Genomic DNA, 72,089 nt, shown 5'->3' on the forward strand with positions numbered 1-72,089 from the left:
CCACACACTAAACCTGACAAGCTCTGGGGAGGCCTGAATAGCAGCCTCACAAACTCAGAGACCGAAAGTAACCACATAGGATGGTCTAAGATGAAAACTTTCTAACTAAAAGCAGTTCATGGCGGGCAGTCAGGTTCTAGGTAGTATTGTGTCTAACAAAGGTCAGTCTTCACCTTAGCTGAGACTATCTGTTGTCTTCCTGCATCTACGATAACATATCTGATAACATACCTTTGGAATATCAGAGTAATTTCCTTTTTTCTGGACTTCTTCAAGCACAACCACCACCAGAGCAGAGACCCATTAAAGTTGGAGAAACTGGGGCCCAGCAATGGCAAATGAGTTACTCAAGGCGACCCAGCTGTGGGGGCCAGGGAACCAGGACTTCAGGTGCCGAACCTCTTATCTGTTCTGCTTCCTCTATGAGTAGAATGATTCAACACTGTAATGTAATTGACTTTTATTCACTATATACAGTGTGCCCGTAAAGTCATGGTGCACTTTTGACCAGTCACAGAAAAGCAACAAAAGATGATAGAAATGTGAAATCTGCACCAAATTAAAGGAAAACCCTCCCAGTCTCATACCTATTCAGTGCAGTTTGATTTGGGCTCATGCACAGATTTTTAGGGCTCCTTAGGTAGCTATCCTGTATAGCCTCTACAGACTCCTCACTGACTGATGGCCTACCAGAACGGGATTTCTCCACCAAACTGCCGGTTTCCTTCAACTGCTTATCCAACCGAGTATAACGTTATTCCTATGGGTGGCGCTTCGTTATAAACACGCCAATATTCATGTTGTACTTTGGTCATGGATTCGAATTTAGCGAGCCATAGAACACACTGAACTTTCCTCTGTACCATCCACATCTCAACTGGCATGGCCATGGGCTGCTCTGCTGCATACACAGTGTTATGTCATCATCTGTGCATCGCACATGCTGCCACATCATCCTACAGAAACTGGGAGGGTTTTCCTTTTATTTGGTGCAGATTTCACATTTCTATCATCTTTTGTTGCTTTCCTGTGACCGGTCAAAAGTGCACCATGACTTTATGGAACACTGTACACACATATATGTATGTGTGTGTGTGTGTATAGACACACACATACACATATGTATATACATATATATTACAACGAATCATTCAAATCATTCAGGAGCCTGGTAAATAAAAAAAGGTTCTGAATTCAGTCATTATTTGGAGCATTCATAAAAAAACAAAAACCTCAAAAAAATGATATACTGAATATAAGGATTCATATTTATGTGTGACATAATAATAGACATAACACCAATGTTTATCAACCTTTTCTGGAAGATTTATGTATGAATAATGCTTTATGCTTTACAAAGTGCTTTCAAACACACCATATTTTTTTCCTCCCCCATCATGTGTGGGGAAGCCACTGCTGCCCATTGTACACATTAGGAAATTGCAAGTCAGAGTTTGTGACCTAATGCCGCACAGGTAATAAGTGACAAAACTGGGTCCAAATCCACGCATTTCCATGACACTTGTGGGATTCTTGCTCTTACTCTGCCATTGCCTTTCTAACACATGGAATATGCAGGAAGTGCCCTGCACCTTCCTAGGTCAGTCGGGTATTTAATCAATAGTTGCTGTGACCTCACACTTTTCTGGAAGATTTCATGGACACAGAACAGTGCAGGATGTGGTCTGACCTTCAGTGTATAATCCAGCTGAGGGAGACAAGACTGAAATATATGAAGAATGGCATAATGCAAGATAGGTTTGAATAATAACCAAAATTTGTACTGGCTTTCAGTGCAGTAAGTGTTCTCCAGATGCCAAATTTCATCAAGGAAATGCAAGCCCGCCAATGACTTATGTTGGAAACTGAAATTCACCATCAACTTAACTCTACATTATTTAATGCATTTAGTGCAATTCATACACATTAGTAACCTGAAGAGGAATGTAATTATAGCATATCAAGAATAATAGTACAGTACTCTAATGATAAATGCCAGATTGTGCAAAAAATTCATGTCCATCTTAAATTCCAACAATACAACGCTATTATTTGGTCTTGTTAATGGACGTGAAACTTAAACTCGTCACAGATCTTGTTTTTAAGACCCTTTAACTGTAGGAGCATCAACTCTTTGGTGTTGCATTACTAGACCAAGTAAACTGTTACAAACCTCCAGTTATTAAGGGGAGGATCTAATGCTTCAATAAATGTGCCAAAATTCCAATCCAGATAACTGGAACCTGAAATTTTGCAATCCATTGTGGATCCCCCTCTTTTTAAAAAATGTGGGAAGTGCTATTTCAAAAATGAGTCCAACACTGCATTTTAAAAGTAATTTGACCTTATTTTCTAAATTCTACTGAAGGATGATTTATATTTTTCAAAGGTTTAACATTATTTTATAGTTTTGCTTCCCCCTTGTTGATTCAATTTTGCTATTTTTAAATCTTCATTTTTCCATATGTCATGGATAATGGCTAATTGGGTTGCCTCCCATGGAAATGACAAAGATAAGAGGTAAACTCTAGCTTCCCTAAACAAAGGACTTGATTATATCTGGGTTGACTTTATGATAGTATTTTCACCGCCTCCCATTACTTGGTGTCTTGCTGGGGACATTTGGTACTCCTGACTTTGATGACTTGTCTCTCCGTGTTAACTGATAGCGACATGATAATAGCCTACCTTACATTTCAAACTTTGGAAGATGTGGCACAGTGGTTCTCAAACTGGCCATACATTTGAATCACCTTGGGTGTTTTAGGAAATACATCAATGCCTGGGTCTCACCCATCTGCAGTAGATAATGACTAAATGGGCCTGTGGTACAATCTTGGTTTTAGGATGTTTGAGAACTTCCAGATGATTCTAGTCTGCAGCCATACTTAAGAGAGTTGCTACCTGGTTTAGGAGAAATAATCTTAGAACCTAAACAGGAATGACTTTTTAAGAAGTCACAAAGTAAATCTTTAGTCACAAATTAGAAATATGCAATCAATATGAAACTAAGACTGTCCTTAATAAAATCCAAGTGCCATGCTTCTTCTAGTGAGTAGTGTGCTAATAAGTTTTAAAAATCATCTCCTCAAGAAACGAAGCCCTAACCAGTTGTATTTTGTCTACTTCCTTGGTGTAAATTCTCCCATTGTGGCTGAGTTCAGGCTACCCATGGTGTAACAATGAGTATGACAAATTCCTGAACATCACACAATCAGCTCTTATGGGACAATTTAAGCCAGTTCAGCACACCACTGCCTTTTAGGAGAACAATATAGTGGCTATGCCAACCACTATCTGATTGACATCAGATAAGTGACTTATCCTTCAGGGATTAAATGTACTCATTTAGGTTGCAGTAGATGCTCATCAATGTCATTTTTTAAAGCTGCTTAGATTAGCAGAGTTATACATCAATGTTTGTTAGCATTCTGTAGATCCATCTTAATAGGTTTCTTGATTGTTTTTACTTTGTGTAAATAATATTCTTAATAAATGTGGTCACTTGTGGTACAAATCCCTATCAACAGCTCTGAGATCTTGTGCAGTTCTTTTCATATTGAGGTAGACTAAAGTGATCTGTTTGAACATCACACATATTACTAGATAAATAATAATGATACAAGACACAATGTTGTACTTCTCTTGTGCCAAGCATTGTTCTAAGCACTTTATATATATATAAACTTGTTTATTACTCAGAGCTCTGAGGTATGTTCTATTATTATCCCCACCTTTACAGATGAAGAAACTCAAGGGCAGAGAGTGTGAGTAACTTGCCTGATAGCACACAGCTAGTAAGTAGCTCACTGGACTTCGAACTAGGCAGTCTGACTGCTCTTAACTGCAATGTTATATCAAAAAGAGCTAAAGAATCAAAATTATTTTCTAGGATTACTTTTGAATACTATAGAACTCTAGTCACCCCCCACCCTTGCCTTTCTAGTTATTTAAAAATCTTCTTTAAAAGCTAGCAATATGTGTCACCTGCTGAAATCATTTTTTATCTTTCTCATTATCAGGGTAGTACCATGCTTCCTGTTATGAAAGCAAAAAGTGCCTACGATTTTTGTATAAAAGTGCAATTATGTTTATTGAGGAGTACATTTCATACCACGTTCTATTACCACACACTAGTTTGGAAACTCTCCTTTCTATGGGTTTAGCTGGCAGGAGACAAACTAAATAAACCACACCTCAGTTGTGACGCCCCCAGACGTGTTGACCACATGCCCAGAGGCAGAGAAAGCTTTTGGCCAAGTGTAGTTTTTATTTTTTTAAAACATTTTGTTTGGAAAATAATTCCAAACTTGCAGAATAGTTTCAAGAATCAGACTAACTTAAAAAAAACATGGCTTTTACTTAGAGATCTAGCTATTGTTAGAGTTTACCTCCTTTGCTTTATCAAGTGCTCTCATGCTGTGTGTGTGTATGTAATGTGTACTACACACACACACACACACACACAGTGCTTTTTTCTGAGACTTTGTGGGAGTAAATGGCATACATTATAAACTATTACCCCCAAATACTCTCGTGTATATCTCCCAAGCATAGGGATATTCTCTTATGTAACCAAAGCAAACTTCTAATCTCATTTGCCATCTTTGTTCTAATTTTCCAGTTAATCTAACAGTGTCCTTTGCCGCATTTATTTTCTCTCCAGTACAGAGTCCAGTCTGGACCACGTACTGCATTTGGTTGTGGTATATTTTTAGTATACTTTAATGTGGAACATTTCCCCAGAGCCTTTCTTTGTCTTCTGTGACATTGGCATTTTTGAAGAATTCAATCAACACTCTCCTTTTTTAATAGGACATTCCTCATTTGGAATTTGTCTGCTGTTTCCTTACGATTAGACCCAGATGTGGATTCTGGGCCAGAATACTACACAAGTGATGTCACTTCTCTCTCGGTGCTACCGCATTGGAAGCCATGTGTTTTTCATCCGCCCTTCATTGGTAAGCTTAATTTCAATGACCTAGTCAAGAGGTCGTCCAATTTCCCCACTGCATTGCTACCTTTTTTCTCCCTTGTAATTAATATGAAATCTGTGTGGAGATACTTTAAAATAAAATTATTATCTTGATACTAGCCAAAATTCCCCTCTACCTTTAACATCCATTGATAAATTTGTATGTGAGTCCGTATTTACTGGGATGGTTGAAAAATGACGCGTTTCCAATTCCAGCATGTCTTCACATTTACCAGCAAGCTCCTGGCATTCTACAATAAGGAAGATAATTTCTTCTCTCTCTCTCTTTTTCTATTCCTCTCTCTAGTATGTACTCATGGATTCTTATTTTTCCTCCAATGATTTATAATTTATGACTTTTTTCTAGTATTTTGCTTCTCAAATTATCCTAGTTTGAGCCAATGGGAGTACCTTCAAGCTCACTTCCACATTTGGGCGGCATACCTCAGTTATTTATTTGAATACCTTCTTACCTTCTGGAATAACGAGATGTTCTAGGCTCAGGTTGTTCCTACTCTGCCCTCACAATGGAATCGGCCATTTCTCCAAGGAGCCCTCCTTCATTTGGGAGGCATGATATTAGACACCAAGACCTTGGCGCTAGGTACACTCATTCCCACAGAGGGAGGCGTCCTTGCTTCTGAGCTCTTTGGGCAGGTAGGGCTGTCTGTACACACATATTGGGTTCCCTCCTTATCTGCAGCTTTGCCTCCTGTGGTTTTAGTCAGTTACCTGCAGTCAACAAAGGTCCACAAATATTAAATGAAAAATTTCGAAGACAATTCATAAATTTTAAATTCTGTGCAGTTCTGAGTCGTGAGATGAAAGCTCATTCTTCCCCATCCAACTTGGGGTGCGACTGTCCCCTTTGCCCAGCTTCTCCATCCTATAGATCCCCCCCCAACCCCGTTCATCACTGAGTAGCCATCTGGGTTAACATATTGCAGGACTTGTATTCAAATAACCTTTATTTTACTTAAGAACAGCCCCAAAATGCAACGGAGGGCAATTTGGATATGCCAAAGAGAATCCGTAAAGTGCTTCCTTTCAGTAGAAAGGTCAGTACAGTGCAGTAAGATATTTGAGAGAGAGACAGACCACAGTCACATAACTTTTATATGCTGTTATAATTGTTCTATTTAATTATTAGTTATTGTTGTTAATACCCTACTCTCCCTAATTTATAAATTAACTTTATCATAGACATGTATGTATAGGGAAAAAAGCAGGGTATATATAGGGTTTGGGAGTAGCTGTGATTTCAGGCATCCATTGCGTGTTTTGGAATGTATACCTGAAGGATAAAGGGGACTACTGTATCCAGGCACATAAGCACATATATACAGACACACTTAAATGCATGCATACATGCATGTCCAATTACACACACACACACACGCCTCAGAAACCATGAATTTATTACTATTCCAGCCCATTGCCTAATATTGTTCTTAATTCCCTTATTACATATTTAAATCTTCCTTCTTCCGGAGGAAAAATTCTGGTCTTAACATCACTACATCTTCACATTTGATCAATTATGTAATACATGTGAAAATAGTTTCATTATTATCTTAGCTCAGTGGTTCCCAATTCCTGCCTGTCAAGACCAATTGGATCCAGTAATTACATTTCTAGTAATGTATCCAAAAGGAAGGACCTCATGTGTCTACAAACAGCCTCGTATAAGAATGTTTATAAGAGCTTTATTCATCATAGCCTCAAAATAAAAACAGCCCAAATGCCTTGAGAGAATAATGGATAAACAGTATAATCTGTGATACATTCCTGCAATGAAATACTACTCAGGAATAAAAATAAAAACATTACTGCTGCATGCAACAATATGGATGAATTAAAAAAAAATGCTGAGTTTTAAAAGGCAAACAGAGTAGAAGACATTATGTATAAATCTATTTATATGAAGAATGAGAACAGAGAAAACTAACCTGTGATGCTAAAAAGTAAATCAGAACTTGCTAATGTTGGAAATGGGACAGGGTGGGGCAGTACCTGGGAAGGAACACAGGAACACATTGTGAGGTTAAGGAAATGTACCATGTCTTGATCAGGATGTGAGTTACATGGGTTCTAAAATGGGTCACAGGATTGATTTCTGGATTCATAAATGGCAGGGGAATTGGAGAAAAGATGATGACACTAATGAGAGACCTTTGTCCCAGTAGCCACGATGGCAAACACGCGTAGCATGTATGCCTGCTATCTTCTTGAAGACATGCTTGCCTACAACTAGGTAGGCAAGATCCAGTCATGTGCTCTTCATGAGAGCATCACCCCTGAGGACACTTCCAACTGTGGAGGCACTTACCTCGAGCCCGGTGTCAGGTTTCTGAAACTGACTCTTGGGTCCTGGCTTCCTGTTTTATTCTCCAGATACTTTAATAACTATAGCACCTAGAAAAATATTGCATTATAAATTTCCTCTTTATATATTTATATCAGTAGAAATTCTTTAGCTGACTGAAGTTATAAATATTGTGGTGCCAAAACATCAACTTATTTTTAATTTTTTTCCCACAAAGAGATGGTTTGAATAAATATCTCCTTACATTGAAGGAATGTTTAACACAGGCAGATAATAGCATGAATATACTTCTAACTTCCCAGCCTTCTTCAAAACTACTGGAGCTCAGAATTGTGACATAAATCCACAGCCTCTGAATCTATTCCTTTTTTCCTACTGTGTTAGGAAACACAGTACCTGTGACATTTGTTTCCATTATCTGGGTGGCAGAAGATGATTTCAGACCTAATTGCACCAAGATTTAAATTACCTTCTCCATTGTCTTTAGAATGCATACATCAAAATACTGTATTTCTCCTGAAAATTTCCCCTCACAATTTCAAGTGGTATCTTTTAATATTGAGCTTACTTTGTAAACTTAAAAGATAAAATTTCCAAGCCTTAGTCCTACTTCCCTTTTGATCATATATCATAAAGCACTAATCAATGATAATCATTACTTTTCTTTCCAGTTCACAACCATTCTGAATGAAGAAAAATGATGATATTAATTACAGCCCACACCTCACTTCAAACAAGGGTAGACATTTCAGTTACATTAACTGATAATCAGTTTATCAAATCTGCAAGGAAGGGAGGAGAAGATACTATTGTAATACAGAGAGTTCTCTGGCAATGTGATTTGTGCAAATAACTGAAGGTGGCCAAGCAAGGATGTTTTCTATCAGGTGACAAAATACCTCTGTCATGTATTCCTTAGATGTGGGAAAGGCAATTCCTTCAGAGTTGACTAGGCATTCATTCTAAAGGCTGATTCCTTTTGAAATGAGTTTTTATTTCACAAGTTACAGTATATTTATTAGGTGATCCTGAGGCATAAATCTCTGCTAGGAGTGCTATAATTGTTGACCTATATTTAACTTCACATGGACTCCTTGGTCTTACTGCTGCCCATTGGCCATTTCAGGAGACTCACGTGATGAGTATTCCTTTAAATGAAGGTGCTGGGAGCCATGGAAACCTACTCCCTTTGGCATTTGGTTGTGAACGCCTCCTCCCAGCAAGCTTTCCACCATGGTGGAGACTTTCCTGGGAACTTGGGAACTAGAACTGGAACATAGTGAAAAATTTGAGGAGTACTTGGGACAACTGGGTGAGAAGACCACTGCAAGGTTTGAGAACTGGACACGCATTTTGTGATGGGACTGGGTTTGTTCCTAGAGTTCTCTTTCTTTTGTGAGCCTGGGGCACATGTACATGAAATTAACAAAGTTTATGTAACTACATTTGCTTTTTTTTGTTATGGACAGTAATTGTCTCTTTTGGGAATACAATACTAGGCTTAGATATACCTCCTTCTAGTCACCATCCATATATTTAAGGCTATTTACCTTTTATGGAACTATTTGCAAAAATATTTTGAAAAATGATCCCTTGATAGAGTTTCTCTTTAGCTTGATCATTTCATCAATAGCTTTTCCCAGCTTTAAATTTACAGAAACTAATAACTATCGATAGATAAATCTATCAACTAAATTTGTTTCAAGGCTGGCTTTAAGTTATAACTTCAAAAGAGCAATAAAAAATAATAACCAAGTTTCTAGTTGGTTAATTTTTGGAGTTCTGATACCTGTGGAAGCTATTTTTATAACATTATTTTGAAGAATTTCAAAGTTTTTATTGGAGAAGTGGAATGATTTTCTCCGGATTCAAGTGTCTCACCATTGGCTATTATGCATAAGTATAGACCCTATTCACTCTTGAATTCTAATCCAAGTTGCATAAACATCAATTATAGTGGCTCAGGGTCCATAGCAACTAAACTTTCTTTACTAATCATAGAACAGTAATTATTCACTACCTAATTAAGTAATGTTTAATACTTAATTAAGAGAAATCTCCCTTGCAATAATAAACTGTGTATAAAGTCAAGAATTTTTTTAACCTTACTTTTTTCTTAAACATGGCTGAAATGATCAATGCATCATAAGAAGTCAATGTGCTCATAATAGAATACTTGTTTCTTTTTTATAATCAGTATTAACTTCTCAGGGAATAATAAGAAACATGTTTGCCCTGGCTGGTTGGCTCAGTGGTAGAGCGTCAGCCTGGCATGCGGGAGTCCCGGGTTCGATTCCTGGCCAGGGCACACAGGAGAAGCGTCCATCTGCTTCTCCACCCCTCCCCCTCTCCTTCCTCTCTGTCTCTCTCTTCCCCTCCCACAGCCAAGGCTCCATTGGAGCAATGTTTGCCCGGGCGCTGAGGATGGCTCCATGGCCTCTGCCTCAGGCACTAGAATGGCTCTGATTGCGGCAGAGCGATGCCCCAAGATGGGCAGAGCATCGCCCCCTGGTGGGCATGCCGAGTGGATCCCAGTCGGGCGCATGCGGGAGTCCGTCTGGATGCCTCCCGTTTCCAACTTCGAAAAAATACAAAAAAAAAAAAAAAAAAAAGAAACATGTTCCCTATTGCTTCATGGAGTCAGAGACTCACCTGTTGGAGTTTCAATTTTGTGACACTTAAGAAACTTGGGGCTTCTGGCAAGAGAAGCATTTGTGTTGAGTGGGAACTGGGCTTAGGCAGAGGCAAGAGGGCATAAGAGCTGAGCACTTACTATGTGCCACTTATCTTTGAAGGCCCACCATTCATCTCTCACACAGCTGTGAGATAAGGCCTATCACTGTACACATTTGACTATTGAGATAACATGCCCAAGCTGGCAAAGCTGGAGCCTGGGCTTTAACCACACCACCCTTCCCTCTTCTGGGGCTGATGTCTAACACTGCCTCGCTGCAGTCAGACCGGTCCTACCATTCCATAATCTGAATGTGAAATGAGTTTGTTATCAATACTGAGAGAGGTGTCATTTCTACCGCCACCTCCTCCTGAGGTCAGGTGGTTTGAGGATGGACAGTCCCAACCTGAACCACAGGGCCAGGCTCTCAGCCAAATAGTTCAGTGTGCCACCTCCTCTCTCCTCGGCCAGAAGGGATTGAACCGGCAAATGAGACAGGAGCTTGGACTTTATAAGTCATGTTCTTTTAAAGCAGTTAAGGCACTTTAAAAATTGTATTTTATGATTTTTAAGAAACAAAAAAAATGTGCTAAAATCTTTGGTCAAATAGAAAACCTGTGTGTTGGGAAAACAGCTGTTTTAGGCTTGGTCACTTGAACTTTGCCTGATTACAGTATGTGAGCACATGGCAGCACCACGTGAGTATGGTCTATGTAAGACTATGGGTGCTTGCCCCTAGGGTGGATGGCGGATTGCGGATTGCCTGCCCACCACTGTGAGGGGCCATTTTTGCTGTTTGTTTGCCTGAGAAGTGGTTTCCCCTTCCTGTTTGCTTGTCTGCCATTACGAGATTCTATTAAACAGGAATGGCCCAATGCTTTCTGGCTCCACAGTTCCTCTATTGTCTTCCTGAATCCAATGTGGACCTGTTGGCCTTGGCCACTGGAATTACATTTGGTGTTGTGGGCAGAGTTCATATCGGGTTGGTATGGAGCTGCCAACATTCTTGAAGGGTGAGATAGAGCAGTGGTCGCTGATCTTTAGTATATGCTTTCCCATGGCTGTCCTTTTGGGGGCTGTGGGCTGTGTGTTATTTATAGCCCTGTGAGAAGAAACTGAGATCTCTGTGCAAAAGGCTGCCCAACATCAAAAGCTACAGTATGAGCTGCAGACTGAGTGCCAACAATGACACGAGCTGGAAAGGTCACTGGAGAAAGAGTTGCAGATTTTCAAGTTAGGTTACAGGCTAAGAACCAGTAACAGTATAAACTAGAATGAGCACTGGAGAATGAGTGCAACCGCTCTTAAGAGCTGCCATGTGAGATGCCGGCTGAGCACCAGAGGCTCCTGGAACTGGAACAATCTCTGGAGAAGGTATTATAGGCTTGCAGGTTGGAATTTGTCCTGGAAGCTGAACATTGGCAATGAAAGTTGTTAGAAAAACAACTGCAGGTTCAAGAGCTCAAGCTTCAGCTCCAGGCTGAGAGCCAGCAGCTTCAGGAGCTCAAGCAGGCACTGAAGACAGAGCTGCATCCATGCCAGCAGAGTGGCTCTGAGTCAGCAGCTGTAGTCGTTTCTGACTCTTCTGAGGTGGAGGTTTGGGCTGAAACTGCCATCTTCAGACTCAGAACCCAGCCAGTGGTCACCCAGAAGGTAAAAACCCAGCAGACACAAGTGCCTCAGGGGCAGGCACAAGCCCTTCTGCAGCTAGTGGAGCACTCTGTGGTCAAGCCTTACACCCAGGCAGAGTTGGTGGAGTTGTGGCACAATTCAAGTAAAAACCCACTGAGCTCCAGGCAGCTTGGTTGCTGTGGTTGTGAGACATGGGGTGTGTGTGTGTGTGTGTGTGTGTGTGTGTGTGGATGGCATCATGCTCTCTAGAACAGGAATGGAAATATTGGCTGCCATTACCGTGCACTCCTCCTTGAGGCAGTGTCTTCAGAACTGCTATGACAACCCAGGAAATCATACCCTATTAGAGTGAGTGATGGCTGCCATTTGTCTGGCAGAATGCTGGAGACTTGCCAGGGGCAGTGAGTTGGTGGCAGACATATACAGAGCTGCCCCAGGTCCTTTGGGAATGAGGTATGAAGAATGCTGCTTTCAATTTGAGGTCCCATGGGCCAGATGAGGAAGTATTTATGACAGGGATGAGGGACCTTATTCTCTGTAGTACCCCATCAGCCCTTTTTGGGTCACTAGTGGCTATCCTGGGCCCCTATGTGGGACAGCCCATCAGTGCAGTTACACAGAAGGTGGCAGATTTTGAGGAGCTGGACAACACGGGATCATAAAGCTGTGCAGGCTGCTGCCCACATTGCCCCCTCGCCTAATTATCAAGAGAAATAGGCTTGTAAAGGTCACCCAAACACAGGTGTGGGTAGATTTCATTGTGACCAGGGCAGATAGGGAGAAATTGGATGGCAGGTCTAATAAAATCCTGTTAGAGCTTTGATGGCAGCTTGAACTGGAAAAGAGGTTCCAGCTGCTGAAAAAGGGGGAAGCAGGTAGCCCAAGTAGTTGTGAAGAAAATGGCTGGTGTTCAGGTTGCATGGCTGCAGGATTACTTGTTGGTGACAGCTGAGAGACAGAAGGATCCCCAAGATTCGTTGTCCCAGTTTGAAGAGGGAGAAGGCCAAGGAACTCATCTAACAGAGATGGGCAGGGGCCAGTGGCTCCATGTGGAATTGGCAATCCATTAGTCCCCTTCAATGTGCAGCAGGTATTGGCATTAGAAGGTAATGGGTGCTTTTCTTTTTATTTTATTTATTTATTTTTATTTTATTTTATTTTTTTAAATAATTTTATTCTGAAGCTGGAAACAGGGAGAGACAGTCAGACAGACTCCCGCATGTACCCGACCGGGATCCACCCGGCACGCCCACCAGGGGCGACGCTTTGCCCACCAGGGGGCAATGCTTTGCCCCTCCAGGGCGTCGCTCCACCACGACCAGAGCCACTCTAGCGCCTGGGGCAGAGGCCAAGGAGCCATCCCCAGCGCCCGGGCCATCCTTGCTCCAATGGAGCCTCGGCTGTGGGAGGGGAAGAGAGAGACAGAGAGGAAGGAGGGGGGAGGTGGAGAAGCAAATGGGTGCCTCTCCCATGTGCCCTGGCCAGGAATCGAACCTGGGTCCCCCACATGCCAGGCCGACGCTCCACCGCTGAGCCAACCAGCCAGGGCCTATTTATTGCAGCTAAGAGAACTGTCAAGGCAGCACAGGCCTTGAATGTGTTTGACCCTGCCAGGTCCTGTGAGCTTGGACCTCTGAGGGGTTTGGATGGGGCTTGTGGCAACAGACAGAGCACTTATGGAAAGGTGTTGGGATCTGTTAATAGTGAGCTGTATGGCTAGTTGCCTGTAATGGACTTCCACCCTGGGTAATTTGCACAGACAGCTGGGCTGTCTATCGTGGACTGATCATTGAGCAATATAATGGACTCTTGGACTGCGACCAGAGAAGGGCACTGGCTCCCTTGCTGGGTGGACATGCAGCTTGGGGACAGTACTATGAGAGACCCTGATGGGTGGGGCTTGGAAGCTGTTCCTATCCAGTTGCAGAGACACACCAAGACACTTTCTTCAATGGACATAGCCCTGGACTATACAGGCGCTCACACCTACTGTGTGGTAGGGGGCTAGAGGTGGGATTCCAGTTAACTTCCTAGGCAGAGTGCTCAGGGACTCATTGTGAAGGGCACCTTTGTAACTAATGTAATTGTATAACTTGTGCTGTTGCTGTAGTCTGTTTATGTAATGTACTTCATTCCTCACACAGGGATGAATGCAGAAGATACCTGCTGTGTAGATTGTGAAGTGAGCCACCCTAAAGGGGTGGAATGTTGGGGCAAACAGTGTGTTAGGCTTGCTCATTTGCACTTTGCTTGATTAGTGCATGAGCACATGGCAGCACCATGTGTGTATTGTCTATGTAAGGCTATGGGTGCTTGCCCTCAGGGAGGATTGTGGATTGCCTGCCCACCATTGTGAGGCGCCAGTTTGCTGTTTGCCTGAGAAGTGGTTTCCCCTGCCTGTTTGCTCATTGCTGTTGTAAGACTCTATTAAATGGGAATGGCCCAAGGCTTTCTGGTTCCTCATTTTCTCTACCATCTACCTGGCCTTGATCACCGGCATTACTCTGTTTTTCAGTCTCAGCTCTGACATTTACCAGACACATCACCCAGAATGCGCCTCCCTGCCTCTGTGGGACAGCATGCTCTCATCTCTAAAATGAATGTCTCAGTGCCCCTCCACCAAGATCTGATCACCTGAAAGGCACCACACCTGAAAGGCTCATTTTAGATGAATAGAGGCTCAAAAAAGTGAAGCTAGCTTTGCAAATTGACAAGTATAATTACTGGACATGCTTTCTGATTGGGAGGGTCTGGTTCAATTTAGCTGTCACAGAGAGGTTAAAGAAAGTACCACACTTCATCCAAAACTTCAATGGGGGAAGCACACCTTCTTTTTAAGTTAGAGGGCTTCCAAAATGATTGTTGGCACTTCTTCCTAAATGACCTAAAAAGAGCTGCTCCTTTCTCTGTCTTATAAAAGTGGACCATGCAGTCTGGCCCCTAGCTATATTGGCAAAGCCAATTATCTAGATTAGTACCCATGAGGGTACAGTGAACATCAAAACAGAGAGCTCCTTCAAGAACTTTGAGATCTCCTTCAAGCTGGGGAAGAGTTTGATGAAACTACCATGGACAACCGGAAAGTGAAGGTAGGCACCAAACCGTCCTGGTGTTTCCCAGTCAAGGAAAGAACTAACAGGTGGTTGGGCAAGGTGTATTCATAGCTGCTTTGATTAATTACCAAGTCAGCTGGGGCAGCTCATTTTGTTCATTAGTGTTGCACATCTCCTGTTGCAGTGACAATGAACTTGGAGACCAGATGAAATGCTCCAAGGGGCCGAGGAAGGCAATAGCCCCGGTCAGCACACCAGAGGACTGAAGCCTCGTCAGATATTTATTAGCCTTACTCAGATATTTATTAGCCAGTACAAATAACTGAAGGAAGCAGACAGCAGAAGTTCTCAGGGTGGTGAAGTAAAGGACAAGGAACATGCTGAGTCCTAATTTCTGTTCTCAGAGCCTAAACATTTCTTGTTGCTGAATCTTATCCTGCTTTTTGCTGTTTCCAGCCTGCACTGTATCCAGCACAGGATCAGAGGGGCCCTGGGACTCTCGGCCACTCAGGGCTTTCACCCTCAGGTGCCTCACTGTCTCTGATTGTTTACCCCAACTCTGAAAGTCTTCACACAGCATATTCCTACAACCTCCAAAGACGATCTTCTTTGCAAAGTACTCTAGCGCTGGACAGGGCCAAAAAATTTAACACTTTCACATTTTTTCTGATCTCTCTTTGCTGCTGTATAAAAAAGCATATTGAGGAAAACAGTTACCCACAATTGCTGGGGACCATTTGTCTGGTACAGGAAGGCATTAGGTGAGACTTCTCTAGTTGGATGGTATTAAATTATAACATGAACTCAGCTGAAGATTTTGGAGGAAAAATTTCAAAATAGAAATTAAAAAGTAGTCATGCGTAGGTTAGAGCAGGGGTTGGGAACCTTTTTGGCTGAAAGAGCCATGAACACCACATATTTTAAAATGTAATTCCATGAGAGCCATACAACAACCCATGTACATTACACATTATCCAATAAAAATTTGGTGTTGTCCCGGAGGACAGCTGTGATTGGCTCTAGCCACCCGCAACCATGAACATGAGCGGTAGGAAATGAATGGATTATAACAGATCAGAATGTTTTATGTTTTTAACATTACTATTTTTTTTATTAAAGATTTGTCTGCTAGCCAGATGCAGCCATCAACAGAGCCACATCTGGCTCGTGAGCCAAAGGTTCCTGACCCCTGGGTTAGAGTGTAGTGAGTGACTATTTCTAATTGATTCTTCTATGCATTTGTAGACCATCATAACATTAGATGATGACTCCCTGGTCCATGTCCAAAAATGGCTGGGCGAAGAGACAACGATCAAAAGACAAATTGTGAATGGAAAAATGGTGGTGGTGAGTTTTCTCTAAATGGAGAGTTTTGGTGCTCATAATTTGAAACAGGCCTCTCAAGTTACTTATTTGCTCCATCTCCATCCTGATTCAAGGGTCTGGGGATGAGGGGCACAGCAGCTTCACCTGTCTGCTCTCAACTCTAACACACTCCTCTTTGCTTTCAGAAACATACCAGGAATAATACTGTCAGCACGTGAGTCTACAAAGACGTCCAGAGAAAGTACCTGCGTCAGTGAAAACGAGATCACCAAGAAAGAAAATGGGGGCTAGCAGCATATTTTAAAATTATTAAAATAAATTGGCTGAACTCACCAAATTAAGTGCACTTTGGGAGCTGTGTGATATTGAGAATTAGGGACAATCTGGTAACTTGGTGGGGTGAGGAGCTGCCTGTGGTGTGATTGTAGGAGCAACAACGTCCTCCTTACCCTCTGCCCACTGACTTCCGCGGGCCTTGAGTTCTCTCCAGGGGACCCGTCCCACTTAGGCTAAGGCACCTGTCAAACGGTGCTTGGTGGAACTTTATGTGACCTCAAAGAGGAAAACATTACAATCATTGGAACCTGCTTTGGATAGCAGAGATGCTGAAAACTAACATTGTCAGTTTTTCGTTTTGCAGAAAGCTGGCCCTGGTAGTTAGGATGGAAGGATGGGTAGATGGGTAGGTGGATGGGTGGGTGGATGGATAGATAGGTAGGTAGATAGATAGATAGATAAGACAGACATATAGAAAGACAAATAGGTAGATAACAAAATAGAGCCTGGATATTATACACTGTGGTTGAATTATTGTAGAACAGTGATTTACAACCTTTTTTTTTTTTTTATCTCACAGCACACATACTAATTATTAAAATTTCATGGCACACTAAAAAAGATATTTTTGCCTATTTAATGAAAAAAAAAATTGGTATAATTTTGACTGATTCACACTGGACAGCTATTGTTGTATTGGCTGTTGTCATTTTTTTATTTGACAATCTAAGGGAAAAGAGGTCAGTGCCCCTGACCAAATAGTCAGGTATTGCATGTTTTAAATTTTTTTGCACCTGACCTGTGATGGCACAGTGAATAAAATGTCAACCCAGAACACTTGAGATCTCTGGTTCGAAACCCTGGGCTTACCTGGTCAAGGCACATATGGGAGTTGATACTTCCTGCACCACCCCCTTTACTCTCTCCTCTCTAAAATGAATAAATAAAATCTTTAAAAAATAAAATAAGCCTGACCAGATGGCAGCGCAGTGGATAAAGCTTCGGACTGGGATGCTGAGAACCCAGGTTCGAGACCCCGAAGTTGCCAGCTTGAGCGCAGGCTCATCTGGTTTGAGCAAAAGCTCACCAGCTTGAGCCCAAGGTCACTGGCTCAAGCAAGGGGTTACTCGGTCTGCTGAAGGCCCGCGTTCAAGGCACATATGAGAAAGCAATCAATGAACAACTAAGGTATCGCAATGCACAATGAAAAACTAATGATTGATGCTTCTCATCTCTCCGTTCCTGTTTGTCTGTCCCTGTCTATCCCTCTCTCTGACTCTCCCTCTGTCTCTGTAAAAATAATAATAAATAAATAAAAAATAAAAAAAAATAAAATTCTTGCAGCACACCAGTTGAAAATCACTGCTATAGAAAAACAATTTAAAACAGTCTTTGTTCTACTCATCATAAACCTGCTTAAAATAACGAGGCTAGTAAAGCTGCCACGCCTGTTTACAATGTCATCTTTGCAGAATGACATGGCATTAAATGCCAGACTTGAATTTCTAAATGCTCAGTAAGAATGTGATTGTTGGAACTACATAAATTCCCTTCACAGCTGTCGTTAGGAAGTACTTTCAGGGCGTAGAGCAAAACCCAGTACTATAGAAAACTGAGGATACTTGTTGCAGTGAGAGGAAGAAAAGGAGAAAGAATTATGGAAAGATTGTGTTGCACCTAAAATTTTAAAATAGATAATAGTTTATCAAAAATAAGTCTTGATCAGCATGTGAGTTATACGGGTGCATGTGTTTGTCACAACGAATTAAACTCTACCTTTAACATCCATGCATTTTACTGTCTATAAATTAACCTTCTATTTTAAAACATTGACTGGAGTAGAGCCCAGGTTGCCCATTTTAGCTGAAATTAGAATCCTTACATTGAAACAGCTCCTTCTAGATTGCCTCACTTCCAATCCTTCTTCCTCACCACCCTGGAGGCCTTTGTGTTTGCTACCCTTCGTCAATGTATTTACTTCCTCTAGTTAGCATTTCAAGTATATTTTTTGCAAATAATTAAATGAAATTTTCAACTATTTAGGTCAGGCCAATATACATACTTTAATATAGTAAAGGTGTGCATGCAAATTGGAAATATTTAAATAAGGCTGAATTGTAAATTAATCCTCTCTGACCTATTAAGACAAAAGCAGAAACAAGCAAACTTCAGTATATAGTCAGATTTTGCCCATGAAAGCAGCTGATTTACAACATTAACTGCTCAAATCAGTTCAATGAGGCATCGATTTTCTCAGACCTTCTCATAAATTCTGGTGCAGATCACGCCTTTCATCTTACATTCCTTAATAAAAAGAGAGAGAGAGCACAATTGAATAGCTAAAACTCAAACTAGAGGACAACAAATTTGTAGTAATAACAGAAAATACTTATGGCTCTTCCTCCTCCAGGAGGTTTGATCTGTGTTGGGGCCCCTATACTGGTATTAACTTCCCATGTAAATCTATTGTGCAGCCAGGGGTAAGAACCTCTGCACTAAAGGAGGAGACGTTCAGAACACTAGCTCAGGGGTCGGGAACCTTTTTGGCTGAGAGAGCCATGAACGCCACATATTTTAAAATGTAATTCCGTGAGAGCCATACAACAACCCATGTACATTACGCATTATCCAATAAAATTTTGGTGTTGTCCCGGAGGACAGCTGTGATTGGCTCCAGCCACCCGCAACCATGAACATGAGCGGTAAGAAATGAATGGATTGTAATACATGAGAGTGTTTTATATTTTTAATGTTATTATTATTATTATTATTATTTTCTTTTTTCATTTTTCTGAAGCTGGAAACAGGGAGAGACAGCCAGACAGACTCCCGCATGCGCCCGACCGGGATCCACCCAGCACGCCCACCAGGGGCGACGCTCTGCCCACCAGGGGGCGATGTTCTGCCCATCCTGGGCATCGCCATGTTGCGACCAGAGCCTCTCTAGCGCCTGAGGCAGAGGCCACAGAGCCATGCCCAGCGCCCGGGCCATCTTTGCCCCAATGGAGCCTTGGCTGCGGGAGGGGAAGAGAGAGACAGAGAGGAAAGCGCGGCGGAGGGGTGGAGAAGCAAATGGGCGCTTCTCCTGTGTGCCCTGGCCGGAAATCAAACCCGGGTCCTCCGCACGCTAGGCCGACGCTCTACCGCTGAGCCAACAGGCCAGGGCATTATTATTTTTTTATTAAAGATTTGTCTGTGAGCCAGATGCAGCCATCAAAAGAGCCACATCTGGCTCACGAGCCGTAGGTTCCCGACCCCTGCACTATGTGAATCTATTTATAGTCAACATATGTATAAATTAGTAAGCACAGAGCCTAAAACTTTAAAAAAAATTTTAGAGGTCATCTCATGTAACCTCTGTCATCCTTCTTATCTAGGGATAAAACAGGTCTCCAATAAGCTCAGCTTCCACAATTGACATGGTTTAGTCCAAGTTAATACAGATTTTTGAAAACTAAGTGCTTAAATATCTACAAATATTCTGTAATTGAGCCTTTTGGATTTGTTTTGCTTTTAGAACTTAGAACTACTTTTCTCTTTGTGAGTCCCAGCTAGTGAAATTTATCCATATACTCTTTAACTTTACTACCATTTTTACATGTTTTTCTTTCTAAAATAACAAGTAGGCTTTGTTGTTTCTAAATTCTGAAACCTGAACTTGAACTCTTGATAGTTTACATATCACCCAAACATTAACTTTGACTTCACTCTCCATCTTTCTCCTTATCCATTTGGATTCCAAAGAAAAAAGAATATTTTGAAAATAATATAACCAATTTCTTTATTCAAGTAATATTATTTCTGCATTGAGAAGTAAAAATCCTCTTACCACCAGCATTTTCCCGTCCACCAGCTTTCTCTGTATTGTGGTCTCTTTGCCATCCCATTTCTGTACTTGGTTCAGTGAGCCTCTCCCCAAGGTGACGACACTCTGCAAGGACAAGTTCACGGAATTGGTGTGCTTGGCCGTTGGTTGATCAAAGGAGTAGTTTATCCAGTATTGAACTATTTTTATGAGAGGTCCCTTACCACACAGAAAAAAGCAGTCCACCCCGTTAACACTAGCAAGAGTAATTCATTCTCTCTCTTTCTCTCTCTCTCTCTCTCTCTCTTTCTCTCCCTCTCTCTTTCTCAGACTGCAGATTCGAAGAGAAACATTAAAGGTTACCTTTGTTTTCCGGTTGTCAGCTGTGGTTTCTTCAAATTCCTGGCCTAGCCTGAAGGATATCTCTGTATTTTTAAAGGTGCTTTCAGTCCTTATGGTTATAAAATCCCCTTTCTTACTGATGATCACTCTGGGTTTTGCCAAATTTCCCAATTTTCTGGTGGCTAACCCCACACCTGAAAATCAAGGTAGTATTAGAATTGTGTTGACCCAGAGAGAGCCCCTAGGGAGACTGTAGGGGCCCAGATTTGCCTCAAGTGTGTAGATGGCAGGTAATGTCATACCTACTAAGGACCTCCTCCCGTGTGTCATCACCTAATGGAAACACGTGTTATGGACTCGAATATTTCAGGTTTTGTTATTATGAAGCTAATGTCTACAGATTTAAAAGATAAAATTATTCAGTCTGAATAGGGCTAGTCATCTACCTGAGCACATCCAACATTATGCTCCACCAAGTATCACTGATTATATACTTTATATGGGCCAGTATAGACATCTCAGTCTGTACATATATCATGGGTATATTTTTGAATGATACAATGAAATATGCATACTATTCTATAACTTTTCTCCCTCAGTAACCTATTATGGATATAGGAAAGAACTCCCCCCCACACACACACATATCCTTGATAGAATCTCACTTTTGAAAGTTTGTTGTGACCCATAAATCTAGTCTGTAGGAAATCCATCTCCCTTCAAGACCTGTATCACTACAAATTACACACACACACACACACACACACACACACTAAATATAAGTGAAAAGTTAGGCCTAATAAAGAATTGCAAACTGTACTCTTTTTTTTTCTAGTTCTGACTAATCTTATATGATTTAAGGCAATGTTTTCCAAACTAAATTTCTACAGTAGAGGCTGAGAATTTACATTTACCAACCCCCAGGTGTTTCTATGCATCCTAAAATTTAAAAATGACAGAATTAGGGAGTCTTTCATTGAAACTGTCTCGTATGTTGCTTCTTTCTCAGCTGTAAAGTGAAGACCATACATCTAACCAATCTGATCGAATGGATAGATTCCCCATAAGGTCTCGAAGTTTTCCAGGCAATGTGACATGATTTTGCTCATTTTATCTATAAATAGAACCTTTCTCACAAAATTTCTGAACAGTCCAGTGAAGCTCAGGCATTTGACATGGCAACCTGGGGTCATTGTCATCACTGCTATTAGATTTATACAGCTCTGGAAGTATGAGAAGACTCTTCCCATCAGTTGGGCTCATATCTATGGAACACTGTCTAGATAGTGTCAAATACAGTTGACATAACTAATGATGGGATTTTTCCATCTGCATCTGCTGCTCCAGCTCCAGGAAAGCCTGATGTTGGTGTCACTGAGTGTGACTTCACTGTCATGGCCCAATTCTTTTTATCTCAGTAACTTCCCAAGGCTACAAACATCCTACTTGAATGCATTTCTTCATTACAAACTCTCTGTCTACATGATTATGTAATAATAGACAACCTAGAGAGTAAACTCACAGTATGGCTGAGCACCAAAATGTTAACTTCAATATCTTCAACTGCTTATATTATGAGCATTTCAGTTTTTATGAATCTAGCTTTCAGGAAAGCCAGGGGATCGGTTGACGGAACTTCCAAGACTTCTTTTCTGCATGTGTGAACCCAAAGCACTAGGGATATGAAACCACCTGTGGAATTAGTGGGAGTTCCATGCATTTAAGCAACTCTCTCGTAGGTTAAAAATCTATTAAAATTGCCACCAACAAAATGCAACAAAATCATCTGACACAAGAGAAGATCGATCCTGGAGGAGGACAGAAGGCGGCCTGTGCAACTTCCCCCGACTCCTGGAGAAGGAACTAGAAGGGAAGAGTCATAAAGCTTGCTCCAAAGGAGTCTTCCCTAGCAGAGGAAGAAAAAAACCCTTCTTACCCAGAGCCTTCATGTAGTCATCGAAGTGTTCACTGGAGACCAGCTTCCAGGTGCCCACAAACCTGTTGCTCATTGTGCTGGATGACAATTCAACTCAGTTCTTGATGAGATTCAGGAGACTCCAGTGAGGCGCTGAAGCTTCTGAAAATGCTTTTCAAAGATGCCCACAGCATGTGACCCACACAGAGACCCACGGGGAAAACGCAGAGTCAGACCCAGGCGATGAATGCCTCATCAATCATCCACTAGGACAAAAGAAACTCCACATAATAGTCCCTTTAGTCTCCAAAGACTTTTTATGAAAATCAATGAGAGTACTATTTGAACTTTCAAAAAAATTTTCTGGTCGACCTTGCAGTTTTAAGAAACACTTTAGGTCCTTGATGCTTTGGGAAAGACGCCATGAATTGAGTCCCATACTGAACTAAATGATCTGAGCATGGATGAATGGTGGCATGTGTGCGTGCACTCACTCTCAATCCTGAGTCTGAACAATTAAGAATTCTTGTTGAGGGAGAAGAAAGAAGGGGAAATGTCCCCGAGTATGTGATAACTGCCCCCACGGTGCTGTGGGAGAGAACAGCCGGAAACAGTGTGAAGACACCTCCTGAGGCGGAGGCTCAACATAGCTCGCATATTCAGGCGGGCAGAGTAGGTGGCGGACTCAGCCAGTGTGTTAGCGTGGGGACAGAGGTTGGATTCATGGAGACACAAGAACAGACCTACAAAATGCTCCTTGACTGCAGCGATCATCATGTAAAAAAAAAAAAATTGAGTCTGAATTAAGCAGACTCTTTGCTAATACAGAAACTTTGAGTTTAAGTCCTTTAAAATAAATCTACAATTTATTAGAAAGAGAAAGGGTTTTCTGCAAGAATAATACAAATGTACACAGACAACTCACTATGGATAGGTCACTATGCTAAGTGCTTACTATGCATTATTGTAATCTTCAACAATTCCAGCAGCAATGTACCATAGTTATATCCTTTTTACCAAAGAGAAAAGTGGAGTACATGGCGGTTAGGTAACCTGTCCCCAAAACTTGAATAAGGAGAGGCAGGATTTTAACCTGGTGCTGTTCCTCAGTGTCCAGACTCTGGACTACTATTTTGCACTGCTCCCCCTATGCCATCTGTGACCAGAGGCCCTGGCCCAAGGTCGGGCGGCCCTGACATCACCAGTTCTGGGTAGAGACACTCATTCTCTGCTCTCAAAAATCAACGGAGGTGAAAGTCAGAAGAGGAGGCATCCAGGCAACCACAGTCATCGCGGCCCCAGGCTCTGACCAGGGAGACCAAAGGGAAAACCACTTCAAATAGAGGCATTGCTCTGGGGGATGCCTCATTGCTGCTACATCTTTTCCTAGCATCTTTTCCACATTGGCATTCATCCTAGCCATGAGATTTTACCACACCAGGTTGGGTACTAACCATAAAAACATGCCCTGGTCAGTTGCTCACAGCAGGTAGAGTTGCTGGCCTGCAGGTCTCAGGTCACTGCGGTACTGCCATGACACAACCATTGCAATTATGTGAATAGGATCCAGTCAGGTCAAAAAGGTGGAATCGTGCAATGGGCCTGAGTGTCATCTCACAGGATTTGTACATGGATAATTCAACATGGGGATGACACAGTGACTCAATACATTCCTCAAGGGACCAGCTAACCCAATCCTAGGCCCAACAGAATGCAACTGGATGTAGTCCATTGTACTGGGATGGAAGAAACAGCTATGAAAGCAAGGGCTTTGGATTAGTGAGTGTGCTATTTTCTTAGGAAGAACACATAATAAAAACGAACAAGGGTATCACTGTGCCTTCAAAACTTTGGTGTTCTACTTAAATCTATGCAGGATTCTCAAGTCCCCCTACTCGGGCGAATGGTGAATTTGGACGGATGGGAGCAGGAGAGTTGCAGGCATTGTCAGCAGTCCTGGATGGCACATAGGAGGGGCTGTGGACTTTAAAATGCAAACACAGGTAGATATATCGGCAGGGCTTATAACTTTGAAGCAACTTTAGACCAAGAGAAAAAAAAAGAATTTTCAATTTTGTGCTTATTGGTAATGTTCCTGACTGCTGAAATTGACCAGATGAATTTGGACCAAGAAGAAGGTCTGAGGCCCAGATGTGAGATCAAAGCAATGAGAGAAGGTACAGATGGAACCAGGCTGGAGACATTGTCACCTTTGGCTATGAAAGTCACCAATATCCTAGTGAGAAGGGACAGGTGAAAAACACCAGCCACACATTATAACTAGACATACATGTTTAGACCCAAACTAAGTGTTTGCAAAACAGATATAGTCTCTTCTTAGAGTGGGTTCACTTTTTACTGACTTATGTAAATTCTCGAGATAAAGGAGCTACTTGACTAGCACACTGAGAAGAACATCCAGAGGTCCAAACCACATGGATGAGGAAAGCTTGCTCTATACAGCATGTCATGTAAGTAGTCTGTACATATGGTCTTCTAGCTACATCAATTGGATATTTGGAAAAGCAATAACCCTGTAGCGAATGGACACAGAAGTCCCCATCCTCCACTTGAATGCCAAAGATCTGACTTCATTTCTTTCATTCACTTGATTGAGGGCCTAGTAAGTGTTGGCACTGTCCAAAGTTCTGGTTAAACATCACTGGACAAAATTCCATGCCCTTGTGAAACTTAGTCATAGTTTGATAAATTCTTGGAGCAAGAAATTTGAATTCTAGTAAGTATGAAATTATTTGTAAAATAGAAATACTATGAGAATGATTGGTAGCAGGAAAAGCACACCACATAATCCTAGGATAATAACCAATAAAAACGGTCATTTAAAAAATTGAGAAAATATGCTGTGGGTGGATAGCTCGGTTGGTTAGAGCATCATCCGGAAGCACAGAGGTTACTGGTTCAATCTCCGATCAGGGCACGTACAGGAACAGCTTGATGTTCCTGTCTCTCTCTCTCTTTATTCCTTTCTCACTAAAATCAATTTTTTTGGCCCTGGCCGGTTGGCTCAGCGGTAGAGCGTCGGCCTGGCATGCAGGGGACCCAGTTCGATTCCTGGCCAGGGCACACAGGAGAAGCACCCATTTGCTTCTCCACCCTCACCCCCTCCTTCCTCTCTGAAAAGAAAAGAAAAAAATTTTTTTTTTAAATTGAGAAAATAAAAATGGTCCTTAAAGTTTTCATTTCCTCATGAGAAATGGAGAAATTAAGTTAACTTTCCATTGTGACATTTAGAAGAGGTGGACAAAACTTAAAAAAAAATTCCTTAAGGTTAAGGCATTAAGGAGTTTAAAAGACACAGGGAAAAAATTAAAAATCTAAGATTTGGGGAAAAGAGAAAAGTCCAAAGAGACAGGCCTAATATTGGAGCTGCTGCCCCACGAAGGAGCTATGAATTCCACAAGGGGCAGGTGAGAGAGGCTAACGTCTGAGAACCCAATGACAGTGTCACAGGGTTAGGAACCAAGAGGCCTGTTAATCATCACACTGTGGTTTGGGACTTTGAAAGGCTGCAGCAGAGGAGTGAGAGGAGCTGGATGCGGACCTGTGCTCAGATCCGTCCGACTCTGCGATCCGGGACAGCTAGTGACCAGCCACCAGTGAGAACAACACCATCCTCCTCCAGGGAAGGCCATGTCAGCCTAGGTCCAAACTTATCTCTACAGTCTTCATACATATTGCTAATAAAGAAAACAAATAAATAGAACAGAGTAGACAAAAATTCTCAAAAATAAAAATATATATATAAATATATAGACAACAAAAAATATATATATATAGAAATAGATAATTGACAGCAGATACTAATAAAAACAGACATATTATAGAATATATCATCAAACTCAAAAGTTTTTATAAAGATTAATAAAGTTGGCAAACTCTTAGCAAGATGGATTTAAACATAGAGAAGGCAAAAGTTACTGATGGCAGGAATAAAAAGAGTATAATGATATATCCTAAAGTTATTAAAAAGATCACAAGGAAATGTTATAAACTACTTCATACTTCACGCCAATAAATTTAAAAATTTTAAAGAAATTTATAAGTTCCTTAGAAAACACAGGCCTATAGGAGTTTAGTTACTCTAAACATCAAATATAAAATTGTATGCCTGGCACCCCAAACTTTATGTCATTATTTTTAGGTTCATGATATGAACAGCTAAGTGATAAACCTTTCAATATTGTGCTCAGAAAATAGCTTTTCTTCTCCAGACTTCTAATAAAACATCCCTTACATGTTCGACCTAAAGGGAGAGCATGGTTTGTTAGTGTTCAGCCCTAAACAGAAGCAGGTCAACATAAATGTTTTATCCAAAATATTGACTTCAACAAAATACAAAGCACTTCCTTTATCTTTCAGAAACTGAGTATACAAAGCAAGATTTTTTTCCCTCAAAATATTTTCATAGGCAAAGGATTAAAGACAAATTTAATCATATACATATGGTCACAATTTTGCCTTAAAAAGATCATTGGGAAAGGTACCTAGGCCACTTGTAAACATATCATGTTACTGTTATGTCTTATGCCCGAAGAAAAAATGTTATCCATAGATTTGCTCTCACTGCTGTGAAGGCTATCCAAAAATACAGTGCTCTTCTGTACAAAAAAAAAAAAAAAAGACACAGCATATTTAATAAGATAAAAAAAACATTGACTTTCATGGTAATCAAGGTGATGCAAATCCCAGCATATCCATATATAACAAAGTGAACTATGTTATAAAACATAATCTTTCTCACAGTAAGAAAAAGAAAGCTGGTTCATACTTCTGAAACCAAATAAAGATTTTAAAAGTTTTTTTTAAAAGTCATTCTTGGTTTGGATAAATAAATTTATGTTATATACAACTATATGCTAGGTCCCAAAGGGCAGGGACATAAATGTACACTAAACTGCCAAATGTTTCCCAAAGAGATCAAATTCCATTATACCAGGACGGTTTACAGATATACACCTGTACAAGCAGGGGAAGCAGCACTGCCAAGCTAGCAAGGCTTTTAGAATGAACGTTGAAACAAAATTTGCTCTCAAAGTATACTGACCATCTATTACTACATACACACATTTATAAGAAGCAAAAAGCTATCTGGCTATGTAATCATGCTTAAATGTTGGGCTACCAAATTCACTTTTCAGGGACCCCCTTTTTACCTCTCTCTGGTTCCTACTTTCGGAATCTACTATGAAAAAGCAAAATAAAACTCAACGCTTCCTCAACACATTCTTGTAATTCTATCAGCAAAACAATACTCAAATATTTATTCTTTCTCATTGCAAACCAAACCGAAAAGTTAAAATGGGACTTAACTTTGTTTAGTGCACTTAACCAGATGGAAGTGTCACCACGATTTTGTTTTTAGTCTACCTCTTACAACAATTTACATATGTAAGTATACACAATACTCTGTACACTGCCAGAGATGTTTTAGGAGAGGAGTTTTATTAAAACCAAACCCACTGTTAAGTTCATTTTATCTCAAATCATTTAACTCTCGTCTTACTTGCCGAGTTTTATTTGCATGATAGTTTGTGAATTACCAAAACACAACTCAGCTTTCTTTTTAAAATGTTAATATTAACACGACTCTAAGTCATGTAAGGTAACTCTAAGGTTCATGGGACACAGTCGCCCTTGCACACAATTACTGACTGAATGCAAACTGATTGAACCGAGGTAGCACTGGGGACAACATGGTGAGAGACACCATGACAGTCCCTGCTGTCATGGGCCTTACACTTCAGTTAGGAAGGCAGACTTGCAACATCACCTGGAGATGTGTTAGATGTCCAATTATGATGTTTTGCCACATGTAGATGGAGGTGGTGAGAATGCCACGGAAGGGCCCGTTCATCATTACTGCATGGGAGGACACCTTGTGGAATTTTCAGACACCAGATGCCAGGAGGCTGATGATCTGATTGACCGTCACAACTCAGCCACCAGGGCACCTCCTGTCCCTCCCAGACAGCTCTTTGACAGAAGGTGACTTCAGCTTGACAACCTCTCCTTTTATGTTTCAAATAAGTGGTTTTTCTCTACATCTGACGATGCTGAGATTAAAGCTGCTTTCTTATAATACAAATGATTTCTTGGAACTTTGTTAGCCACCGTGGCTAGCTGGTCTTTTCTGGACTGTGGGGACAGATGCATTTGTCCTGCTCAAAGGGACTGAATGGCTTTTCTTCTGTTGAATGACAAGAAGAGAGGAAAGAAGTGGTTTGTGATGCCTCCAAAAGATGTAACTGGCTTTTTTTGTGTGTGTGTGACAGAGACAGAGAGGGACAGATAAGGACAGACAGACTGGAAGGGAGAGAGATGAGAAGTATCAATCTTTGCTACAGTACCTTCGTTTCTCATTGATGGCTTTCTCATATGTGCCTTGTTCGAGGGGCTACAACAGACCAAGTGACCCCTTGCTCAAGCCAGCAATCTCGGGCTCAAGCTGGTGAGCCTTGCTCAAACCAGATGAGCTTGTACTCAAGCTGGTGACCTCAGAGTTTCGAACCTGGGTCCTCCTCATCCCAGTCCGATGCTCTTTCCACTGCACCACTACCTGGTCAGGCTACATTGGCTTCCTTTTTAATGGACTCTGACATGTACAGCCTCTTTCCCAAAGTCTAGTCCAAGATTTCAAAGCATTGTTCCTAATAGAACACCTGAGAATTGGAGTTACTCATTCACTGGGGAGGAGACAGAAGGTGGAATTTCTGAATTTCAGTTTCTTTCTCTGATCATTATAACACATACCGGGTTGCCTATTGGTTTTATTTTTGTTTTTTTAAGTTTCATTCACATGTCCTCTTAGAGAGAAAGTGATATTAAGGGCATGAGAGTAGGCTGTACTTCTCAGGCAAAGAGCTGAAGGAAATATTTTCAGGACTCAGCCATCTGCTCCCTTACAGCTGATGGGAGAAAAAAAATATTTTAAAAAATTCACTTGTAAAGCATAGTGAAAAGTGTGTGTGTGTGTGTGTGTGTGTGTGTGTAGTTTTATTTCATCAGGAACAGATATAAGGTGGGGGAAAGTAAGCTTAAAGTTATGAGTACGTGAAGCACAGTTTATTCTTGTATTATTATTTATTGAATTGTTTTTCATATGAATAACAGTAAACCTACTATTGCCCCACCCTGTAAAAACAAACAAACAGACATTTGGTGATTTTCTAGTCACGTGTCATCCCAGTAGCTTTGTTTTCTACTTTTCCCCCCCTTATTGTCTTGCGAAATTCTTCAATAACTGAGATGGTGTGAAGACTTTGAGAGAAAGTGTAATTTACACATCGCTCTCTGTGAAACTGCTTAGTAATCTATGCACTGAAAAGTATTCCTTTAATCAGCCTCTATGGCAATCCGAACTCTGTTTTACAAAGCAAACCAGAATCCACTTCCTTGCTTGTGTTCCCCAAAGCTCAGTCCTAAGTGATAAGTCACTTCCAGACCCTGTTCAACGATCACCCCAGCTGAGACACCTGCCCACGGCTCAGGGACATGCTCTCTGGTACATGGTTCCCATTCTGTGCAGTGCAATCCCCTTATAATGTGGCAGGGCTGTGGGAGAGATGAGAAGAGGAGGGGTTTCCTGGACTGGCCCAGGTTTTCCACCACAGCCCTGTGGAGCAGACTTCTCCACTTTGCCAAGGAGAAAAGTTCAGTGGTTGGGCAGCTCATTTCAGGCTCACACCACTGTCAGTGCAGAGGACTCAAGTTCATTCATCCCACTTCACTGCAGGTGACCACAAGTCAACTCTGCTCTGCTGGCCCCATCCCACCTTGTTTCTCTCCAAAAACTACATGGGACCTTGATACCAAATTTAAAAATGAACGAACTACATTTCCCCCTAAATGCTCAAAAAGGAACCTTTAGAACCTACAAATTGGGGACTAGGTTATGCCTGACACTTAATCTTAATTTCCCATCTACTGTAGAGGTGGTAACCTTTGGAATATTCAATCCATTCTCTTTTTAAGGACAACAAGGAAAAGTACGTCCATTTGTGCTTATCGCATTTCTGTGCAAAACGTATGGAAATTAAACACACCAAGAATGTTCAAAAATTATTTTTGTCAGTGATTTACTAAATTTATTAGGTAGCAAAAAATATGGTAAATTATTTTTTTTATTAATTTTAATGGGGTGACATTGATAAATCAGGGTACATATGTTCAGAGAAAACAGCTCTAGGTTATTTTGACATTTGCTTATGCTACATTCCCATCACCCAAAGTCCAATTGTCTTTTGTCACCTTCTAACTGGTTTTTTCTTTGTGCCCCTCACCTCCCCCAACCCCTTCCCTCTCCTCCCCCCCACTCCATAACCTCAACACTCTTGTCCATGTCTCTGAGTCTCACTTTTATGTCCCACCTATGTATGGAATCATATAGTTCTTAGTTTTTTTTGATTTACATATTTCGCTCAGTATACTGTTATCAAGGTTCATCCATGTTGTTGTAAATGATCCAATGTCATCATTTCTTATGGCTGAGTAGTATTCCATAATATATATGTACCAAAACTTTTTAATCCACTCATCCGCTGATGGACACTTGGGCTGTTTCCAGATCTTCGCTATTGTGAACAATGCTGCCATAAACATGGGGGTGCATTTCTTCTTTTCATACAGTGCTATGGTGTTCTTGGGGTATATTCCTAACAGTGGTATAGCTGGGTCAAAAGGCAGTTTGATTTTTAATTTTTTGAGGAATCTCCATACTGTTTTTCACAGTGGCTGCACCAGTCTGCATTCCCACCAGCAGTGCAGGAGGATTCCCTTTTCTCCACATCCTCACCAGCACTTATTCTGTGTTGTTTTGTTGATGAGCGCCATTCTGACTGGTGTGAGGTGATATCTCATTGTGGTTTTAATTTGCATTTTTCTAATGATTAGTGATGTTGAGCATTTTTTCATATGCCTATTGGCCATCTGTATGTCCTCTTTGGAGAAGTGTCTATTCATTTCTTTTGCCCATTTTTGGATTGGATTGTTTGTCTTCCTGGTATTAAGTTTTACAAGTTCTTTATAAATTTTGGTTATTAACCCCTTATCAGACGCATTGTCAAATATATTCTCCCATTGTGTAGTTTGTCTTTTTATTCTGTTCTTATTGTCTTTAGCTGTGCAGAAGCTTTTTAGTTTGATATAGTCTCATTTGTTTATCCTGTCTTTTATTTCACTTGCCTGTGAAGACAAATCGGCAAATATATTGCTGCGAGAAATGTCAGAGAGCTTACTGCCTATGTTTTCTTCTAAGATGCTTATGGTTTTATGGCTTACATTTAAGTCTTTTATCCATTTTGAGTTGATTTTTGTGAATGGTGTATGTTGGTGGTCTAGTTTCATTTTTTTGCAAGTAGCTGTTCAATTTTGCCAACACTATTTGTTGAAGAGGCTGTCTTTATTCCAATGTATGCTCTTACCTCCTTTGTCAAATATCAGTTGTCCATAAAGGTATGGGTTTATTTCTGGGTTATCAGTTCTGTTCCATTGATCTATATGCCTGTTCTTATGCCAGTACCAGGCTGTTTTGAGTACAATGGCCTTATAGTATAACTTGATATTCGGAAGAGTGATACCTCGCACTTTATTCTTCCTTTTCAAGATTGCTGAGGCTATTCATGTTCTCTTTTGGTTCCATATAAATTTTTGGAATATGTGTTCTATATCTTTGAAGTAAGTCATTGGTATTTTAATCAGTATTGCATTGAATTTATAAATTGCTTTGGGTAATATAGACATTTTAATAATGTTTATTCTTCCTAACCATGAGTATAGTATATGTTTCCACTTGTTTGTATCTTCTGTAATTTCTTTTATCAATGTTTTATAATTTTCCAAGTACAAGTCTTTAATCTCCTTGGTTAAATTTATTCCTAGGTACTTTATTTTTTTAGTTGCAATGGTAAAGGGGATTGATTCCTTAATTTCTCTTTCTGACAGTTCATTGTTAGTGTATAAAAATGCCTCTGATTTCTTAGTATTAATTTTATATCCTGCCACCTTGCTGAATTCATTTATCAGGTCTAGTAGTTTTTTTACTGCGACTTTAGGGTTTTCTATATACAATATCATATCATCTGCAAATGATGATAGTTTTTACTTCTTCTTTTCCAATTTGGATGCCTTTTATTTCTTCTTCTTGTCTGATTGCTGTGGCTAGGACTTCCAGGACTATGTTGAATAAGAGTGGTGAAAGGGGGCACCCCTGCCTTCTTCCTAATCTTAAGGGGATTGCTTTTAATTTTTGCCCATTGAGTATGATGTTGGCTGTGGGTTTGTCATAGATGGCCTTTATCATGTTGAGGTATGTTCCCTGTATTCCCACTTTGTTGAGAGTTTTGATCATAAATGGGTGCTGGATTTTATCAAATGCCTTTCTGCATCTATTGAAATTATCATGTGATTTTTCTCCTTCCTTTTGTTTACATGATGAATCACATTGATTGATTTGCGAATATTGTACCAGCCTTGCTTCCCCAGAATAAATCCCACTTGATCCTGGTGTATGATTTTTTTTATATATTGCTGGATCCGGTTTGCTAATATTTTGTTGAGGATTTTAGCATCTAAATTCATCAGGGATATTGACCTATAATTTTCTTTCTTTGTGTTGTCTTTGCCTGGTTTTGGAATCAGAATTATGCTCACCTCAAAAAAGGAACTTGGAAGTCTTCCTTCATCTTGAATTTTTTGAAATAGCTTGAGAAGAATAGGAGTTAGTTCTTCTTTGAATATTTGGTAGAATTCACTTTGAAGCCATCAGGCCCTGAACTTTTCTTTCTTGGGAGTTTTTTGATAACTGTTTCTATCTCATTTGTTGTAATTGGTCTGTTTAGGTTTTCTGATTCTTCCAGACTGATTTTTGGAAGATTATATGATTCAAGGAATTTGTCCATTTCATCTAGGTTGTCTAGTTTTTTGGCATACAGTTCTTCATAGTATTTTCTTACAATATTTTGTATTTCTGTTGTGTCAGTTGTTATTTCTTCACTCTCATTTCTAATTTTATTTATTTGAGTCCTGTCTTTTTTTTCTTGGTGAGTCTGGTTAAAGGTTCATCGATCTTGTTTACCTTTTCAAAGAACCAGCTCCTGGTTTCATTGATTGTCTGTATTGTTTATTTAGCCTCTATGTCATTTATTTCTGCTCTGATCTTTATTATTTCCTTCCTTCTACTAGCTCTGGGCTTTACTTGCTGTTCTTTTCCTAGTTCTTTTAGATGTAGGGTCAAGTTGTTTATTTGAGCTTTTTCTAGCTTCTTGAGGTATGCCTGTAATGCGATGAACTTCCCTCTCAAGACTGCTTTTGCTGTGTCCCATAAATTTTGAGTTGATGTATGCTCATTATCGTTCGTTTCTAGGAATTTTTTAATTTCTTCTTTGATCTCATTGTTTACCCATTCATTATTTAATAACGTGTTATTTCGTTTCCAAGTGTTTGAGTATTTTTCAGTTTTTCTGTTGTGGTTGATTTCTAGTTTCATGCTATTGTGATCAGAGAAAGTGCTCGATATGATTTTTCAATCTTCTTAAATTTGTTGAGCCCACTTTTGTGCCCTAACATGTGGTCTATTCTAGAGAATGTACCATGAGCGCTTGAAAAGAATGTATATTCTGCTGCTTTAGGGTGAAAGGTTCTGAAGATATCTATTAAATCAAGTTGATCTAGTATGTCCTTTAAGTCTGCTGTTTCTTTGTTAATTTTCTTTTTTAAGGATCTATCTAGTTAGTGGGGTATTGTAATCCCCTACTATTATAGTATTGCTGTTGATCTCGCCTTTAAATCCATCAAAGTCTGCTTTATATATTTAGGTGCTGCTATATTAGGTGCGTAGATATTTATAATGGTTCTATCTTCCTGTTGGATTGCTCCCTTTATCATTATGTAGTGACCATCTTTATCTCTTACTATAGTCTTTGTTTTAAAGTCCATTTTGTCTGATATAAGTATTGCTACCACAGCTTTTTTTCATTTCCATTTGAGTGAAATATTTTTTTCCATCCATTTATCTTCAGTCTATATCCATCTTTTGATTTAAGGTGTGTCTCTTGTAGACAGGATATGTATGGGTCCTGTTTTCTTATCCATGCAGCTACCCTATGTCTTTTGATTGGATCATTTAATCCATTTACATTTAAGGTTATTATTGATATGTAATTGTTTATTGCCATTTTATTTTTTAAAATTGTATTCCTCTTTTGCTATATTCTTTTTCTCCTTTGATCTGTTTACAACAGACCCCTTAGCATTTCTTGCAGCCTTGGTTTGCTTGTAGTGAATTCCTTGAGGTTTTTTTTTCGGTCTAGAAAGCTTTTTACTTCTCCTTCCATTTTAAACGATAGCCTTGCTGGATAAAGTAGTCTTGGTTGTAGGTTCTTGTTCTGCATTACTTTGAATATTTCTTGCCATTCCCCTCTGGCCTCAAGTGTTTCTGTTGAGAAGTCGGAAGTCATCCTTATGGTGGCTCCTTTGTAGGTGATAACTTTTTTTCTTCTAGCAGCTTTTAATATTTTCTCTTTATCACTTAGCTTTGGTATTTTAATTATGATGTGTCTTAGTGTTGGTTTCTTTGGGTTTCTCCTTAATGGAGTTCTCTGTGCTTCCTGAACATGTGAAATGTTTTCCTGCCTTAATTAGGGGAAGTTTTCAGCTATGATATGCTTGAACAAAGTCTTTATCCCTTGTTCTTTCTCTTCTTCCTCAGGAACCCCTATGATGCGGATGTTATTTCTCTTCATGTTGTCACAGAGCTCTCTTAGAGTTCCTTAGACTTTTTGAGTCTCTTTTCTTTTTTCTGCTCTGCTTCCGTGCCTTTATTTATCGTGTCCTCTAACTTGCTGATTCGATTCTCAGCTTCATCCGTCCTGCTTTTAATTCCTTCCATTGTGTTCTTCATTTCTGATATTGTATTTGTCATTTCTGACTGATTCTTTTTTATTATTTCAATGTCCTTTTTTATATTTGCTATCTCTTTATTTAGATGTTCGTAATGATCATCTATTGTTGTTCTGATATCTTTGAGCATCCTAACAATCGTTATTTTAAACTCTGCATCTGGTAATTTCATTATATCTGATTCATTCAGGTCCTTTTCTGGGGATTTCTCTTGATTCATTTATGTTGCATTTCTCTGCCTTCTCATCTTCTCTCTGTAAAAGAAGGTCTTGGCCCCTGGAGTCCACTGGGTGTGGCCTTTGTGTTCTCTAGGTATGGTCTGTCTGTAGGTCCACCACCCCCTCTGCTGTTGCTGCCTAGGGCATTTGGGTATGGGCATTGCAGGTGCCTGTCCACTGGGGCTGTTGCTGTGGTTTCCGCCTTTCCTTCATGGGGTGGCTGTGATCACGTGCTCGGGTGTACAAGCCTTGGTGGCCTTGGCCTTTGCCCCGCCCCCGTGGGTGGTGTTATTCTCAGTCCTGAGGGCAGTGGCGAGCACCTTTCCTTAGCTGCGGGTCTCCGCCTGTTTCCAGGCTTCCGCCTCGCCCTTGCAGGAGGAGCCCACTGGTAGGATGGCTGCAAGCCTTGGCTCCACAGGCCAGGCGGGACTGCATGCCCTCACTCAGTAGTGGGGTTCCGCCTGTTCTGGTAAATTATTTTTTAATAACAATATTAATTATGGTTTTAGTATGATTGATTTGGGGATAATATTTTCTCACAAATATCAGTGTGTATTTAAGATATAATGGTTTACTTCTAAGTTATTCAGAACAAAAAAATTTTCACAAATAAAATCTATTTTCCTGTGTGTCTTAAAAAATTCCTCTCTCTTCCTTTTCTCAAGCCTTTTGGGAAGTGAGTAAATAATCGCTTTTTATTGCTCAATTCACCATTATGAGAAGTTCCGTTATTTCCAATACAACCTGACAAGAACGACATGTCATCATTCACTTATAGATGGATAATGATAAATCTACTACAACTTAATAAATGTGAAATTGTATCAGTTACTCACAGATAGATAATGACTTTTGAAGAAGAATTAGTCAGATATGCCAAGAGACTAATCTTGTAAAAGTCCTTAATAAAGACTAATGAGTCTAAGTGTAAACTCCAATGAATTTTTTTCTTTCAGACTTCTTGATACAGTTTGACTGGCAGTAGCAATAAAGGTTGGAGGGTTTCATGACACCTCTGCTACTTGACACATCCAAAGGCAGCTGTGGACACCACGCCTTACTCATCTGCTGTGGTCCTGCCACTGGCACAGAATTGACTGGACAGTGGCGGCTGAGGAGAAACTTGTTGAATGAATGATTTCCTCGGGAGTGCTATGCTTGGTGCCAACTACTACAGATCCAACATAAGGATTCTGTTTCTTGTTTGGCCTCTTTGTACTTGGAGCTGTCATATTTATGAAAAGAGAAATAAGCCTTGAAATTTGAGAACTGTACTATTTTTTCTTGATGATGCCTATGCAAAGTCAAAGGTTTGGATGACTGGGTGCCTAGCGCTTTAGAGAGTACTATATTCTCCCTGATGGCTGTGGAATCCCTCCACCCCTGCCCAGAGGTGCCACTAAGACAGCTGTCACCTACGGAGGTGCTGACCCACGGTCCCTTTTGTGTACAAGACACTACATCGAAGGGCAAAAGCCTCTGACTTTGCAGAGAGAGCACGGCTCTATTTGGTACACACCTGAGTCCTTTCGGGAAGGATGGGGACAAGTCATGTGAAGATAACTGTCAGTTCTCACATCTGGCAACTGTATGGCCACCACCAAGCCTGGCATTTCAGGTGTGCTCAGAGGTCTCCAGGTTTTCATCTGACAGCCCTAGTTTCTTTGCTTGTTGGGGTTCAGTTGTGGCCCCAACCCTACACTCAGTCATTCTGCACATGACCCTTCAATTTCACCCATACTCTGATGACCATACCCCCAGTTTGCCTGGGATGGTCCTGTCTACACCTGCCGTCCAGATATGATCATTGAATTTCACTTCTCACCCAGTTGTGCTGCCCAAAGCAGGTTCCAATGATCATAGTGTTTCCCCCTTTGAGGTCACATAAATTTCCACTAGGCACTGTTTGACAGGTGCCTTAGCCTAAGTGGGACGGGTCCCCTGGAGAGAACTCAAGGCCTGTGGAAGTCAGTGAGCAGAGGGTAAGGAGGACATTGGTACTCCTACAATCACACCACAGGTTACCAGATTATCCCTAATTCTCAATATCACACGGCTCTCAAAATGCACTTAATTTGATGCTTTTATTGATCAAATTTATATTAAGCAATAGTTAAAATCACTGGCCCTGAGGCATATCTGTCTTAAGGCCCCATTTTCTGTTAGAGAGCACGTTATCACTGAAGTAGTCACTTCCTTCATACCTTTTTGTAGATTCGCGTGCTGACAATATTATTCATGGTATATTTCTAAAAGCAAAGAGGGGTCTGTTAGAGTTGGCAGTGAACAGGTGATGCTACTGTACCCCTCATCCCCAGACCCTCAAATCTGGCTGCAGACTGAGCAACTGAGTAACATGAGAGGCCTGTTTCAAATAACAACACCTATAAAGTTCCATTTAGAGAAAACTCACCGCCACCATTTTTCTGTTCACAATTTGTCTTTTGATCGTTGTCTCTTTGCCCAGCCATTTTTGGATGTGGACCAGGGAGTCACCATCTAATGTTATAATGCTCTACAAATGCATAAAATAATCAGTTAAAAATAGCCACGCACTACATTCTAACCTATACACAACTACTTTTTAATTTCTGTTTTGAAATTTTTCCTCCAAATCCTCAGCTGAGAACTTATTATAATTTAATACCATCCAACTAGAGAAGTCTCACCTAATGCCCTCCTACACCAGACAAACAGTCCCAAACTATTTGTGGGTAATTGTTTTCCTCCATATGCTTTTTATATTGTACAATGGCAAAGAGAGATCAGGAAAAAAGTAAAAACATGTCAAATATTTTCATCCACTTTCAGAATAATTTGCAAACAGGTTGACGCTAAAGATGTGCAGCATTACCGAACAAAACAAGCCCCAGCTGACTTGGTAATTAATCAAAGCAGCTATGAATACACCTTGCCCAACCACCTGGTTAGTTCTTTCCTTGACTGGGAAACACCAGGACGGTTTGGTGCCTACCTTCACTTTCCGGTTGTCCGCGGTGGTCTCATCAAACTCTTCCCCCAGCTTGAAGGAGATCTCAAAGTTCTTGAAGGAGCTCTCTGTTTTGATGATCACCTTATTCCCATGGGCACTAATGTGGATCGTCGGTTTCTCCAGTGCGGCCAGGTGCCGGAACGCGACGGGCACTCCTGTGAGGCAGAGAAAGCAGCAGCCCTTCATAAGAGTTTAGGAGGAAGTGCCAGCAATCATTTTGGAAGCATTTGAAAAGTAGGCATGCTTCTGCCGTTGAAGTTTTGGATGAAGTGTGGCACTTTCTTCAACCTCTCTGTGACAGCTAAATTGAACCAGATGCTCCCAATCAGAAACCATGTTCAGTAATTATACTTGTCAATTTGCAAAGCTAGCTTCACTTTTTTGAGACTGTGTTTCACCTGATTTGTGTGGTGCCTTTCAGGTGATCAGATGTTGGTGGAGGGGCTCATTTTAGATGAGGGCACGCTGCCCCAGAGAGGCCAGGAGGTGCATTCTAGGTGATGTATCTGGTGTCAGAGCTGACACTGAAACACAGGTTTTCTATTTGTCCAAGGATTTTAGCACACATTTTTTTTTTGTTGTTTCTTTAAGATCATGAAATACGGCCCTGGCTGGTTGGCTCAGCGGTAGAGCGTCGGCCTGGCGTGCGGGAGTCCCAGGTTCGATTCCCGGCCAGGGCACACAGGAGAGGCGCCCATCTGCTTCTCCACCCCTCCCCCTCTCCTTCCTCTCTGTCTCTCTCTTCCCCTCCCGCAGCCGAGGCTCCATTGGAGCAAAGATGGCCCGGGCACTGGGGATGGCTCTGTGGCCTCTGCCTCAGGTGCTAGAATGTCTCTGGATGCAACAGAGCGACGCCCCAGAGGGGCAGAACATCACCCCTTGGTGGGCATGCCGGGTGGATCCAGGTCAGGTGCATGTGGGAGTCTGTCTGACTGCCTCCCCGTTTCCAGCTTCAGAAAAATGAAAAAAATAAAAAAAATGAAAATAAATAAATAAATAAATAAATGATCATGAAATACAATTTTCAAAGTGCCTTAACTGCTTTAAAAGAACATGACTTATAAAGTCCAAGCTCCTGTCTCATTTGCCGGTTCAATCCCTTCTGGCCGAGGAGAGAGGAGGTGGCACACTGGACCATTTGGCTGAGAGCCTGGCCCTGTGGTTCCGGTTGGGACTGTCCATCCTCAAACCTGACCTCAGCAGGAGGTGGTGGTAGAAATGACACCTCTCTCAGTATTGATATCAAACTCATTTCACATTCAGATTGTGGAATGGTAGGACCGGTCTGACTGCAGTGAGGCAGTGTTAGACATCAGTCCCAGAAGAGGGAAGGGTGGCGTGGTTAAAGCCCGGGCTCCAGCTTTGCCAGCTTGGGCATGTTATCTCAATAGTCAAATGTGTACAGCGATAGGCCTTATCTCACAGCTGAGTGAGAGATGAAGGGGTGGGCCTTCAAAGATAAGCAGCACATAGTAGGTGCTCAGCTCTTATGCCCTCTTGCCTCTGCCTAAGCCCAGTTCCCACTCAACACAAATGCTTCTCTTGCCAGAAGCCCCAAGTTTCTTAAGTGTCACAAAATTGAAACTCCAACAGGTGAGTCTCTGACTCCATGAAGCAATAGGGAAACATGTTTCTTATTAGTCCCTGAGAAGTTAATACTGATTATAAAAAAGAAACAAGTATTCTATTATGAGCACATTGACTTCTTATGATGCATTGATCATTTTGGCTATGTTTAAGAAAAAAGTAAGGTTAAAAAAATTTTTGACTTTATACACAGTTTATTATTGTAAGGGAGGTTTCTCTTAATATTAAACATTACTTAATTAGGTAGTGAATAATTACTGTTCTACGATTAGTAAAGAAAGTTTAGTTGCTATGGACCCTGAGCCACTATAATTGATGTTTATGCAACTTGGGTTAGAGTTCAAGGGTGGATAGGGTCTATACTTATGCATAATAGCCAATGGTGAGACACTTGAATCAGGAGAAAATCATCTCACTTCTCCAATGAAAACTTTGAAATTCTTCAAAAAATGTTAGAAAAATAGCTTCCACAAGTATCAGAATTCCAAAAATTAACCAACTAAAAACTTGGTTATTATTTTTTATTGCTCTTTTGAAGTTATAACTTAAAGCCAGCCTTGAAACAAATTTAGTTAATAGATTTATCTATTGATAGTTATTAGTGTCTGTAAATTTAAAGCTGGGAAAAGCTATTGATGAAATGATCAAGCTGAAGAGAAACTCTATCAAGGGATTATTTTTCAAAATATCTTTGCAAATAGTTCCATAAAAGATAAATAGCCTTAAATATATGGATGGTGACTAGAAGGAGGTATATGTGAGCCTAGTATTCCCCAAAGAGCCAATTATTACCAGTAAGAAAAAAGAAAAGCAAACGTAACAACATAAACTTTGTTAATGTCATATGCATGTGCCCCAGGCTCACAAAAGAAAGAGAACTCTAGGAACAAACCCAGCCCCATCACAAAATGCGCGACCAGTTCTCAAACCTTGCAGTGGTATTTCTCACCCAGTTGTCCCAAGTACTCCTCAAAATTTTCACTGGATTCCAGTTTCCAAGTTCCCAAGAAGGGCTCCATCACAGTGGAAAGCTTGCTGGGAAGAGGTGCTCACAACTGGAAGTCAAAGGGAGTAAATAAGCTTCCTGGGCTCCCAGCACCTTCATTTAAAGGCATCCTCATCATGTGACTCTTTTAAAATGGCCAATGGGCAGCAGCAAGACCAAAGAGTTCAGACACCTGCATTGACTCACTGTATCTACCTCCAAATTAAGCAGCAGAAAATTAACATGTGAAGTTGAATTTAGGTCAATGATTACAGCTTTGAGGACAGAGATATATATATATATATATACCCTGGGGTCACCAAATAGATAAAACTTGTGGAATGGAAACAATTTTCCATAGAGATCAGCCTTTGGAATGAATGCCTCGTCAACTCTGAAAGCATCTTCTGACAGATGTCTAAGGAACACCTGACCCAGGTGTTTTCCCACTGGATACGAGTACATCCTTGCTTGGCCCTTGGCCACACCTCGGCTGTGTTTGTTTGTGCTAATCACATTGCCAGAGAGCTCTCTTCATTAGAATAATATCCTCTCTCCTTTCCTTGCAGGGTTGATGAATGGATATCAGTTAATGTAACTGAAATGTCTACACTCGCTTAGAGTGAGGTGTGGGCTGTGATTAATATCATCATTTTTCTTCATCCAGAATAATTGTGGACTGGGAAGAAAAGTATCAACAATTATCATTGATTTAGGTTTACCGAGTAAGTTCAGTATTAGAAGATACCACTTGAAATCACGGGAGGAGGCGGGGTTCGGGAGTGATACAGTATTTTGGTATATGCATTCTAAAGACAAAGGAGAGGGCAATTTAAATGTTGGTTCAAATAGATCTTAAATCATCTTCTGCCACCCAGACAATGGACATGGACCTCGCAGGTACTGTGTTTCCTACCAAGGAGTAGATTTTTGAGGCTGTGGATTTATGTCACATCTTGGAGCTCCTGTTGCTTTGAAGAAGGCTGGAAAGTTAGAAGAAGAATATTCATGCTATAATCTGCCTGTGTTAAATATTCCTTCGATGCAAGGAAATGGTTTATTTAAACCATCTCTTTGTGGGAAGAGCCAAATTAAAAACAAGTTGATGTTTTGGCAACACAAGGTTATAACTTATGTTGGCTAAAGAATTTCTTTTAATAAAAACATATATATAAAGGAAATTTAGAATATAATATCTTTCTAGGTAGGATGGTGACTAAAGTATCTGGAGGGCAAGACAGGAAGCCAGGACCCGTGAATTAGTTTCAGGAACCTGACACCCGGGCTCAAGGCAAGTGCCTTTGCGGCTGAAGTGTCCTTGGAGGTGATGCTTTCATGAAGAGCACGTGACTGGATCTTGCCTACCTGGTTGTAGGTGTGTGCACATGTCTTCCGGAAGATAGCAGACATACATGCTATGCGTGTTTCCAGTGCAGCTACTGGATCAGAGTCTCCCATTAGTGTCCCCACCCTCTCTCCAATTCCCCTGCCAATCCAGAAACCAAGCCGGTGGCCTATCTTAGAAATCAGAAGGCCCATAGGACAATGGGAAAGGCCAACTTCTGGCTTCTGTAGAACATCCGTACCTGTTGGAGAGAGCCAGAGGGACGCCCTCTCTTCTCCTCTGCAGTTCACTTTCTTCCATTAACGATGCAAAGATAAAGTATAACCTGGGGGTGGCAGGGTGCCCAAAGGGGAGGAACTGAGGCCACTTCATTTCTGAAATTCTTATTATGTGAATTAATAAATTCCATTATTATTTAAGCAGTTTTGTGTCTGAATTTTTGTGACTTGCATGTTAAGCCATCGTAATTGATATGCCTTTGTAAACGGCTTCACCCGAATGATGACTTTGGATTCTCAGAACATCCAATTACATGCAACATAGGATATTGGCCCCATTGGCAGCCTCACGGCTCTGCCCATCTTTCCAGATCCAATGCCAACATCTCTGTGACACTGGCTCAGAGCTAGTTGATCCCTGTGATGTGACATAACTATACTTGAACAAAAGTTTCTTAGAGAACTTTTCTCAAAGTATTGCAACAAGTTTGCCTCCTACTGTCACCTGAGCTACTTTGTGAGTGTATCAAGCAAAGAAAATAGTCACTTTTGTATCCCTAAGACAGACAGTGCCTGGTATATTGCAGGTGCTCAGTAAATGTTTGATGAGTGAATAACCAAAGGAATAAGCAGTTTCCTTCATCTTAATGACAGCTTCCCTCCTTACTGATCCTAGTCCCTCTAACAGTGATTCAAGATGAAGTTTGAATACATTGTTCTCACCTGACCTGCTCAGGGGATGGGCCTTTCATTATGGTCATCACCTGGTAGAGGGAGTCTCAGCCTCCCTAGCCTTTGCTACCTGGGTTGGAGTATTAAAAACAAACAATAAACAAAACCCAAACCATCTCCTCAAATAAAGATGTTTCAGGTCACAGTGTTCTTCATAGCTAATCCTAATAAAGGAACCAGAATACAGCAATTTGTGATGGGGCAGTTACACATCTTGTTTCTGTGACAATTTCAACTCTTAGTTCTCCATTATCTCATTTTATATGCTTCTCCAATATCTCATTGGCTATATAGACTTTCTTTCTTGTGATGTTTTAGAGAGTAAGTAGTTTTTTAATAAATCTGAATTTGGAGATGCTCCATTCTCCACTGGCCAGGCAGACTGGGAAAGTGAAACCTACCAGAAGCTACAGAAGTTTTCAGAAATACGTCTAGTCATTTACTACTGTACGTGTAATATTTTAACTGGATCCACACTAGTCTTTTTTTCATTTTTTTTTAAAAATGTGGAAGGCCCTGGCCGGTTGGCTCAGTGGTAGAGTGTCGGCCTGGCGTGCAGAGGTCCTGGGTTCGATTCCCGGCCAGGGCACACAGGAGAAGCACCCATCTGCTTCTCCACCCTTCCCCCTCTCCTTCCTCTCTGTCTCTCTTCCCCTCCCACAGCCGAGGCTCCATTGGAGCAAAGATGGCCCAGGCGCTGGGGATGGCTCCTTGGCCTCTGCCCCAGGCGCTAGAGTGGCTCCGGTCGCAACAGAGCGACGCCCCAGAGGGGCAGAGCATCGCCCCCTAGTGGGCAGAGCGTCGCCCCTGGTGGGCGTACCGGGTGGATCCCGGTCAGGCGCATGCGGGAGTCTGTCTGACTGTCTCTCCCCGTTTCCAGCTTCAGAAAAATACAAAAAAAAAAAAAAAGTGGTAAAATACAGTTAACATAAAATCAACTCTCTTAATCTATACAGTTCAGTGGTGTTAAATACATTTGTATTATGCACCCAGCATCCGTCTCCAGACCACTTCTCATCTCGCAAAACTGAGACTCTATCACCGCAAAACAACAATCCCCACTCTTGGTTCCTCCTAGCGCTGACAATCACTGTCCTACATCTTGTCTCTTTGATTTTGACTATGCTAAATACCTCACGTAAGCGGAGTTACAGTATGTGGTAGGGTGCTTTTTTGTTTGTGTGACTGGTTTATTTCACTCAGCACGCCCTTAAATATCATTCATATTGTAGCATATCTCAGAATTTCCTTTAAAACAGTAATATTTCGTTGGATGAATAGGCCACACCATGCTTATCCATTCATCTGTTGTTGGATGTGTGGATTGCTACTACATTTTAGCTAAATTCTTTTTTTTTTTTTTTATTCAATTTTTTAGAGAGGAGAGGGAGAGAGAGAGAGAGAGAGAGAGGAGAGACAGAGAGAGAGAAGGGGGGGAGGAGCTGGAAGCATCAACTCCCATATGTGCCTTGACCAGGCAAGCCCAGGGTTTCGAACCAGCGACCTCAGCATTTCCAGGTCGACGCTTTATCCACTGCGCCACCACAGGTCAGGCTTTAGCTAAATTCTTATAACCAGCAACTTATCTTCTGGCCTGTTCATATGTTGTTGTTATATATACAATAGGAGTTCAGAAAATAATGGGTGTATTTTTTAAAGTATCATAAACACAATTATACCAACGACAGCACATATTTTAATAGGTGTGGGCTTACTATAAAATATAAATAAGCAGTTTGGGAATTTCATTCTAGGTACATGGATCTTCAGTGACTTGCGGGTGCTTCAGAGTTTACAAGAGGTGGAAGAAATAACTCACACACACACACACACACACACACACCCCTACTTGAAAAGCCTCATTATCATTTTTATTGTGTTGTATGTTGAAATTCCATGGAGATTTCATTTGAATAAAAAAATTCCAGAACAGGTATTTGATATTTTATTTGAGTAAAAAATTATACCAGTAAGAGAATCTTGGGAACCACTCTGAGGGTAAGTGCATCCTTCCTCATTACAAGGCCATTGCCTTGTTTCCAGAATGCATGTTATGGGGTTATTTGCACTCAATGCTGGAGAAACTCCAGAGATTGCTTGGTTTACCAGTGACTTTTCACACTAAAAACTGTCGCCTAGAAATCCTTTTTCCTACTCCCCACCCTGTCACTCTCCCTCTGTCTCTCATTGTGCCAGGACTTGGGACGTGAATGATGGCACTTGAGCCAGGTGGCTGTGAACAGTGTGACGACAGTTCAAACTTCCCCCTGTCTTGCTGCATTTCGCAGACACTGTGTGCTTTTACAGACTGAAGGCTGGTGGCCACCTTGTGTCAGGCAAGTCTGTCAATGCCATTTTCCCGCTCACATTGTGTCTCTGGGTCGCATGGTGGCAATTCTCACCGTATTTCAAGCTTTTTTGTTATTATTATTATATGTTGTGGTGATCCGTGCTCAAGTGATCTCTGATGTTGTTAAGACCTTGCACCAGCAATAAAATTAGAACTCTATAAGAATCCAGGTGATGGTTAGCATTTTTTAGCAATAAAGAATTTTTTAAATTAAGGTGTGTACATTTTTTAGACTTAATGCCACTGCACACTTAATAGTGAAAACATAATTTTTAAATGTATCGGGGAACCAAAATATTGATGTGACTCACGTTACTGCAATACTTTGTTTCTTGAGGTGGTCTGTAACTGAACCCACAAAATCTCCAAGGGGTGCCTGTCATTCCCCCTTAACCACGGTTTCACTTTCCAGGTTCAGCTATCCAAGGCCAACTGAGAATATAAAGTAGGATATTCCAGAAGTAAGCAATTCATAAATTTTAAGCTACACCCTCTTCTAAGGAGAGTGGTAGCATCGCCACACTATCGTTCTCTATCTCACCAGGGATATGAATTGTCTCCTTGTCCAGCATCCCCTTGCCTGTTACTTAGATATCTTGGATATCAGATATAAAGGACCATACTATCGTGGTGCTTGTGTTCAAGTGAGCCTTATTTTACTTAAGGATGTCTCATTCACAAAACTTCTCTATTAGTACATGGTCAGAATTGTTGTATTTTATTAGTAGTTGTGTTAATCCCTTACTGTACCTAATTTATGAATTCAACTTTATCATAGCTATAGATATATAGAAAAGGCATAGCATCTTTAGGGTCCAGTACTCTCTGTGGTTTCAGGCATCCGCTGAGGGTCTTGGAACATATCCGCCATGGGTAAGGGGGACTACTGTACTTTTAAAACTACCTCAGGTCTCTGCAATAGTTACTTGACTGAAGGTACACTAAAGAAGAACTTCATGTTCCATAATAGCTCATGCTTATTAATTTCTACTAAGACAATGGGAAACCATGAATATTAATTTTTTTGCCCTGGATTATTATGAAAAACCATATTGCTTATACCAGAAACAAAGCAATAATACAACTTTCCATTTCCTTCATTGAGTTATAAGTGAGAAATTCTCTTGTACAATTAATAAGTCATTACATCACCTTCTAACTTTGAAATGTTTTATTTCACCAATGTAGCTACATTGAATAAAATCAGATTGGGGGAAAATTAGTTGCTTGCTAATTAGCAGAAAGAAACAATATATGTTTCAACGCTATAGCCAATAGAATGTCATAAAGTTCGTTGCAAACCTTCGTCCAGGTCAATGTCCCTTGGCTTATGCTCTCTCATAAACTCTGGTAGAAGTGACGTTTTTCATGATACATTCCTAGACACACAAAAAAATTCTTGGTCAATCACGGTTCTAAACCATTGGTTTGTTTATAATCTCCTTCAATGTTGGGAAGGACAATACTCATTTGATAGTTATTTGTTCTGAGCTCCTCAGATATGTACCTGATGTTGTAACAAATTAGGAAGATATAAAGGCCAAGAATATACAAGTCTTCCCCTTAAGGAGCCTTACAATCTAGACGGAGAGAGAGAAATTCAAGCAGAAATGTGTAATACAACGTGGTCACGGAATGCTTCCTAGTGGACTGCATGCCCAGCCTGAGCTTTAAGCACACAGGCCAGTATCCTGAGTGAAACCAGAACCCCAGTAGAACCACTTTTTGTTCCACATCAGCAAGAGCAGTTATTTGATTGCTTAGGTGGCAGAATGATTATTAGGTGGCCTAGCAGGAGGATCTAGCAGCTAGAACATACTCACCACCACGAGCTTATCATCTACTCTCTTTCTCTTAATGGTCGTTGACTTCCCATCCCATTTCTGCACCTGTACCAGGGCACCTCCATCTAAGGTTATGATACTCTGCAGGTACAACAAAAAATGGTTACAGTCTGGACATGGAGGAGAGACAAAATAAACAATACACCTCCTTTGCCTGAGGGAATCATCTGAGGTCATTAGAAATTCTAAATTACAAGGAGACATTGCAACAAGAAAATAAATGAATGTCAGAAATAAAGGCATACAAAGTTATATATATGCTAGAATCAGAATATTATGTAAACATGCATTTGAAAAAATACTGTAAAAGAATATAGATAATAAACTATGTTGAGATGGTAGCATTATAAGTGATTTAAATTTTTTTTCACAGTCTAAATTTCTGTAATATTATATGATTTGAATTCACTTCAAATACTACATATATGGTATGCCAAATAAACAATTGTTCATTGTTTCTTAAAATAATAAATACAACTTTATAAAAAAGAGTCAAGTTCACCAACTAAAAGCGAAGGCAACATGGTTTGGATATCGGAACTCAGGGGTCTTCAGCCTAAGGTGGAAGGGGAGCGGGTTTTGCTCCTTTAACAGAATGGCGTCTGGGAGAGAGGTGAGGGTTGGTTGCTCCAGAACCAGGCTTTGCCTCTGCTCCAATCCCTTATTTCTCACCTTGACTTTTCTGTCATCTGCAGTGACTTCATCAAATTCCTGGCCCAGTTTGAAGGAGATCTCTGTGTTTTTGAAGGTACTTTCTGACTTAATGGTGATCACATCCCCATTGACGCTGATGATCATGTTGGGTTTGGCCATGCCAGCCACTTTCCTGGTGGCAAAACCCACTCCTGCAGGCAAGGAGAGAAGACAAATCACCTTCACAATTTTCTCTTACAACTTTTTTTGTGTGTGTGTGTGGCAGAGACAGAGAGACTCAGAGGGACAGGAAGGGAGAGAGATGAGAAACATCAATTCTTTGTTGCGGTTCCCTAGTTGTTCATCGATTGATTTCTCATATGTACCTTGACCATGGGGCTACAGCAGACCGAGTGACCCCTTGCTCAAGTCAGCAACCTTGGGCTCAAGTTCGTGAGCCTTGCTCAAACCCGATGAGCCCGCACTCAAGCTGGCGACCTCGGGGTCTCCAACCTGGGTCCTCCGCGTCCCAGTCCGATGCTCTATCCACTGCACCACCGCCCGGTCAGGCTTCTTACATCTTTAAGAAAGAGCTGTGATGTGTGTGTGTGTAGGTCGGGGCACGTGCACATAAAAAGGAAACTGGTGAGTTGCTCCATGGCTTCATGTAAACAGCTCATGCAGATGGTGAGGAGTGAATATTTAAAGAAACACATTATGCTCAATGAGCTACTAGTTTTACTTTAAACCCCCACCCCCGTACCACAGGCTTCAGATGCAGCTCCTCGGGAGGCCTGCTGTTAATTTTCAGCAAGAATACATACAAAGATGAAGTCTTCTAAAGGAGTATATTTTTTAAAAGCCCCTGCACTCTCATGTGAGCTGGCCATCTCAGTCACGAGGGCAGCATCTGTCACTTTGCTCAGTTCGTGAGACACTTGGAAGAACCTCAACCTTCTTTTCCTTGATAAAATGACCCACAGTCAAAGATGAAATTCTCAGTAGGATACTGGGGCCAGTATAGAGTTATCTGGTTAAAAAGAAATCATGTGTTTGGGGGTCCAAAAATCCCATTTCATGGCATGTCCTGCCCAGTCTGGTCTCTTGCCTTTTCTACATTATTCCACCATGAAATGAAGATTTTGATGAAGTTTTCCCAAAGCAAAATGTTTCTTACATTTATATCATTTTAGGATAGTGATATGGCTCTCAACAAATTATAGGAAAAGTTAAAGAGGTTCTAGGCATTGATTGTGAAAACTTCAAAATTCAAAAAATCACTATTTTAGTAAGTTTAATAATCAACACTTCGATTCCCAATCACTTAAGTTACAAATTTCTCTCTTTCTTTTTTAAAGAGGAATCCACTTTTCTTGTGAAGGGTAGGGAGTGAACAATTTCTAATCCAAGAGACACAGCAATAACTTGATCTCACTGCCTGTGTCATATAGAATTTACTACACTCGTGGGTGTGTTGCGTTTTGAAAATGCATGTACATAAATCTAAGCCCCTTCTCTGACTGAAGCTTACTTAAGGTTAGAAATGGGGGATTAGAGAAAGAAATGTTGAACAAAACAAAGGTGCAAAGGCTCATGGAAGTGGCCACAGGTGGGAAAAGAACATGTTGCTTCATCAAGTCCTGACTTTGTTATAAAATACAACATCAAAACAAGGACCGGGTCAGCCAGTGGCTGGATGCAAGGTCAAATGTGACCTCAGAGTGTTCAGCCTTGGGCAAAATCAAATTTTCCACTTGCCTGATCATCAGTACTTTGTAATTTTAAAACGCAGTAGTAGAAGAATTTAAACATAAATATTAAAGTGCAAAATGTTTCTAAAAATTAATAGCTAAATAGTCCCAAATCCTGGCGTTTCTACATCAGCACCTATTTGTGTATTAAATCTGAATTAATTGATAGTCTAGGAAGGTCTCACTCATGCTGAAGTTTTCTCTATAAACAAGGAAAATAGTAGTTTATAAACAAGCAAAAAATGTACTATATGACTTGGAGAAAGGTTAAATATGGAGATTTAGAGAATAACCCATTACCCCTAATAAAGATATTATGTGAAATTCCTTCCTGGTTCACACCCTGGATACAACTTGATCATGCAGGGGGCAGTAGCAGGCGTTTTCAAGTTGAAGATGCCTGAAGGTGGGAACTTGCAATCCTACAACCTTGCCTTTCCTCCTAATTACCTGGGGAGCAGCACTCAGGCAGCATGAGCAGAATCTAAAACCCCAGAAGCCTCCATTATCAAAGAAGAGGTATGTTAGACATGTAACAGTCTTCTATTAAATAACAATAATTTTATGGCATCCCATGGATTTTCTAGTCACAGGAATAGTTAAGCCTTTTAAGGAACATACTCTCTGCAATTAAGATTTTTGTCCTCCTTAAAACAACCACACATTTTAATGGATTGACATTAAGACAATAACATAATTGGTTAACAGAGTTTTACATTAAAAATTATATGAAGACGAGAAATGTAGTGCTTTCTATGTCAAAGGATATTATTGCATGTTAGGAAATAAATACAGCTTTATTTCCAAGTTATTGCTCCCTTTTTATGCAAGAAAGAATGAAAAACAAGCAGGCACAGAGCCAAGTGAACCAAAGATACTCAAGCTTAGCATTCGGACAAAATCTTGGCATTTCTGCAGACTATACTAGCTCCACTTAGACACTTTTTCTTATTGGTTCACCTGTCATTATGGCTTTGGTCTACATGTTTCTACAAACAAATGACTCTCTCTGTCTTCTAAATTAAAATGTTTAATTTTAATTTTTAATTGAACGTATTGAGTTGACATCAGTTAATAAAATTATATAGGTTTCAGGTGTACAATTCTATAACACATCATCTGTATACTGTCTTGAGTGCTCACCACCCAAAGTCAAGTCTCCTTCCATCACCATTTATCCCCCTTCTACCTGTTTGACCTCCCCAGTCCCCCTTCCACCTGTAAATCCCCATGCTGTTGTCTGTCTCTATAAGATTTTTCTTTGCCTAATCCCTTCACCTTTTTCACCCAGCTTCCCGCCTCCAAATGATTTTCACTTGCTATTTTTATAACCTTTATACAGAAAGCAGCATTTCATATCTGGCCAATGCTTCCACAGTGAAAGACAGACATAAGCCCCTTTTCCTGCTCCACCCCAGGAAAAAGGTACATACCCAGTCCTCCCACCACCTGTTTACTCACCCACTTCTTTCATGTAATCATCAAAGTTTTCACTGGAGACAAGTCTCCAGGTACCTACAAGGGCATCACACATTTTGCAGGCTGTCTAGGATTATTCTGCAAGTTGGGAAAAAGCTGCAGCCTTCGGGAAGGTGCTGTGCCTGTCTGAGTCCAGTTAACATCCTTTTAAAGATGCCCAGGACACGTGACCTGAGGAAGGACCAATTGGGAATGATAGCGGGCCATTTCCTTTGTTACCGGTCTCTGCGTTTTCCCCTCTGAGTCATGTTTCTAATAGAAATTTCTCAACTTTGGTTCTCCCTGGCAAATGGTCATTGGACTAAGTACAAATTATTTTTAACCACTTACAGAATATTTTAAACATACTTGTTTTGATGGTTTTAGTACTCAATGCATTGCATTTCCCTCTATTATTTTCATATGTATTTATCCCAGTGTGGAGCGGAGCAGGGCAATTATCTTTGGATAAACTTTGACCCTCTTTTCTTGAGTTTCCATTACAATTATGTGGTTCTTTTGAATTCAAGAACATAAAAATTATCTTGGGGATTTTGAGTAATTGCAAAGGCTCTTTGGGACAAGACTCTCAGGAATTACCTGGCAATTAAACCAAAATAAGTAATGGCATTTTAAAGTACCCTACATTTCTCATTTAAAATGTTTTGCATGAACAAAAAAGAAAAAGTAAATTCCATTAATCTACCAGTAATCTGGACTGTAGATTTAATTGATAAATAATAATTTAGCCTCACTCTTTCATTCTCTAAATGAGAGCATATATATTTGATTGATTTCCCCAAACTCCTTAAAAAATAAGACCCAATCCAAAATATACTCCTCATAGTGAGAAAATTTATTCATTTTCAAAATTACATCATAAGCTCTAAATTTATTCAGATCCAATAGGTGTCCAATAGGTTCTGATAATTTTACTTGAAAATTATCAGAAGTGGTTCGGTCAGAAATGATTAAAATGTTATTTCTTTCTTTGGCAGAGTGAGTCACCCATGAGGTGTTGTTCTAGGTCGGTCATGGTTTTCAGTTCTGCCTCATGATAGCAGAGTGATCAAAGACGTTCACATATACAACAGTTCCCACAAACGTACTCACATTTTAGGAAAGAAAAAAGGAACTAGAATAGTGTGAGGGATGATGAGTCACTGCTTCATGTTTTTACTTCAATAATATCTGCTGATTTGCAGACCTATGTAAGTACCCTAACGTCTTCCCAAAAGTTTGGAGCAGAGGATTCAACCATAATTTATAATTGTTGCACTTGTTACTGGTCATTCTAGACAGCTGCAGAGATTCAGAGACTGTGGGCAATGCACCACTCCAGGGGCAGGCTTGCTGTTACAAATTTCTCCATTTGCCATTGAACAAGCCAATAAGAATGATCGACTTTAACATAAAGATTACTTTGTGTTGTGTTCTAAATCAACAATGGCTTACTATTTGGTTTCCTTTTTGTGTTGTATTGCTCTTAAGACTATTTTTAGGGACATTTTAGATTTACAATGAAATTGAGAGAAAGGTACAGAGATTCCCCAAACATCTGCTATCACCTCACATACACACATGCATAGCCTGTCTGTGTGATGCATTATCAACATCACTCAGAATGGTACATTTTTTAAACAAGGATGAACCTATATGAACACATTATAATCACCCTAAGTCCGTCGTTTCCCTTCGGGTTCACTCTTGGTGTTGTATATCCTATGGCTTTGGACAACTGTATCATGGCATCATTACAGTGTCATACAGAGGAGTTTCACTGTCCTAAAAGCCCTCTGTTCTCTACCTATATTCACCCACCCCTCTCTACCTATACTCCCACCACTCACCCCCCCATCATTGTTATTTTTAATGTCTCCATAGTGTTAACTTTTTCAGAATGTCATAGAGTTAGAATCACACTGCATCCCTATTGGCTTTTTTCACTTAGGAATATGCATGGGAGGTTCCTCCATGTCTTTTCATGGCTTGATAACTCATTTCTTTTCATCACTGAATAATATTCCTCTGTCTCGATGGATCACAGTTTGTCCAGTCACCTACTGAAGGACATCTTAGTTGCTTGCAAGATTTAGCAACTATGACTAAAACTGTTATAAATATCCATGTGCAAGTTTTTGTGAGGAAGTGAGTTTTCAGCTCCTTTGAATGACTATCAAGGAGCAAGGTGGCTGGACAGCAGGGTAAGAGTATGTTTAGGTTTGGAAGAAACCACCAAACTGTCTACCAGAGTGGCTGCCCTGTTCTTATCCCCACCCTCACTGAGCGAGAGTTCCTGCTACTCCACATCCTTACCAGTGTTTGGTGTGGTCAGTGTTCGGGATTTTAACCACTCTAATGGGTGTGGAGTGGGATCTCACTGTTGTCTTATTTTGCATTTCCATAATGACATATGATGGGGAGCATCTCTTCAACTGTCTATTTGCCATCTGTGTATTTTCTTGGGTGAGGTGTCTGTTAAGGTCTTTGGCCCATTTTTAAATTAGATTGTTTGTTTTATTATTGTTGAAGCTTTTTCAATTAAAATATATTTGACATATAACATTGTACAATTTTAAGGTATACAATATGTTAATTTGATACATTTCTGTATTTATATGATTGCTACTGGACTGGTAATTAACTTCTATCATATTATTTAATTATCCTTTCTTCTTAGTGATTGGAATTGTTAAGTTCTAGTCTCTTGGTAAGTTTGGTAATTATAATACAATATTGTTGTTATCTATGGTTAGTACACTGTACACTAGATCTCTGGGGATTATGTACTACTTGTATTGTTGCATTTTAAAAATTCATTGTATATTATGGATGACAGTGATTTATCAGATGTGTCATCTGCAAATATTTTTTTCTCAGTCTAGGAATAATGGTTTACTTTTAAAAATATATGTTGATGTTTTGTTTTTAATAACAAATTGCTTCAGCCAGATTTTCAAATGATTATCACATTTGAGAATATATATATATTCATATATTGTAACACTGCAATTTAAGCACTGTTTTAGAGATGGGCTGGCCAATACTGTCCTTTCTAGTTGGTACTGAATACTTGAAATGTGGTTAGTATGACTGAGAAACTGAGAATTTTATTTTACTTAATTTTAATTAAAATTAAAGAAACAACTCTTAATTCACTTATATAAAAAACTTTAAATATGTTTGGAAGATCTTGAGTATGTGAATCTACTTTTCAACTTTAAATGATACAAAACCTGAATGCCTATCAAATATTTCAAGAGAAAATTCAGAGTCAGAATTGAGGTACACAGTTGCTATAAAATGCACACTGAGCTCTGAAGACAATGTGAAGTAAAAGTACAGTGTTTCATTAACATTTTTTATATTGATAATTTGTTGAAATGACAGATTTTGGCTATATTAGTTTAAATAGAATATATAAATATATTATTAAAATTAACTGAACCTGTTTCTCTTTTATTTTCTTAACAGAGAACGAGAAAATTTTAGAAAACATCTGCAGTTCACATTACATATCTGTGGGCAGCACTGCTTTAGGGTGGCATCATGGCACCAGGTTCATCCGATTACTCAGCAGGTGTGGGTCAGGCACTCGGCTAACCACCAGGAGTTCAATAATGAGCAAGCCACACCGGCTTGCTCGTCACAGAGCTTACAATCCTGTACTGGAGAAGATCGTATACAAGATAATACCTCCATTAATAAGCCAATTACAAGTAGTGATGTTTTCAATGAAAACAGAGCACAGTGTCTGTCGTAATGACTGCTGTAAGGGTAGCACTAGATGTGGGGGCCCAGGAGGGTCTGTCACAGGAGATGAATAGTGAAGCTGCTACTAGAACGATGAGAAGAAAACAGCCTCACAGGGATCAGAAAAAAGAATAACTAGACAAAGGGACAACCAGCGTTGCTGGTTTGCTTTTTCACCCAAACTTGATGACCAACAGCAAACCACCACAGAAGTGCACCCATGCCTAAAAGTGTATAATCCTGCCCAGAGGAGTCCAAGCTCCATTGAGGCAGGGACTTTGCTCTCAATTGTTCACTGATGGATATCAAGTAATTAAGTATGCAGTCACCTAGAAAATCCTGATTAGGTAGGTTAGTGAGTGCCTACCAACAACCCTACAAAAAATACTTCAAGAACATTTCTGTGGGTCAGCAGCCTCATGTTTCCATGTCAACATATCTTGTGCCTGATCATTGTTGGGGCAGTGTCAGCGCTGAGATTACCTGGAACCTACCACTGGCTCCAGCAATGATTTCAGATAAACAAGAACAGGAATGACCTATAGGAACAGGCCTTGGTAACTTAAACAGCAACAGAAGAATCAAGACATGAGAGGGAGTTGAGTCTCCATGAAGAAATGTCACATAATCAATGATCAGCTGTGTAGAGTGACACAACAGGCTGGTCAGAGTTTCTCACTTGACGGGATGTTAAAAGCAGCTCAGTTTATGTTCCAAACACATGGGCCATCCTGTGGAATGCTAATACCTTTCTTATGTGCAAGTCCACTAAGTTAGGTATCATGTAAGGCAGGCAGTTTTTTCTAGACAATAAACTGCCCTGAAATTCAACGCAGGGACTCATGCCTCACATTCTGTGCCTTTGCAGTCTAACTGGAACATAAGCAACTGCTTAGTTCCTCCCCGAATGATCTTCACCACAGTTCGAAGACTTAAAATCTTGCTGCATGGATAAGAAAGAATGACCCTCTCATCAAATAACCATCATCTTTCACCACAGTGTCTGTGAGACTTAGGTGGCTTATATGAGGACAATCGTGACAAAAATAATTCAATGTGACACGACCTTTGGTTCCATACTCCTTGGAGAATATCCTCCCTACGTATTAATGTAGGGAATCTAAAATTAACCAAAACTTTACTGCTCATCTTTTTTTGAAAACTAGTAGAAATTATACTATTCACATTTTCAATCCTGATTTCATTGTATAAAACTCACACCAGCAAAAAATTTTCACACAGAAAAAATTGTTTTTTGCAAACCTACTCTTTCCAAGACACTGTGTTAGGTGTGATGAGAGTCGATAAAAATAATATCATATGATTTCAGTCTTTCCTTAATGACCCAAAGTTTAGTCTAGTTACCAGCCTGTGACCAAAGTAAAATATAAATCCTTTTTAGATGTTTTATTTTGGTAGTCATCTTAACACGGGGCATTTTGGGGGGTGGTACATGAGGCACTTACTGTTCTCCTATATTTTTTACACTTTTAGCATCTTTCATTAGCAATGTGTAAAAGATAAGGGATGCCTTCATTCCAATCTCCCCTCTTTCCTGACTTCCCTTCTCCATCCTAAACTTCATTCTATCCATGAGTTTAAGTTCCTAGAACCTTACTCGTTCCTGAAATAATTGCCAGGTTAAGATATTGATCCACAGAAGAAATGAGGTGTGGGATTCAGGTACATATCATGTTGGATGCTTGGTATGAGTTTTAGACCAACAGTCACAGCATAAATCTGTGTTTGGCAAAGAGAGATTGGCACCAGGGTGGGGAGATTATAAGCCAATATAAATATTCTTACAAGGCAAAAGCTAAGAGATGGCAAGGGGCTAAGCATAAAGAATGGAGATGGGCGAGGGGCAAGCAAGCGAAGAACTTAAGATTGGTGCAGGAAAGGTATAGAAAGCTCCTTTCCTTGGGGGGGGGGAGCTGGTCTCATGAACAAGGGACATCAGAAAAAAAATTGCCTTTGATCATGAAGGAGATTCCCACAGGGGTGAACATGTTTTTGAACACAAATATTCATATAACATTGGAATGCCCAAACCAGGCCAGTGTCTCTCCTGAACTATGGGGGTGGGTGGGGATTCAGTGGCTAGTCTTGTTTCGCTTTGGCAAAGTGGAGACTGGGGACACGGCCCCAAACACTCCGTGCTGACTGGGAACAGGCATGCTCGGCTCAGGCCAACCGCCCTGCACTTTGCTCTACTGTGGACAGCTTCCATGGAATGCGTCCCCCTGACCTTTGCCTGTGTTTATTTCTTTTGAAGGAAATGAGGGTATTTTTCTAACAGTTTGTAAGTTGAAGAGGAAATGTACCCCATCGCTGGATGGTCAGGACAAAGCCATGATGAGAGAATGTGTTTTCACAGTATGTGTGTGGTGGGTCAAGTCGGGGCTCGGGCTACCGTTCTCCTTTGATGGAAACAAAGTTCCCAGGAATAATGCATTATTCTTACCAATGTGCTGGGGGGCCCGTTAGGAAATTAAGATGAAATGCTGAGAAGAAATTTAGGGATATTTTATTTGGTTCTCTCCTCCATACCACAGAGTCTGGGAGACATTGAATGCAAAAATTGTTTTCCATTTCTTATTCTAGTTTTAAGAGGCAAGGGGAGGGTGTCCTATGTTAGCTTGTGTGCCATTCATTGAACATCATGTTCGTGGCAACTGATCATTGCCTCTTTGACCTCAAATTGGTGATGGTTGTAGAAAGAGTGAGTGAGCCAGTAGGCAATGCACCAGATGAAAACTGAAGGCTAATTCCAGAGTGTATGTGACTTCTTCACTTGCCCCCTTATCCATAACATGAGTCTGCACCCACAGTGTGGTGCGTACAAGTGGGAACCAACAAAAGAGCTGGCAAAGTGCTTTCTGAATGCAGCACATGTCCTGCTTTGTCTTTAGGTAAGAGAAGAAGCATTATTATAAAGAAGTGACTATACAAAAAATTAACTAGGAAAACCAGGAAGGATTGTACAGCCGAACCAGTTGTGATAGAAGATATCACCAAGAAAATGTCCAGGGAACAAACTGACACACCCACAAACACACATACACAGACACACACAGTCTGTTCTCTTCCTTGTGTTCATTTAGCATGAAGTCATTCCTCCTGTAGCACTCGGCAGTGAACTCTTGGGGGAAAGCACTAGCATTCAGGCCTGGAGAGCCCCAACGCAGCATTCTGTATGACGTGGTAGTTCTGTACAGTTCATTGTTGAATTAGGAGAAAATCAATCAGATTGATTTAGGGCATATTGTGGTATAAATGACAGGTAATATCACAGTATTACTGGAAGTATTTGCTTTTTATAAAAAAATACATCCTGATTAATCTCCAAGATTACTTGTAACAGAATCAAGGGAAAGCCTTCAGGTGTGGGGATGCCCCAGGGAACAAAGACTGCACTGGCGCCTGAAGCTGGGGTGCTTTGGAAATGGCTACTTGTGCCTGTGAGACTTCTTTTCAATCCACAAGGAAGGAGCACCCCCCATCTTTTCCAAAAGTCCATTTGTAACCTCGCTTTTACCAGTCTCGGCTCACTTACATTTTTTATGCTTGTTCAAATTGCACACAGATTGTGTGGTTTAAATTGCTGCAGTAGACACGTGACCAGTGGTGGTGCAGTGGATAGAGCGTCGGCCTGGGATGTTGAGATCTCAGGTTTGAAACTCTGAGGTCGCTGGCTTGAGCATGGGATCATAGACATGAGCCCATGTTCGTTACCTTGAGCCCAAGGTTGCTGGCTTGAGAAAGGAGTCACTAGCTTGGCTTGAGCACCCCTCCCCAGTCAAGGCATGTATGAGAGTATGAGAAGCAATCAATGAACAACTGAAGTGATGCAACTACGAATTAATGCTTCTCACTTCTCTCCCTTTCTATCTGCCTCTCATCTGTCTGTCTATCTCTCCCTCTAAAATACATACATACATATATATATGTGTATACACACACACACACACACACACACACACACACACACACACACACATATATATATGTGTGGGGATGCCCCAGGGAACAAAGACTGCACTGGCGTCTGAAGCTGGGGTGCTTTGGAAATGGCTACTTGTGCCTGTGAGACTTCTTTTCAATCCACAAGGAAGGAGCACCCCCCATCTTTTCCAAAAGTCCATTTGTAACCTCGCTTTTACCAGTTTATATATATATAAACTTCCTTACCTCCCCTGCTCCAGTTGCTGGCTACCACCATTCTACTTTCTGTAAAAATATATACATACATACATGCATATATAACTTAAGTAGAGCTAAATGCGAAGAAGAGATACAGTCATGTAGTCATGCAATGTCTCATAAGTGCCAGTCTATGAGCCTCCTGTTAGGGCACAGATGTAAACAGAGCACACAGGGAGACCTGTGAGGACCTGGAGCTTCCCCAAGAGAAGACTATACATCCAGACTGTTCCAGGCATGGTTTCTGGTTCATTGTAGGTATTTAAGAAATAATGCTTAAGGCCCTGGCCGGATTACTCAGTTGGTTAAAGTATCAACCCGATGCGCAGACGTTGCTGGTTTGATCCCCGGTCAGGGCACATACAGGAACAGCTCAATGTTCCTGTCTGCCTGTCTCTCTCTCTCTTACCCTCTCTCTAAAATCAATAAATAAAAAAATTTTTTTTTAAAAAAAGAATGCTTAAAAGGGAGAAGAGAGAAGATGAGGTCAGAGAAGGAGGAATAGAAAAAGGAGAAAAAGAAAAAAAGAAAAGAGGGAGGAGTGAGAAGGGAAGGAGAGACAGTGTGCTTGGAATGACGGCATTTGTAGACCACCTGAGAACTCCATGCTACAGTGAAATATGGAATAGTAGCCAACACCACGTCGAGCCTGAACTGGGACTCAGTGCTGATAGAGAGACAGAGCCAGGCAGCTCACCCCAGAACGATTCTGATGACAAGGAAGTTCTGAGTATTCTTTCTGGGAGGCACTTCTGCTATGGGACTCCCCAGCCCCCACCATCCCCCCAGTGAACTCTGATCGAGTGGAAAGCACAAATGTCAGGCATCTGTGAATTATATTTGCCATCTGGGCGTTAACTTCCCTCTTGACGAAAATCCTTCCTCACTGGGTGAAATGTGCATTCCTGCACTTACTCAGCGGTTGCCAAGGTTCTCCAGTCTAGGTACTATCACCCACCCACTGCAGGACTCTTGACAATGATTCTGTGTGATGAAGAGATCGTCACTCCTCCTTTTGTTATTATTTTAGCATTGTTATTCAATGAACACCAACATAGTTGTGACATTTTCATGGTGGGCTTATAAACAGCGTTGAGTAATGAACTCTGGGGTTAAGATGCTGAAATTTTGTTTCCATTATCCACTAGCTTGTGACCTTTGGACAGTTAATTATTAATAATTTATATGACACTCAGAGCTCTCTCATCCGTGAAAGTGGGAAGCTGTATTGGATGGTACTGTTTAAATTAGCCATCTTGACTGTCCAGTACTTATGCATGTTGCTTAGCACATACTGTATTTCCCCATGTAAAACCCACCATTTCTGGAAAATTTGGAGGTCTAAAATCTGGGTACATCTTATACAGTGGTTGTAGATATTTTTTACTTGCATTTCCCACTTTTTTTGCACTTGTTTTTGCATTCATTGTTGAAGACAGTGATTCGTCATCAGACACAGATATGGACAAGCTAATGGATGGGACTTTTACAGTGTTGAGGAGTTGTATGAATTTTATGATGAGTAAAACTTGAGTTCAATAATTTTAGCTAATACATTTTCTTTTTCAAATTTCGGGTCCCAAAATTAAGGTGCATCTTATACATGGGAGAGTCTTATAAATACATAAGAAAATACAGTAACTAACCCAACACGTGGCAGCTAGTAGTAGTAGAAGTTATCTACTCCTAGAAGACAAGCCACATTCTTGGGAATGAGCACTGGGCTGGGAAGAGCTCGAACATTTTCTGTAATGTAGAATAGTCTTACTCTCGGCTGTCTTTGGTTTTTGAACTCCCAAAAGGTAGAGCTTTTTTCAGCAATGATTGTGAAGTACAAGTCTGGTCTGAAGACCACAGAAACTTATGAAATTTAAAAAGAGTCCTAGGCCCTGTCTGGTTGGCTCAGTGGTAGAGCATCAACCCAGCTTGTGGATGTCTCAGGTTCAATTCCTAATCAGGGCACCTATGAGAAGCAACTATCTGCTTCTACACCCGTCCTTCTCTCCCTTCTCTCTCTCTCTCTTCCCCTCCTGCAGCCATAGCTTGACTGGTTGGAGCACATCAGTCCCAGGTGCTGAGGATGGTTCTGTGGAGCCTCCAACTTAGGTGCTAAAAATAGCTCAGTTGCAAATATAGCCCCAGATAGGGTTGCTGGGTGGATCCTGATTGAGGCACATGTGGCAGTCTCTCTATCTCCCCTCCTCTCACTTGGAAAAGAAGTTGAAAAAATAAGCTCTCTTAATATTCAGGGTTCAGAATAAGATTATTGTTCTTGAGGGATGATACCATGTTAATAGCTTCTCCTTTCCCTGTGGAAAAATTTCCTTCTCAAATGGGACTATTTTTAATTATTTTAAAAAAATTAATATATGTTTGATACAAACACTACAAACATAAAAGAGGAAGTAATTGTTTCACTCTCCAGATCATCACTTTTAATGATTTGATGAATAGTCTTTTGATTTATACCTGCATATGCAAATACATGGACTATGAATATATATTTTTATTAAAGACATTGGATAATATGTCAAGGCTTTGTACATACATACTCTTCCATAACTTTTATCTTTAATTAGTAATATACCACAGTCATCTTTTCATGTCAATTAATAGAAATACATCTAATTTTTAAAAATTTCTGCCAAGTATTCAATTTATAAATGTGCCATATTTTAACTAATACTGTTACTTTTTGTTGTTTTTATAATTAACATTCTTGTACATGTGTATGTTTGTCTACTTGTATTAATATTCCATAGAATAAATGCCTAGAAGTAGTGTTGAAGGGCCAATGAGTATACACATGTTAAATGTTGATACACATGACAGACTTGCTCTTTAAACTCCCACCAATATAGCAAACTAGATGATCTATTTCCTCTCAAGGCAACTGGCTTAAAATAGGGCTTGTTTTCAATGGGACTTATAATTTGAAATAGTAAACATGGGCACAAAGTAAACAGATAATAGAACACAAACTTGAGGACCAGAACCAGAGCCAGGACATGACACAGGGCTTGATTCAGAGCAGTTTATATTCACTCAACACATACTTGGTGGCAGACCGAGTAGCTGGCTGTTTTACTAAGATCAAGAACCTGGCTTAGGAGAGGCAAATGAATTGAATCAAAAAATAGGTAACATTATTAAGGAATAAGTAACATAATAGAACAGATATTACTATTCACAGTCTTCAACTGGAAAAGTAAAAAGTGTAGGAGTGAAGAGCTTAAAGCAATTTCTCTTAGGAGAGGTGGTTGAATATTTTCAAATTTCATTTGGAGAGAGGTGGAGTATACACCCTTAAATCATGTAGTTTCAGCTGCTTTTTAAATAATGAGACAGGGAAATTGCAGACTATACTTCAGTCATAATTACTCTTTCAAAACCAATCAAAACCTTACAAAGCATGGTGTTTTCATTTGAGCCCTCTGAGGGGGTTGAGAGTTTGCATTTACAGTTAGTTCCTAATAAGATGATTCTCTTATTATTATGAATTCTTATTAGCAGTAAGTATAGGAAGCAGGTTTAAAATATTGCATTTTTCTTCCTGGGCTGGTAGCTCAGTTGGTTAGAGCATTGTTCCTGATACACCAAGGCTGCAAGTTTGATCCCTGGTCAGCGCACATCCAAAAAACAACCGAAGACTGCATAGATAAGTGGAAAAACAAATCAATGTTTTCCTCTCTCTCACCTTCCCTCTTCTCTCTCTCTTTCTCTGAAATCAAGAAATAAAAAATTTTAATATTTTACTTTACTGGGATAAAAAGACTTACTGGGATTCTAATTCTCTTATAATGCTTATTCTCCTCGGTGTAGAAATACTAGAGAGTGCATTACCTACATTAAAGACCATGTTACACGAATGGGTTTATCAGTCAGAGAACTAGGCGGCCTAATCAAATTAAGTGCAAACCTGCAATAAGAATGTGATGATAATGAAAGGTGGCTTTAAAGAGCATAGGAGTTTCTCTAATGGGGAAAGAGACAGAAGGAAAAATCTTGCATGAAATGTGATGCAAAATTCAGGAAACTGGACTGTGTCCCCTAACGTTATAATTTCCATGCCTAAGGGCGCACCCTCGGGACCCTTTGCCCTTTTCACAGCCTTCCCATGGCTGCTTGCACCATGAAGCGACCTCCTGATCATCCGCTGGCCCCCACTGCGCAGAGCAAGCCTTTCACCAAGAATGATTGTTCTCCTACACATAAAGATCGGTCATTCATCAGAGGCATAGCCATGAATACAAATGCTGAAAACGCCTTTGAATTCCTCAATTAAAAACTGCTACCAGTGTCAGTGTTGGTACATGAAAAACTCCAGGCAGCAACAGCTCATCTAATACACATGAAGTTAGACCTTTTATTACCTCTGAGTGCATCAACCAGTGTGTGTGAGTGTGTGTGTGTGTGTGTGGGGTGTGTGTGTGTGTGTAATCATTTGACATGTGTTGACTTTTTTTTCAAGGATCTTATTTATCTCTTTTTTTCCTTCTGGAGAATTCATTTAATGCTTTGGTTTTTAAAAAAATGTGGAGTTTATACATTTATCGATGCCTCAGAGCCTTGCTTATTCAAATAATCATTGGGGTTTACATTTTTAATGTGTGTGTTCTCACTCTAAGATATTCCCTGGAATATACTTGTGTTCCATAGAATTTCCTTAATTATTTCTTAAATCCTCAAAAACGTTCTGGCTTAGGGAAACCATCTACTGTGAAATACTTGTTTTTTTCCTTTGTGCCTTGCCACAGTGTGTCTAAGTTTTATAAAATGTGGTGTTGTTTTTTCATCTTTCTTACTTTAGCCAAAGGAAGGAGTCAGCCTTGTCTCAACAATACTAACAGGCGAGACTAAGAGCCAGAGAGCTCTCAGGGCGGCCAGAGCACAACTTCCTTTCCCTCGAGTTTCTCCAGGGTCCCAATCCCCAGTTGCCCTAAAACTTGGAAGCAGATATTTTAGCCCTTGCCTTTTCCCCTAGTTCCATTGCCAAATTTGCAAATGTCACTTGAGCTTTTTTCCCAAATCACATCCAGGGCTATTGTCCTCATTCCTTTCTAGGTGGCTTTTTCCTCTTGTCCTCTGACACACTTCTAAGTTCCTCGGGACTGCAAAACACTATTTTAAATCAAGTCAGTGAGACAGTCTCACTTCCCACATCCATGGTTTTTATTCTGATTCATGTATTGTCTTTGTTAAAAAATAAGCCTCTATTCCAAAACCACAGAGCAGTAGTCCAGAGGGCAACCCAACTGTTTCATAGCTGCAAAGATATCTGTGACATAAAACTTTAGTGAATGAGCCTTTTTAAAAGTACATTCTTCCCGCTAACTGTTGAATACTTGCCTAATAACACAATTTGGAAATGTAAATTAAAAAAATCTAAGTATATAGAAGAAGGCATATGGTAATTTTACGTGTAGTATATAGATTCTACTTTTTGATATTTTAAGTTAATTTTATCAAAAATATATTTTTTATATTTTTGCTTGCTGTTAAAAAAAAACAATTTTTAGAGGATAAAATCCACTTTCAGTGTTTTTTTTCTCTCTCTCTTCTTAAATAGAAATACTGTCCAGGAAATACTTTGCAGATCACTTGGTAATTGGCAACAGCCATGACTTAATAATTAGCAACTTTTTTGAAGAGTTGGCACATTTATTCATTTATATCAATATATCTATGATTTATTCATTCAACAAATATTTACTAAGTGCCTGCTGAATGCAAAGTACCTAATGTGAAGTCAGATAGCCTGTGTTCTACTTCTTAAGGGTGTTAACAGGATTAAGTGAGCTAATTTGTATAAAAGCATAGAACCTTGCAATAATAATTAGCTAATATATAATAACAACTACTAGAGCTTTTACTTGTATTAATGTTAGTGATAATAACATTAAGACATGGTCGCAGTCTCTGAGGTAGACCAGGCTTTATAATAACGAATGTGATAGGGTCACAGGTGCTATGGTGCACGTGTGTACAAGATTCAGCGGAAATCACCCTGCTTGGAAAGGTCACAGACAGAGACGGATTTAACAGTGGGTGCACTGGGCACAGGCCCTGGGCCTTGACTTCTGAAGGGCCCTGCAGAACCCCAACTTTACACTTTTTTCTAATGATACCAAGTTTGGTTTCATATGTGCAATTTTAATATTAATAGTACATATTTTTTATTTATTTAAAAATATGGTTAACATGTATTTTGGGGGGGGTATTTTTCTGAAGTGAAAAGCAGGAGGGAGGCAGACAGACTCCCACATGCACCCGACCAGGATCCACCCGGCATGCCCACTAGGGGGCGATGCTCTGCCCATTTGGGGTTTTGCTCCGCTGCAACTGGAGCCATTCTAGTGCCTGAGGCGGAAACCATGGAGCCATCTTCAGTGCCAGGGCCAACTCTGCTCCAATGGAGTCTAGGCTGCGGGAGGGGAACAGAGAAACAGACAGGAAGGAGAGGGGGAAGGGAGGAGAAGCAGGTGGGCGCTTCTATGTGCCCTGACCAGGAATCCAGCCCTGGACTTCCACAGGCCAGGCTGATGCTCCACTGCTGAGCCAACCAGCCAGGGCCTGGTTAACAGTATTTTAATTTTCCCTGTCTTTTTCTCTTTTTTAAGGGGTCCAATATTTTCTTCTGCGCCCGGGGCCTTAACCGACCTTAATCCGCCTCTGGTCACAGAAGCCTTGGCTAGATGACTCACGTTTCAGCTTGAGGTTGAAAGCTGAATAGACCAGCCAATCGTCATGTGGAGGATGCAACCGACAGGGGAGGCTCTTTCGACCTGTGTCTCAGGATGGACATGTGTGCAGGCTGCCTGACCAAGAGCGGGACCTCTTGCAGAGGATGTGGTGGGTGTCAGTGGTCGAGGAGATTATTAGGCTATAGAGATGTGAAGATGTTTAAGCCATGGAGAAATACCCCATTTACCTTTTATAAAAATCATCTAGCAGAATGGTAAAAGTGGGAGCCAGAATCCTCGGTGAAAGCGAGGCAGGCAAGCCAGGAGACCCCAGTGGTAAGGCCAGCGAGAAGCTGTTAGAGCAGATCAAGAGGCAGGATGAGCACCTGCCTGGCTCTGTGCTTCCTAACTAGGATTCTCCCAGCTAGTCTCCTGAGCAAGATGTGCCTGGCGTCCTGGTCCTGCCCTGGCGGCATGCTCTCAGCTCTCTGTCTCCCAGGCACTGGTCTTGTCTAGGCGCAAGTTAATGGGATATTTGAAGGACCTTTGGAACTGACCCCAGACAAGCCATGGCTGAGCCTCAAATGGGTCATGTTCTCTGCCCCTTCTGCCCCTTCTTTCCTCAACCTTGAATGGAGCAGTTTCTCAAAGAGAGTTGCACACTGACTACCTGGGTCCTCAGCACCTGTGCAGGCTGGTAAAAATGAGACTTTGTAGACCCGCCCAGCAATCAGAGTTGCCTGGAGAAGGAAGTCAAATCTGCACTTTTTTACAACTTCCCCAAAGAGAATCCCTGCAGAGACCACGAGACAAGTGGTTCTTAAATTCAAGTAATCATCTAACTGGCTTGGGGACCATTTTATAAAATGGCCTTTAAGATCCCATCCCTCCAGAGATCGAAAGGTCTGGGTCATGCGGGAAGTCCGGACTCAGTAAGTCCTCCTTTGGGTTGGATGCTAATCAGGTTTGGAAACCACTGCCTAGCTCGTCTTCCTGGCACGTGACCTTCAGCAGCTGGAATAAATGAAACAGGCACTAACCCTTGTTGTTGTCATGACAGAGGGGTCGCTGAGTTGCCATTTTTATTGAACTGAATACCCGTAGAAAGATTTTGAGAAACAAAAAAGCTAAAATAAAAGATATGGTCCTTCTCACCACTTGTTGCTGGTGAGAGGTGACCCGGAGCGAGGACGGAGCGGGGACAGCGCCAACGGCCCCAGCCCTCTGACCTTATGCATCGCGAGGCGTGCAGTTGGCAGAAAGCCAGCAGACTTGGGACAGAGAATCGCCTTTGATCTAACCTCTCTCATCATGGCCCTGTCCCCACTCCTCTCTCATTTGCCTGAGGATTGCAGGGAACCCCCTTCAGCCGCATACTGCCTGCGTCTCCAGTTCAGACAGCGAGGACCTTGTGTGTCTACTTGCTCATCAGCCAGGGTGTGTGAGGTTGGTTGCACCTGAAAAGGAACCGATCCAGGTTCTGCCTGGGTCGGAGGGAGAAGAACTTAGGTGTGGAAGAACCTCAGATGAATTAATAAGTAATAGTTATAAATTTAAAACAAAATAAAAAATTGAATCCCTGGGTCCTTTTTGTCTACCGTTTCAGAACACAAGTCCAATGACTGCTGTAGAAATAGTTTGTGTGACTTATATGAGGTGATGCGGTTGAAGGGTGAGAAATCCTACAGAACCAGAGCACTGTGCCATCGGTTATCACTTCACATGGATCTGCTCCCACTGATTTTCTCCTGGTTCAATGACTTCACCTGGGATAGCCTATTAACGCTCTTTGCTCCCTAAGAAACTGTTGAATACATGGGAGGGAGATCTTACTGGTGACTCAATGATGGAAAGATGCTTTTGAAAAAATCTTCAAGGGCATTAATGGGAACAGATCCAAGTGTTGTTGTTTTTTTTTTAATTTACCCATGATCAAACAACTAGGCAAGCTTCTTAAGAACTTGCAAGTACAAAAGAGGGTAAGTTTTTGCCTGAAGTAAAATGTGAGCCCTCTCGTCATTCCTATTGTGTTAACATGTGTCTGAAAAGAAGAGTCCAAGAACATACAGGAACTCTCCTTTCTGCCTCTGGGGAGACCAAGAGAAGTTTCATGTTGCAGCACGGACCTGCCAATAACAGGGCTGCTCATCCATTTGACCCGGGAAATCCAGAAAAGTCTTCAAAAGAAAAAGCCCAACTGCAATCTAGAATAATTAGTCCATAATTATTAGGGAAGGGCTCATTCATCCCTAGAGCCAAGACAAACTTGCTGGGAAGGTGTCACCTGACCCTAGTATTGCAGGCTAATACAGGTTTGTCAGGCAGAGGAGGAGGGTAAGTATATTCTAGGGAGTGTGATGATTATACACACATACGCACACACACACACATATAATATATTTAAAAAGCATGTTTTAGGGCCCAAAGCATGTGGGAGGGTGGAGATGAGTGTGTAAGCTGTGTGTGGGGACAGGTGCTCAGAAAGGGTGGGTCTGCAGCTCTAAGTCATGCCAGGGCGTTTGCCAGGGAAAGTCATCAAGTCTTTCCAGAAGGGGCGTTGGTTGCAAAGTCAGGTTCAAGTTTTAATGAGGTAATTCTAGTCACCCAGTGCCTTAGTTTAGGTAGTGACTGCCAATTGTAAGTAGGAGATCAATTAGAAGGCTAATGCATTGAATGCTAATTAAAGAAAAACGAAGAGAGAGTGATTTCAGCTGGGGATCAAGGGGGCAGCAGATATGAGAGCTCTTTGACCAGGATCACACAGAGAGCCTGCCGAGAGCTGTGCTCCCGCGGTTTTCTCTGCTTCAGCCTCTTTATGGTAGAATCATCATTTGCTGCCATTTGTTTTTCTCAAAGCCGTGTGTCTTCTGTCAGAGATGGAATTAAGCAAGACTCATGGAGACAAAATACCTCAGCTAGGCAACTTTAATAACTTCTGCAGAAGGGTGTGCTGCTGCTCTTCAAAGCCAGCCAGCAAGCGTGCAGGCAGAGGGCAAATTCTGTTTTTATCCCTAACGCAGACCCTAGGATGCTGGGTCTTGCTCTATTGGCTGGAGTGTTGACCGTACCAATCTTATTTTTTTCCCCGATTGGCTAGTTTAAATGGCCACACCAAGATGGAAGGGAGAGATGGGGATATCACTAACTAGGTAAGGGGGTTGAGGAATGGTGCATGACGGACGAAGGGGGTTGGGGGATGGATAAACATGTTAGGTATGTCTGATTCTATTCTCCTGTCAGAGGAATCCAAATGAAAGGGGGTTGGGAAGTTAGTTGAAGAAAAGAACCTGAGTTAAACATTTCCTTCAAGCCCCCTCTATTCTTTATAAATCTTCATTCTTTTCTTCAGATTTAGTGAGCAGATGTTGGCTCTGGTCATCGGTGTTCTTTACTAGCATCTGGTTAGTTTAAGGGGGAGGGATCTTCTTGGTTGTGGCCGTCTCAGTCAGTCTCTTAATTAGGCCTCGAACACATGGGACGATGCAACATCCTAAAAGAATAAAAATTCCAAAAATTAGCAGGGAGGTAAATACAGAAGTCATTAATCCTTTCCATTTTCTGAACCATTGTTCCATTAAATCAGTGAAAGGGTCATTTATGCTTTAGGTTTTAGCTAACTCATCTGCTAGGATGGTCAGTCTAAGTAAGGCTTTGGCTATCTGGGGCTGTGTTATTGGGATGTCGGTACAACATTGGGTGCTAATTATAACACAGACCCCGCCCTTCTCTGCTAGCATCATATCTAAAGCTAGTCTATTTTCCCAAGCCATTCGGCTGGTAGGCAAGTTGCTGTGCTATTCCCTTCCCCTCATCTCTAATATAATTGACAAATCTTTGTTGATTATAATATATATAGTTTATCCAATCTACATTCTTGTTTATAGTTACCTAGCAGAATAAGGCTGATTCGAATATGGCAGCTATTTGATTGTAAGCTTTGAACTCATTTGGAACACCTCGCAAAACCCCAATAGAATCTGTATATATAGCTGGATCTAATGACCCGCTGGGACTTGTGGCACTTTGTTTCACTTACTTTGTGCCTTAAGCCGGGCTCAACTAGGGATTAAGGGAAGCAAAGGCCAGGGAGAAAGGATGGCCAATTGTATTAGAGAGCAAATGCTGCCCTAGTTGACCGGTAGAGTCTCATAGAGTTTTGTCCCACAATATTACCAGACATTAGCTCTGGGAATGATAAGGGCAGATTGGTTTGTCAGCCCTGTGAACTGTTGGCTTTTACTGCAAAAGCCAAATTGTTCCCCCACCTAGAGAGGCATAAAGAAAAATTGGCAGTAGGATTAGGCACTCTTATAGCCCTTGGAGGCTAACCCACAGGGCCTTTGTCCTCGGGAAATAGCAGTGATAATGACCAAAATGACTTGTTTTGCCAGGCAGTGGCATGTTGGAACAGGGCTACCATGCAGTTCATCCCATCAGGGTCTGAGGATCACCCAAGTGGAAATGGGACTACCAGATCCTCCAGTCTTCCTGTAACACAAGCATAACAGTTGCTTTTGTTTAGGGTACTGACAGAATATTTGATCCATTCTACCCAGACATTTACATCTTGGTATTTGTTTCTATTGCTAGGGTTTGTTTAGAATTCTTACCTCTACTATGGTTATTATATATTTTCCATTTGTAGTCCTAGTCCTATTCTTACCATAAATCTCTTCCTAATAAACTGGTCCTACCTCTAAGTTCAAAAAGGGCTATAGGTGGGACCCATGGGCGCAGAAGAGCCCCAGGCCCCCTATTCTTCATCGAATGTCAGGAGGGGAAACAGGTTTTTCTCTTTATTCTATTTTGGGAATCTCTCTTAAAATGACCCGACTTTCTACATTTAAAGCATTTGTTCTCTCCCTGTTGGGCAAATGAGTTTGTAAAATTTGTGCTTTTTGAGTTTCCTCACTTTTAATGTTAAAAAATGGCGGTGGGCAGCGCCAGGTATGTGCTCTGTGAAATCGCAAATTACCTTCCTGCTTGGAAATGGTCACTGTTTTGCTAATGTGTGCTGAAGGAGGAGGAAGCCATTTTTGCAGAGTGAGAGCAGAGAGAAGGCAGAGTTCTGAGGAGAAAGAAGCCAAGATGGCAGGGAAAGGCAGAAAGAAGCCACGAATGCAGAGTGCTGAGAGAGATGCCAGTTTTGCAAAGAAAGAAACCATGTTGGCAGATGGGCAACCAGAGGTGAGGGGCGATGGGCTTCTGTGAGCTCCACTGAGACTGGTGGGGGCCTTTGATTCTATGAAAAACTGGAGAGGATTCTCCTGGTTGTGGAACCAGAGCATGTGTCAGTGGCTTAGGGAGTTCTGTGTGTTTGCTTGTCGGCTGGTGCGAGTTTTGAATAAAGGAATGGCCCACCATTTTTTTTTCTTCTTCTTTTTGTATTTTTCCAAAGCCAGAAATGAGGAGGCAGTCAGACAGACTCCCGCATGCGCCTGACCAGGATCCACCCGGCACGCCCACCAGGGGGCAATGCTCTGCCCATCTGGGGCGCATCGCTCTGTTGCTACCAGAGCCACTCTAGCGCCTGAGGCAGAGGCCAAGGAGCCATCCCCAGTGCCCGGGGCCATCTTTGCTGCAATGGATCTTCGGCTGCGGGAGGGAAAGAGAGAGACAGAGAGGAAGGAGAGGGGGAGGGGTGGAGAAGCAGATGGGCGCTTCTCCTGTGTGCCCTGGCCGGGAATTGAACCCGGGACTCCTGCACACCAGGCCGACACTCTACCACTGAGCCAACCAGCCAGGGCCAGGCCCACCATTTTTTGGCTCCACTGTTTCTTTACTGTCTGCCCGAATCCAATGGGAACTTGCATGTGCCTAGCCACAACAGCGGCGACTACTGGCCTTACACTCCCTTACCTCCTCCTTGTCCCTGTAGCTCTGCTATTTTCTTTTCAAAAGTACCTCCATATCTTATACCTTCTATCATTAAAACCATACAATTTCTTTCTAATAAATCATAATTCTCTTTGTAAAACCCTTAATTTTTAGTGAGGACTGTTAGGAATTAGCAATTTTAGATTGATACTTTTCATGAACTGAAGAAAAAAAATAAAAGACAGGGCCATGAACTAAAACTGATAAGCTCAGGTGAGCTC

At 41.0% G+C, this 72,089-nt stretch overlaps 3 protein-coding genes and 1 pseudogene across 3 annotated transcripts; 1 reads left to right on the forward strand and 3 right to left on the reverse strand.

Annotated features, from left to right (window-relative positions):
* Positions 1-8,534: 8,534 nt before the first annotated feature.
* LOC136329802 (fatty acid-binding protein 9-like) lies at positions 8,535-16,243 on the forward strand (annotated as a pseudogene).
* Positions 16,244-18,451: 2,208 nt separating this feature from the next.
* Positions 18,452-22,443, reverse strand: LOC136328556 (myelin P2 protein). The gene is made up of 4 exons (XM_066264694.1): positions 22,346-22,443; positions 20,431-20,603; positions 20,092-20,193; positions 18,452-18,566 (listed from the first exon to the last, which is right to left on the reverse strand). The coding sequence occupies exons 1-4, from the start codon at positions 22,416-22,418 to the stop codon at positions 18,516-18,518; spliced, it is 399 nt and encodes a 132-aa protein (XP_066120791.1). The 5' UTR covers positions 22,419-22,443; the 3' UTR covers positions 18,452-18,515.
* A 15,212-nt stretch (positions 22,444-37,655) lies between these two features.
* On the reverse strand, positions 37,656-41,073 carry LOC136328557 (fatty acid-binding protein 9-like). Its single transcript, XM_066264695.1, has 4 exons — positions 40,986-41,073; positions 38,432-38,604; positions 37,871-37,972; positions 37,656-37,706 (listed from the first exon to the last, which is right to left on the reverse strand). The coding sequence occupies exons 1-4, from the start codon at positions 41,053-41,055 to the stop codon at positions 37,656-37,658; spliced, it is 396 nt and encodes a 131-aa protein (XP_066120792.1). The 5' UTR covers positions 41,056-41,073.
* A 5,746-nt stretch (positions 41,074-46,819) lies between these two features.
* Positions 46,820-51,496, reverse strand: FABP4 (fatty acid binding protein 4). The gene is made up of 4 exons (XM_066266391.1): positions 51,356-51,496; positions 48,183-48,355; positions 47,490-47,591; positions 46,820-47,045 (listed from the first exon to the last, which is right to left on the reverse strand). Exons 1-4 carry the CDS (start codon positions 51,426-51,428, stop codon positions 46,995-46,997), a joined length of 399 nt encoding a protein of 132 aa, XP_066122488.1. The 5' UTR covers positions 51,429-51,496; the 3' UTR covers positions 46,820-46,994.
* Between the last annotated feature and the right edge of the window lie 20,593 nt (positions 51,497-72,089).

Source organism: Saccopteryx bilineata, chromosome 3 (assembly GCF_036850765.1).
Source record: "Saccopteryx bilineata isolate mSacBil1 chromosome 3, mSacBil1_pri_phased_curated, whole genome shotgun sequence".
In the NCBI taxonomy this organism is placed as follows: Eukaryota; Metazoa; Chordata; class Mammalia; order Chiroptera; family Emballonuridae; genus Saccopteryx; species Saccopteryx bilineata.

Coding starts and splice junctions, on each gene's coding strand:
- LOC136328557 (XM_066264695.1), bottom strand. CDS start 41,055: ATGGAGCCCTTCTTGGGAACTTGGAAACTGGAATCCAGTGAAAATTTT. Junction 38,605..40,985: donor GGAGTACTTGGGACAACTGG/GTGAGAAATACC, acceptor TCTGCCTCACAG/GAGTGCCCGTCGCGTTCCGG. Junction 37,707..37,870: donor TGAACAGAAAAATGGTGGCG/GTGAGTTTTCTC, acceptor CTTTGCTTTTAG/AAATATACCATGAATAATAT.
- LOC136328556 (XM_066264694.1), bottom strand. CDS start 22,418: ATGAGCAACAGGTTTGTGGGCACCTGGAAGCTGGTCTCCAGTGAACAC. Junction 20,194..20,430: donor CTGACAACCGGAAAACAAAG/GTAACCTTTAAT, acceptor TTGTCCTTGCAG/AGTGTCGTCACCTTGGGGAG. Junction 18,567..20,091: donor TGGACGGGAAAATGCTGGTG/GTAAGAGGATTT, acceptor CTTTTTATTAAG/GAATGTAAGATGAAAGGCGT.
- FABP4 (XM_066266391.1), bottom strand. CDS start 51,428: ATGTGTGATGCCCTTGTAGGTACCTGGAGACTTGTCTCCAGTGAAAAC. Junction 48,356..51,355: donor TGATTACATGAAAGAAGTGG/GTGAGTAAACAG, acceptor CCTTGCCTGCAG/GAGTGGGTTTTGCCACCAGG. Junction 47,592..48,182: donor CAGATGACAGAAAAGTCAAG/GTGAGAAATAAG, acceptor TTGTACCTGCAG/AGTATCATAACCTTAGATGG.